Genomic DNA, 71665 nt, shown 5'->3' on the forward strand with positions numbered 1-71665 from the left:
ACGCACCGTTCATATATAAACTTGAAAGATTCCACGTGAATTATATTAAGCGATTTAAAAATGGTTGCAAAGTTTTACAACTCGTTTTTTTTTTTTTTTCTCAAAAGGGCATATGATCATAGACCCTTTTCACGTGTTGGTACTGAAATCAACTGTGATATTATGATTTTCCCAAACAAAAAACATAAACAAAGCGAGCTCGAAATTCCTGATTTCGAGCTCCTTCACCAAAACAACAACAAAACTTATTTTCGACCAATGTTCAGAGTCCGGAATTAAACAACATAAACGTTTCAACTACGTTGCCATTTTGGGTTGGGAGCGTTTGGGAGGAAATGGGATTGGCTTCATATAGTTCTGAATTCCGAAAATCAATCCGCAATTCCGCGCAGTGCCCGCGATTCACTCGGCGATAGTCACTGAGTTCGGACGGTTTTTCATTTCGCTCTTCTACGCTCGTGTGTTTGTTGGCCTGGTGTCACTATCAGGGACATCCAAATAACATCCCGTTTCTGGCGGTTGTTCTCCCGACGTGAAAATTAAAACCGCCTACAAATAGAGTGAATTTTTCGGATATCTTACCAAAAGGATGGTGGATCCTAATCCACCTTGGGCCAACCGGACCCAAAATCAGAAACAAAATCACAGAAGGACGCTCCCTTCATGGATGGATCCAAAAGGACTTCATGGCGATATTCAATTTCTTGTGCTGCGAGCTGAAGAAAACTATAAACTCCCAAACAATCCATTTGTTGTTGCCAAGTCCATCGACCGTGCTGTCGGACGAATTGATGGGGCAAATCCTATCAACAACGGTGAGGCCTACCTGCTGAAAATTCGAAGCATCCACCAATTCAACCAACTGCAACAACTCTCGGAACTGATTGACGGAACCAAAATCAAAATTGCGCCACACCCAACACTCAACACCTGCCAACGAGTGGTATCCTGTAGAGAAGTTCTTGGATTGTCCGACGAAGAGATCCAAGAAAATTTGGCGGACCAAGGCGTTACCAAGGTGTACCGTTTCATCAGAAAAGTTGACGGAAAGTCAGTACCAACAAATTCAATGGTCTTGACGATAAGTGGAACTGTCGCTCCGGATTATATTTATTTCGGGTTCATCCGCATACCTACTCGACCATACTATCCAAGGCCTCTCCTCTGCCGAAAATGCGGAAAATTCGGACACTCTAAGGTCAGATGTCAACAACAAGAAAAATGTCTTAATTGTGGGGAATCCCCTGCACATAGTGATTGTTCCCAGGATCCACATTGCCTTAACTGTGATGGGACGCACTCCGCTATGAGTCGCTCCTGTCCTGTCCAGCAGGAGGAACAAGAAATCGTCAAAATCCGGGTGAATTTGGGGATTTCCCAGGGTGCAGCAGTACGAGAGTACCGAAACCGCCAAAAAGCAGCCCAAAACATCAGCCAAATTCAGCAACGCCTCACCACATCATCCGAACATGAAAACGCTAAAGACCTCCGGATACAAGAATTGGAACAGCGAGTGGCCCAACTCACCACACAACTACAACTTCTTCTAGCTAGCCCGGAATTGGAATCGACAACCGAAACTGATAACTCGGATCATTCTGGAACCACAACTATTACAGTCAGCAGCCATGCAAACTCAAAATCATCAAAACGCAGCCGACGTCGCAACCGCAAGTCCAACGATGACAAAATTCCCGAAACAAACTCAACTCCTAAGAAACAGTGCCTCGAACCAGATTGTGAACCAGGCTCCTCCTACCCCCGGAAAAATCGACCCCACAACCAACAAGAGAATGGTAAGTCCGTTCCAATTAATCTTTCCTAATGGCTTCATACATGAACTCCCACACATACAACATAATGACGCCTGACAGCAATAGTTCTCTCAACAACAATAGACCGAATAACTATCCCACCAGAAAAAACAACCAGCTTTTAGCTATTCAATGGAATCTTTTCGGCTTACGAGCACGTACATCCGACCTACAAATACTTTCCACCCAGTATTCTCCAATCATCTTTGCCCTACAAGAAACTATGGCACAACCACAACACATCCCAAAAGAATTCATAAAAGGCTATCATCTTCACCTCAATCACCATCCGGGCATGCAAGGCACCGGATTAGCCATAAAAATAGGATTTCCTTATGCACCTCTAGTGATAAACTCTACCCTTAACATAGTGGCAGTCCGCCTAAGATCTCCCGTCGAAATCACCGTAGCATCTATTTACATTTCCCCAAAACTTCAATTCGTAGAGTTTTGCGAGGAATTAGAAAGTATAATTACCCAACTTCCAGAACCAGTATTAATTATGGGCGATTTCAATGCGCACTCCACCTTGTGGGGGGCAACTCAAACCGACAGAAGAGGATCTTTTATCGAAAATTTTACTGCCAACAATAACCTGCATATCCTTAACAACTCACTTCCCACCCGAATCTGTCCCTCAACCGGAAACACATCTGCCTTAGACCTTACTATGGTTTCGTGGAATTTGAGCTCAAAAATTAGTTGGAAGGTATTTGAAGACACCTACGGAAGTGACCATTATCCCATCTCAATCTCCCTTGAGGTCTCGACCCCCCAAGCTTCCACGAGACCCAGGTGGAAATATGACGAAGCCGACTGGATCGGGTATCAGATAGACATTGAGAAAAATCTACACAGGGAGGCCAACCACAACATCACATCTTTTTCGAAGCTGCACTTCGATACAGCCAAACAGTACATCCCCAGAACCAGTGGAACACCTGGAAAAGCATCCGTTCCCTGGTGGAATTCGGAAGTTCGAGACGCAGTAAAACTTCGCAGGAAAAAGTTACGATCCTTGAAAAGACTCCCTAATAACGATCCCCGAAAGGAGGTTGCACTGAGTGAATTCAAATCTGCACGCTCCACAGCTCGCTCTACCATTAAGCAGGCCAAACAAGAGTGCTGGAAACAATTTGTCGAAGAAATTAACCCCTCAACTCCATCCGTCAAAATATGGGACAAAATAAAACGGTTGAACGGCTCTAATAGATCCAGCCGATTCCATCTACTGCTCAATCAACAATACTCCAATGACCCTTCCTTACTAGCTAACTCATTCTGTAATTTCTTTTCCTCTGTATCCTCTCCCGAATCCAACTCCCCTCAAACTCAGACCATTGACTTCCATACCCTCCAACACTTTGATTATAACACCGATTTTGACATGTTTGAGCTTGAGAAAGCTCTCGAAAAAGTCAAAGGTCGCTCAGCCGGAATGGATGAAATCGGATATCCTCTGCTAAAAAACTTGCCACCTCTTGGTAAGACCATCCTCCTGAACATCCTAAATCAGATCTGGCAAAGTGGAACTATACCTACACAGTGGAAGGAAGGACTTGTTATCCCCATACCCAAACCAAATCAAGATTTGCATCAATTGAACAGCTACCGACCAATAACACTTTTGGATTGTTCTGGAAAGATCCTTGAACGCATGGTTAAACGTCGGTTGGTGTCTATTATCGAGTCAGACAATCGTCTTGACAGTCGACAATTTGGATTCCGCCCCGGCTTCTCTACCGATGACCACTTGACACATTTAGAAAATTATCTGGAAAAAGCTCTCTCCAAAAGAAATCACGTGGGCTGTCTCTCTGTAGACATCTCAAAGGCTTTTGATAGTGTCAGTCGCCTGAAAATCCTCTCAACGATTAAAAAATGGGGAATTCTTGGCAGAATGGGAAAGTACATACAAAGTTTTCTCACAGATAGAACAGCCAGGGTTTTTATAGACGGAGTATACTCGTCTCCCAGTGTGATACGCAACGGGGTACCCCAAGGCTCTGTGATAGCACCTACTCTTTTCCTAATAGGCTTGCAATCTGTTTTCGGAGTAGTACCCGAACAAGTCGAAACACTGGCCTATGCTGACGACCTCATCATCCTAGCCTCCTCCCCCTACTCACGACTTGCTCGAAAGAAATTGCAACTAGCTGTAAACAAACTAGAAGCCTGGGCACCCTCTGTTGGTTTTACTTTCGCCCCCGATAAATCCAAATTATTGCACTTTGGCCCCAACAGAAGAAAATTGCGTAAAATACCCCCACTTACTCTGCAAAACAAAACTATACCTCTCGTCCGCACAACCAGGATACTTGGAGTGTGGATAGATGATCAACTCAAGTTTACGAACCACATCAATCGTGTTCGGAAGGCAACGAACAACAAACTAAACATCTTAAAGAAACTATGTACCCCAAATGGAGCAGGATCCCGCTCAACTTTACTTCTCTTCCTCCATGGATGGCTCCTACCAACGATGCTTCATGGTATTGGATTTTATGGCCGTAGTTATGATTTCACTCTAAAAAAATTGGAACCCGTTTACAATCAGGCTGTTCGCTCTATCAGTGGAGCCTTTAAGAGCAGCCCAATACCCTCCATTATGGCCGAGAGCGGCCAATTGCCATTTAAACTTATCCTTACCAAGATAATCTCCACAAAAGCAATTAGATGGATATCTCTCGATCGCTGTACAAATGCACCACTGGTTCTACGTGCCAAAAAACTCCTCATGGAAATACATGCCTTAATCCCACCCATCTGTACTCGTTATGATCCAAGAATGCTCAAATGGAACGCTCCAACTCCAAAAATCGACCTATCTTTACTCTCAAAAATAAAAGCTGGCGTAAATCCGTCTATAGTGCTTCCCCATTTTCATCACTTAGTGAATAAGAAGTACAGTACATCACCAAAATTTTATACCGATGGTTCAAAAACCCTTAGCGGCCGAGTAGGTTGTGGTGTATACAGCGGAAACACAAGTTTATCACTTGCTCTCCCTGCTATCTGCTCTGTCTTCAGCTCTGAAGCGTTCGCAATATTGTCAGCTGCTCAAAATCTATGTCCACGCGGTTCAGTTATTTTCTCTGATTCAGCCAGCGTGTTGAAAGCTACTGCTGCCGGTAATATTAAGCACCCTTGGATAGCCGAGCTTTCCGCAGTTATCTTGCAGAAAAACATCACTCTGTGCTGGATTCCCGGGCATTCAAATATAATAGGGAACGAACAAGCTGATCTACTCGCCGCAGCAGGTGGGCATCTCGATCCCCCAGATCAGGCAGTACCACATAGCGATGCCATTCAATGGCTGAAACGACACATCACTCTAACTTGGTCCCAGGAGTGGAATAATATTCAAAACAACAAACTAAGGGAAGTCAAGAACTCAACCGATACATGGAACGATCGTTTACTCTTCCACGAAAGACGACTATTGACCCGTCTTCGCATAGGTCACACCAGACTGACCCACGGATACCTGATGGGCAAGGAAGATGCCCCATTTTGCATTGCTTGCCAAACACCTCTGAGCATAAAACACATCCTCCTATATTGTCCAATATATCAACAAGCCCGCAAAGAAGCAAATCTTGGAATCAGCCTAAGACAAGTTCTTTCTAACTGCCCCACGGAAGAAAATAAACTTTTGGAATTCCTTCGAAAAAGTAAACTCCTATCACAAATATAATCAGCCAAACATTTCTGGCAACACTAGACACGGAGGAGAAGGGATGAATAACGCGAAAGTGTTAAAATCCCAGAAAAACAAAAAAACAAAAAAACAAACGGAATTAAACAAGATAGTTAGAATCTGCTCCGTTAAATTTAGCGTTCAGCATGGAACTCTCAACCCAATCACCGATGGATCCGAACGTGGCTCGTAAACTATTTGACAATTGTGCCTTTCTCATAATCGCCGGCGTTCCGGTGGGCACATCATTTGGAATCGACTTACGTTCGTATGTTGTGGGGGCGGATTTTCGAGGAGTCAAAATGATTCCGGAAGGATTTCATTTCGTTCACTGTGCGAGCCAGGGTCCATACGGAGAAACAGCACCTCGGGTAGGATTCTGTCACTATTTCAAACGGAACGAAATAGTAGTTCGTGAGTGGGACAATGAGAAGGAAGAACTGCGCCTTCGGATACATGAAAACGTCGAACAAGAGGTGGCAAGAATACGGGAAAACCTGAGGAACCTCGATAGGTAAGATCAAAATGTCAATAAGCATCGCCAAAGTCTGTTTCCATCGTGCTTGGTTTCAAACGCCCCGAACAAAGCAATATAACATCAACTTTTGGGTTTTTACATTTACACTAGAGCAGGCATGTCAAACTCGTTTAAGTGTGCGGGCCGCATTAAAAATCTTTCATTTCCAAAAATAATATTATTACCTCTCGTAGCAAAAAAAAATCTTTTTAATATTTTGTGGCAGGAAAGCCAGTGTAATTCTGTGTAGTAGGGAATTTTGTGATGCTTTAAGACGGGGCTACGCGGGGCACATTGACCAAGGCCGCAGGCCGCATGCGGCCCGCGAACCCCCAGTTTGACATGCCTGCACTAGAGCATGCTGTTCTTCAAACAACCATCGTTTCTTTATCAAGCTAGTCAATTGATCAAGACCAATTCAGCGCTGGAAATTTCAAAATACATACCTACTACTTAAATTAGTGCGGCTCCCAAAACCTTTAAAAAAATCAAATTTTTCCTTTCATTAAAAATGTTGTTATACATCAGGTTGTTCTACTTTGAAGCTTGGCTTTTATTTCACCCTCGATATAAGGTACACCGGGGCAAGTGCAAACGGTTTTCACCATAGTTCAACTTTCACATGTCCTAGAAAAATATGTATATCTTCGAAAATTATCAATTATCGTTCATTGCATCACTAAAATAGTTCTCAACAAATTCCCGTTGAAAGTGAAAAATTAAAAAATGTTGATAAAAAGCAACGGCAGTTTTGTGAAAAAATTTCTAAGTTTGCACTTGCCCCGGTTATGGGGGCAAGTGCAAACGCAATGCTTTTTCCAAATTTATTCAAAGATGCGTTAGTGTATCGTTTCTAAAACGAATTTATTACATGTTCCGGTATGTTTTATAAACTTTTTTTGATATATTTCCTGTTTTTCTGCAATATGAATTACTTTTTGGAACTCCATTTTTGCTGACTGTGTTTTAAGCAAAAGACCTTCATTTGCCAAGGCATAGCGGAATTTTTAATATCTGCTTCAGATAAAACACTTTTAATACCCCTTCTGACCATTCTAATATAATGCTGAACCATTTTTGAGATGAATTTTTTATGAAATGGCTGATGTTACATGGCTTAAAGGTGCGTTTGCACTTACCCCGGTAATGCCGTTTGCACTTGCCCCACAGTATGGGTTGACAAGAGTGAATATTATTTTCACAGTTTTCAGGGGTACTGAAAAATTATCATAAATTTTCTTCTTTCACTTGAATATCAATCCCAAACACTCACCTTTCAACGTAAAATCGGATTTGAATGCCCTTTTTTGTAGTCAAAAAAAGCCAAACAAAAACACAATTTTCATGTCTAGTACGTACTTGAATTCGCGTGTAATCAAACAGTGCCGTGTTTATAGTGAATAATTTAAAAAAAGTTTAATTTATCTATGTCAGATTGTTTGTTTGGGCCTAAACAACAACTTCTAGAAGAACAAATATTTTTTAAATTTTTTGTAACAGAGAAAAGTTGATCGTTTGCACTTGCCCCGAGTTTGCACTTGCCCCGGTGTACCTTACATATAAAGCTTATACATAATACATACTATCCTGTTTTAAAGTTTAAAAAATTATTCTCAAATATAAAAAATTTAATCAAATTGCAGATATTTGGCGCCTTACGATTACAATAGTTTGTCTAACTGGACCAAGCTAACGGGAAACATAATCGAACAGACTATCAAAAATCATTCCCCCGAGTGTGGAGTAATAAGGAATACGGTTGAACTTTTGTCATGCTCAGATGAAAATCGTCCAAGAGGAAAAAATACAACCATAGATGACTCCCCTCGGCTTTCAAAAATGCGTTCTCTTATGAATGAAGAAGAACTGCTTCCCAATCTTGAGGCAATTCCGGGTTCAGCTCCGAAATTCACAGAACTTCCACCACGTTGTCCAAAAGAGGCATCCCCAGAAGAAATATCACGCCATCATATCGATTCCATTCTAGCAGTAGAAAAATTGCTTACGGGACGAGAGGAATCAATATTTGCCGAAATTGAATTTTCGTTTGTACTGTTTTTGTGTGGCCATTCCGTAGAGGGGTTGAACCATTGGCGCCGGATTCTATTGCTTCTTAGTAACTCAGAGCTAGCTGTTGAAAAATTCAGAACGTTCTACAAAAACTATTTGACAGTGTTGCAGTATCAATTGCCTCAGCTCCCGATAGAACTGATGGAACAAACGCAACACAATACCGTTTATCTCGACACTCGACGTTTACTGTTGAATTGCTATCAAGGAGGATTAACAACAGTGGCGCAGACCCTGGAAAAGAGCTTAAAAGAGTCACTTTTGTGGAAATTTGAAGATCTGTTCGCCGAAGATCCCGAAGATTTGCCAACAGTTGTTGAACTATAAATTGAATAAATACCAACAGAAAACAAACACACTTTATATATAGGATGACAGTTTCCTAAGTGAATTTAATGATTAAGTGGTTGTTCGAAAAATTAGATTAAAATATCAAAAATAGTGAAAAGTATCTATTCGATCATAAGCAAATTTAAAAATGGACCAGTCATCATCTAAGGTTAATTCAACGATGCAACATTTCTCGGTTGTTGATTGCGCAAATAGACAGATGCGAGGGTGATTTGAAAGCTGAGGTCATTGAACATTAAACAAATTTTGCTTGCGGCAACATCTTTAAAAACAAAATTGACGCTCAAGGATAGCAGTTGAAACCATTTTCGTGGCCAAGTGGAATCCGATGTGTAAGTACGTTTTATCTTTGTTTGCATCATGACTTACCTTAACTACAGATCTTCAAAACCCAAAAAAATGAAATAATTTTTTTCAGTAGTTTTCTTAAGAGCTGGATTTAGTGAAACTTGTTCTAGAAAAATGGAAGCTAAGAGAAAATAGTAGTAAGGTATGAACTTACGGTTTTTAAAGGATTTGTTTGAGATAACGTTTAGTTTCAAAAAATCATATTTATAGAACTGTTGACATATGAAAACATAGAAATGAGACTCGCCGAATGATTTTTAGAGTTACGTGCCAGAATTTTATACATACGAAAGTTGGGAGAAATGCATTACAGTTCTACAAGATTTTCGGATGAAGATAAATGAATACGTTGATATCTACATTAGCATGATTTATTCCACTTAAGTTTTTAGGACATACATAATAGCTCTATGATGTAGATACATGCCATATTTGATATAGTGTATGTATATTGTATGTAAATAATTCATGCTTGTCTGAATTACACATTCAATTGGATAAATTCCATAGCATTTTAGACGCTCAATTAAAGTGAGTAGATTCTAGAAGATGTGGACTTTCGTTTTAAACTTTATATCATGTTTTATGAATTTCACAGCTGATTGTTAGTTTAGAAGTGTTAACAGATACATATTACCTTACAACTAATAGAAATTCAGAATCAATAGTTTCAGCTACGACTTTCTCTGGAAATTTGTCAGAATTGTGTTTTACTTTTTGAAATGATCTGATAAAAACGCTTTATTGTTTCCCTGTTCTAATGCGAACGGACGTTCTGTTTTCGACTAACTAGTAAGATACACTTGACTTTCATACCATTCCCTGGATTGCCAACCGTAATTTAAATTTTCATAAAACTGTAAAGTGTTTCAAAAGCCTTTTTTATTTCTAGGGCATGCGTTTCACTGCACTGTGAAACACACAACATTAGATTCAAGTTTGCGAGTTGATTATTACCTGCAATATTCTGTTTATTAATGTACCTTTTGAGAGATATTTACTGTTGAGATTGATTTATTTTTTTAATTTTATTCGATTTATTATCTGATTTTTATTTATCAACAAGTAACAACATTTGAATTACTTAATTCAAATTTTAAACCAAGTTCTCATCATTCTTCAATGAAACTAAACCTTTATAAGATAAAACTGAAATCAATTATTTAACAAATTGCTTGGACAACTGGGTATACACATTTTAATGCTTGACGTGTTCGCCTCGCTGGGGGAGCTGAAAAATAGGTTCATTAGATTTGTTTAGGAATGATCACAAAATTACAAAAAAAAAGTTACTTGTTCGAAATGTTTGCCAAGCGCAGCTCGCGCCACTTGCATCAAATCCGGATTTTCCGCTAGAGTATCGGCCAGAGCCGCCAGTAACACATCTGAAATTACAGTGTAAAGAAATGCAATTAAGTATATAAACGTTCATGCGCGAGGATTATCATCGGTGACGTTGGACTTTCTTTTCTCTTGATAAGTTAGTAATAACATATTCATTTATTTGGAGTTCCGTCTCACGACATAATCTGATGAACAATATTCCTCCAATTCACTCGGTGCATGGCAACCGTTCTCCAATTTCTCGGGCATCCCACATTCGTGAGATCACGATCCACTTGGTTTAACCACCTCGCTCGTTGCGCCTCTACTCGTCTCGTTCCTATCGCATTTGCAGCGAACACCTGTTTTGCAAGACAGTCGTCCGTCATTCTTGCAACTTTACTGCCCAGCATAACCGTCCAGCCTTCACCATCTTCTGGATACTGGGTTCGCCGTAGAGCCGCGCGAGCTCGTGGTTCATCCTTCGCCTCAACACTCCGTTCTCCTGCACGCCGCCAAAGATGGTTCTTAACACTCGTCGCTAGGTCCTCCTCGAGCAATATTCACGTCTCGTGCCCGTAGAGGACTACCGGTCTAATAAGACTTGTGTACAGGTTACATTTTGTGCGGGGGCTTTCTCGAACGCAGTTGCTCGTGGAGTCTATAGTAGGCACGACTTCCGCTGATAACTCGCCGCCGAATCTCACGGCTGGTGTTCGTGACCTTGTTATTACTGGACGGGCTCGGTCGGGATCGGATCCGCAGGCCAGCACATAGTCTTGGACGTATTAATCATCAACCCGATCCTTCCTGCTTCGCGTTTTAGTTTGCTGTAGATTTCCCTCAACGCCGCAGATGATCTGCCGACAATGTTAATGTCGTCAGCAAAGCAGATAGGTTGACTGGATCTATCGAAAATCGTGCCTCGCCTTTCGCCAACTCTCTTCGAATAACGTCTTCTAGCCCCACGTTGAACATCATGCAGGATAGACAGACCTCGAAGCCCCCTGCACTATTCGAATGAACTCGACAATTCCCGCGAAATTCGCACACAGCACTGCGTTCCATCCATCGTCGCCTTGATCAGTCTGGTTAGCTTCCCGGGAAAGCCTTTCTCGTACAAAATTTTCTATAGCTCTTCACGGTCGATTGTGTTGTATGCGGTTTTGAAGTCGATGAATAGATGGTACGTAGAGACTTGGTGTTCACGTATTTTTTGGAAGATATGCCGTAATGTAAAGATCTGATCCGTCGAAGACCGTCCTTCCATGAATCCGGACTGATGACTTCCCACAAATCTGTTCGCTTGTGGCGTCATGCGGCGGAGCAGGATTCTGGACAACACTTTGTAGGCGGCATTGAGGACAGTGATCGCTCGCTGTGATCTCACAGTTCAATTGGTTGCCCTTCTTGAAGATACCCCCTACCTCCCTCCAATCCTCCGGTAGATGTTCTGTGTTCCAGATCCAGACCATCAACCGATGGAGGCAATCGGCCATTTAGATGGGTTCAGCTGCGATGCCATTTTTTCCAGCCGACTTGTTGCTAATGGCGAATGGCTTCCTTAACTTCGCTCGTCGTTGGCGATGAACCTTCCCCCACCGTCATGGTCTTCTGCATGTGCACCGTTTAGGTGTTCATCGAAGTGCTGCTTCCACCTTTTGATGACCTCCGCCCTTATCCCGGCACATTCCGGGTTGCAGCATGAAGCCTTGAAGCCGTTGCAGGATGCGTTGAGCTTCTGATAGAACGTTTCGTCGAGTTCGTTCCACATGCCCGATGACGTTCTCCGCAACGCTGGTGATGGGTGTCTTGGTCATATCCCAAAAGTCCTCGAGAAGGGCTTCGTCAAACTCGCTCTCTGCCGGCAACGCTGCTTCAAGCTGCTTTCAATTGTCGATTTGAATTCATCTTCTTAGCCGACCTGAGCGTTAAAATCTTCGATGACGATCTTGATATCATGTTTTGGACAGCGCGCAGCGGTTCGTATTCAGAATTCGTCTTTGTCGTCACCGGTACTTCCGAGGCGAGGGCTGTACACGTTGATGAAAACCCTTCATGCACTAGAAGCACAGGAATGCTAACTTTGCTAACAGGCAGCGAATTTGATAATTTGGCCGGAATCGAAAATCAAAATATTTAATTTCTGGGTGTCGTTAGCATAACTAAGTGATGGTTTTTGCAGTGAAATGGTTGAATTTTGTTGCCAACACAGAATAGACGTCAGATTTTTGGGGAAAACATCTCAGTTAAAAAAAATACACATTGAATGGTGGTGAATGGCTACTTGATGGTTTGAGAAAAACAATACATGATCTTAAAAAAGACTTTAGCTTTATCTCTGCGACCAGATTATCAATAGTAAAAATCTCAAGAGGTTTTGTTAAAAAGCTAAAAATATATCCGAAAAAATATACCAACCAAGAATCTTTTTCTGCAAGGCCGGCGATATGCGGCCATGGGCACCCTCGGATTCCAGAAATTCGGTGAGTTTCTCCAACGCGTGCTGCGACTGTTCCGAGCCTCGAGTCAGCGACTGGGTAAACATCACTTTCGCCAGCTGGTAGATTACTTCTTCCAGCGAATATTCGGCGTAAAGGAAATCGGCCAATCGCAATCGTCCGACCACGTCGTCATAGTCTTGGGTGGATTCTGTTGAACGTAGGTTGAGGTCATTATCATCGACATCTTGTGCCATATTGTGAAGATTTGCTACTTACCGGACTGTTCGTTGAACTCATTCATCTTCAGTAGTCTTGGTAAACGTTCGATAACCTTGAGAATTTCCGGCGCAAGGGTTGTCTGTTGGGATTGCTGATGCTGATTCTGTACATTATCTTGTTCAGGCATTTCAACATTTTGGTCATCGTGCAGCGTGCTTACCGTACTGGACGTGCTGGTGTGTGGTGGCTTCTCTTCACTGACCTTCGATTGAGTATTAGGCTTCATCGGTCGGCTGGAATAGGTGTTTTGCAAATAATCGATACCAAGTCGAATATCACGCAGAAATTTGATGGCATTTTCACGTGTCATCTGCCGATTAAGGGAAACCAATTAAACACATATTTCAAATGAAACAAGTTAAACCATTTTACCAATCCTTTCTGAATTAGCTCTTCAACGGCTCGTGCAACACCGACTTCATCGCCTGTCCAGAAAACGTATTGCGCCATGTCGAAGGCCGAATATTGTCCTCCGCTATGCCTCAGCAGGATTTCAGCATTCTGGATTTCAAATATGGGTTAAAAATCGTTAGTGTTATTAGTGAGTGCGAGAAATAGAAATACTCGTACATCAGAACGCCGTTGACCATTATTTGTGAGAGCATCCTTTGCTTCGGTATCATCATTCGGCATCTGTTCCGGCTGTGAAAGCGCATTGGGTTGTGGGGTTTTGGTAGCAGATTCCATTGAGTGCTGTCCGAATGTTAGGCTTGTAGAGCCCGGATGGAGCTAGTTGAAAAAAAAAACCGGTTTAATGAGTTATCAAGTTCCTAAAATCTATCTAAAGATAAATCATTTTAGGAGTCCCAAAAGACCCAACAGTGAGCTTAAATGTAAATAAAAGTGAATATGATTGATTTTATTAAGTTAAGGAATGTGAGAGGTTTTGTTAAGCGCAATTCAAAAATTTCATTAGGGGAAGTGATAAACAACAATAATTTTTTCTATCTTATTCGTCTAGCTGACTAATAAACAGAGATTGCCCACCGGTATAAAAAAAAACAAAATACGATGGTCAAATCGTCCGCAAAATATTTTGACCGCAAGCTGAGAGAAATTTTGAAACATTACATTATAGACAGCAAAACGAACTCTTTAGCGTGTACCTGACAGGATTCCAGCAAAAAAAAAAAATTCGTTGAAAAGTCTTGCCTGGATGTTGCAAACAAGAATAAAATAAGAAAAAATTGATGTCTAGTACTTTTTTTTATAAACGAACACAAACACATACAGGATCTCAATGAAACTAATGTTTCCTCGAAGAGATTCCTTTTTCTCAACTCTACAGGGTGACAAAAAAGTCCGGTCACACTTTTTGGGGTCGCCTGTAGCCTACACGTTGCATCTCTCTGGTGCCTTCTATATGTCAAATGAAAGCGCTAACCTTGCTGCCCAAAGTGGCAGAGTTTCGTTTCTGTGCAGTTTGTTTACATTGAGTTGTAAGCCATGGCAGAGTTAAGGGCAGCTGTTATCGCTGCTCGGTTTGGCGCGCAGATGACGAGCTTATTTTTTCGGACGAGAAGCTGTTCGTTTTGGAGCAAACAGTCAATCGCCAAAATGATCGAGTTTGGAGTGTGGCCCGGTTCCAAAATAAGACGTCAGTCTTGCTTCCTGATATATGGCGCAGCATCCCACACCGCAGAGGTTGTTCAGGCGTGGTGTGAGGAAAACTTGACCGATTTCATTTCGAATAATGAATGGCCTCCGTCGTCTCCGGATCTGAATCCACTGGATTATTTCGTGTGGGGATACATGATGTGTGAGCTGAACGACTATAAAATAGCAAATTTGGAGCAATTCAAGCGAGTTATCACGAAAATCTGGGACGAGATGCCGTTGGAGCAGGTGCGCGCCGCTTGCGACGACTTTCCGAGAGGTCTGAAGCTGGTTCGATCAGATAAAGGTGGTGTAATTCCGAGATATCGTCTGTGAAGTATCTTTATGAGTTACTGAATGTAGCTATGAAAGCCAGATTCAGATTTTCTTCTTATTCTTTGAGATATTGAGGTTTTCCTGTGTGACCGGATTTTTTGTCACCTTGTAAGCGTTCAACTTTTCAGGATATGATTGGCTAGCATCTTACAAATGCTGAAACCACCAACCCACTAAAAATGTACTATGTATGCCGTGACCGGGATTCGATCTCATACCCGCTGGCTTAGAAGACTTGAAGGCTATCTTCTACGCCACGGGCTGCGGCAATCGGATGAGGCTGATAATCGATTGAAGTGCAGAGAAAATTAGAAGGTTTGAGTTCAAATGAGAGAAACCAGTGCTCAGAAAAAGTGAAAATATGCTAATTGTTGCAATTTTTTTAGCAGTTGTGGAATTTTGATCATTTCCACTCCAAATGCAAAGAATTCTCTCTTGAGGTCAATCCCTGGACTTTTACGCAAAAACTGTGGTGGAGTGATAGAAACTCAAATATGTATGTTGATTTTGTGCAAAGGAAGACACACGGCTAAACTTAACATAAATTCTATCAAATTAAATTTTTTGAAAAATTTCGAAGATTAAGCTTCAGTTAATAGAAAACGTTATCAAAATTAGCTTGAAATTTAAAAAAACCGGTGTTTCATATTATAAATTATAGATGGCGCACGTGATGCCCAAAAACTAAAATCGGCATAATTCTTAATTGGACGCTACCTCAGAAACCACTTGACAGAACGTTACAAAAATTTACACATATAAATATTAAACTACAGACCCCGTTCGTTTTTGGCAACATGCCCGAACATTTCGTGTTGCCAAAATCGAACGGTTTTTTTTCTTAAATTTTTTTTTATTTTTACAAAATAACTATTTTTATTATCATAAACATTATTTTTAGCCAATTTCCGACCATTTTTGGTATTTTTTTAATTATTTTTTCTCATGTTTTTGATGCATTTTGCACTATTCTTGTTTTGATAATAATCTATTTGATTTTTTGCCTTATTCGCTATTTTTTTCATTCTTCATCAGTTTTCAGTTGTTTTTTGTCATTTTTAGTCTTTTGTTTGAATTTTTTTTTTTGAATTTTTCATGTTTTTGTCAAATTTTAGTACTTCATAATTTTCTAAAAAAACTTTTGATTTTTTTGTTGTATTTTATCATCATTTTAGAACGTAAAAAAGTTTTTTCGGTGTTTGTCTGAATTATAATGGTCCTGTTATAGCGAAATCCTATAGGTGATGTTGTTTCTAAAAACGGTTCGGTTTTGGCACATGTGCCAAAATCGGATGTTGCCAAAATCGAATGTTGCCAAAATCGAATGTTGCCAAAATCGAATGTTGCCAAAAACGAACGGGGTCTGTACTAAGCAGCTTCGCTGAAATTGCATCAATTTTCATGCATTCAAAAGTTATTCGCGAAACAAAGTGTTGCATTTTTTTCGAATACACTCCCCAAGCAACCAAAAGTTCGGATATAACTTAACCCTCATCCGCATTAGGGTGTCATTTTGACACCATTGCAAGTTTGAAGGCTTGTAACTTTTTTCAGAAACTTCAAAATACAAAAATTTCTTCGGGGACCCTAAATGAATTCAAAAGTTCTTCAATATTGCATCTTTACTTTTTTTATGGACGAACCCTGGAAGCCTGGACAAAAAAACTCCCTTTTCCGACTTTTGGTGTCATTTTGACACCACAAAAGTAAAATCTATTTAAGTCGTTTGAATTATTATAAACTTCATTTAAAACTTATATCAATAGAAACCTTGTAATGTCAGTAAAATATGTTTAGAACATTATATACAGCTAAAGTTACAAGTTTTCTTGTTATTCAGCATGAAAGAAAAAAAATCTGAAAAAACATGCCTCACGAAAACTGCTGTAGTTTATATGTTACACGTTCAAAAAAATATTTGCCTTATGCATATGAAAGCTGAAGTTAATGCCTACATCATGAAGACAAGAAATATTTTTTTAAATTTTTTTTAATGAAATGGTCACAAAAAGTTCAAAAAAGTGGTCTAAAAACCCTACTTTTCATTCGATTGCTAGTAAATACTGTTTGAGCGATGGTAGAGTTTTGAAAAAAATATGACTACAAAATGTATAAAAATTCTAACATTTTGCTGTCTTTAGATTTTTGATGCAACAAAAATTGAATTTACTGGAATTTTTCAAAGTTCACTACTTTGCGCGATTTTTTTACAAATTGAAATTTCATCTGTTTTTGTGGTCCACCGTCAGGTTGTACCCGGAATATCAGTGCTTTTACTTTGTTTGGACCAACCAAGAGTATATTCATTGGAAAGCATATTTAATCTTCATTCTAGTGAGGTGCAACAAATCACGCTGTGAGATTTCACAAAAATATGAAAATTATAAACGTAAAATCATTCCTGAATTTCTAGAACTACAGGCACCTCGTCCAGCAAAACGTGTTTGTTTGCTCTCCGAGTAGGTACGGTGGGTGGTGATTCGGGCAGAGAGCGAAGCCGACAAACGAAATAATGATGCGTGTCGTACATTTCTTGGTTGAAAATATTCTATTGAGAGTAGTTTGCATTTGCTAGTCACGACACGCATCATTATTTCGTCTTTCGGCTTCGCTCTCTGCCCGAATCACCACCCACCGTACCTACTCGGAGAGCAAACAAACACGTTTTGCTGGACGAGGTGCTTGTAGTTCTAGAAATTCAGGAATGATTTTACGTTTATAATTTTCATATTTTTGTGAAATCTCACAGCGTGATTTGTTGCACCTCACTAGAATGAAGATTAAATATGCTTTCCAATGAATATACTCTTGGTTGGTCCAAACAAAGTAAAAGCACTGATATTCCGGGTACAACCTGACGGTGGACCACAAAAACAGATGAAATTTCAATTTGTAAAAAAATCGCGCAAAGTAGTGAACTTTGAAAAATTCCAGTAAATTCAATTTTTGTTGCATCAAAAATCTAAAGACAGCAAAGTGTTAGAATTTTTATACATTTTGTAGTCATATTTTTTTCAAAACTCTACCATCGCTCAAACAGTATTTCAGAATGGGGGGGGGGGGGGTCTTCTTGTCTTCATTATGTAGGCATTAACTTCAGCTTTCATATGCATAAGGCAAATATTTTTTTGAACGTGTAGCATATGAACTACAGCAGTTTTCGTGAGGCATGTTTTTTCGGATTTTTTTTCTTTCATGCTGAATAACGAGAAAACTAGTAACTTTAGCTATACATAATGTTCTAAACATATTTTACTGACATTACAAGGTTTCTTTTGATGTGAGTTTTGTTTAAATCGGTCTAACACGCCAAAAGTTATGACGATTTGAGCTTGTGGTGTCAAATTGACACCACAAGTGCTGATTAGGGTAATGAAGTCTAATGCGGATGAGGGTTAAGGAACGAACTCATAAGTTCACATAGAGCTGTACAAAAGTTCTGTGGATCTTTTTTGCTGTTCAAAGTATTGTTGTTCCACTCTTTTTTTCTATTTCTGCGATAGCTGATTTGTGGGAGGGTACCACTGTAAAAAATATTACAGAATTCAAGAAAAAAGTAAGCATTAAAACAATTTTTCTTCGTAAGGATTATTTATCGACTGAAATTAAAACGGCTGAACAAGCGAAAATCATTGAAAGATGGTTCAATAAAAAGTTGTCAAAACAGACATGTTTGGACCACCAAGTCGCCAGAGCGAATTTCATAGATTTCCTTCGGGCCCGAGGAAAACCACCCGACGTTCCAGTGAGGGATGTGTCAGCTATGTTTGAATCTTCCTATACTATGATAAATACACTGCGATTCGTTAAATTATTAAAAAATGCGAAAATTACTGCTAGGTAATTAAAAAAAAAGTAACTTTAAAAGTACCCGTAACTTCTTCAATTTTCAACCGATTTTGATAAAAAAAAACCTCTTGAAATCTTAGTTTTGAATTGACATTCATTTTTTCACCGATTGTGAAGATATGAGTGAAGAAACATCGCTCGAAATTTGAAGAACATCGGTTCTCTAGGTTTTGATTGGCAGATCAAAAGCTGCAAAAAAGTCGGATTTTTATCAAATTTAAATCAAGTCGTTATTTGTTGTTCAATAACTTGACAAGTTTCTATGATTTCCTTCAAATAAAATTTCTGACGTGCAGAAGGTTGCTCATGCAAGCAGAATTAAATAATGGTTTACTTAGATTTCAACTAAAACATATAAATTTTTGAACAAAAAGTACTTTTCTTCTTGTGAAGCTTCTTATCAATACTCAAGAAAATCATTTCGTCAACAAAAAAAAATCGCTTCAGGATAGTTATTTCGTCTGCTTAAATGACCAAATGTCTCGAAATATTTGTAAAAGTTCGTGAATTTCTCGAGAAACGGCATGTTTTGTTTTCTTTACGCAAAGTGTCATGGCGGCCAATTTTTCAAGGCAAAAATGAAAATTTCAAATATTTCAATAAATAGACTTTCGAGGGATGCGTATACCAAAGAAGTTTTTTATCAAATAGGATCGTTTTAGTTTGTAATCAATGAAGTGATGAGATTCCATGTTTTTTGCAATTATTTCCTGTTTTTTTTTGCACCCTTTGTGTTGTTATCTTCCCAATGGAGCACATATGATCCACCTCAAAACCCAAATTTATCGAATGGGTCATTAAAGTAGGCTTAAATTATGCATCTTTTGTTCTAGAACTTTTGCTGTAAATCAATATTTCTATTTTTAAAACGTAAACAACCTTGTGGGAAGGAAAGGGTTAAGGCCAATAGAAAATCAGATTTTTTGAATGTTACCATCGAGTCTTAAAATTTCGCTGAAACATTTTTTTTCTCTAAACAAATGCTTTTTTTATAATATTTTCTATCATAAAGTCACAAATATCAACCATACTTTTGGTCATACGTGAAAATGAAGTTCAGATGATTGCTAGCAAATTTATTCATCTTTAATTTGCAAAATGGAGATTTCAAGTTTATGTTACGCAGTCCGAGATATTTGAATCTTAGTACAAGTACTTTTTTTTTATTTTTCCAAAATTTCATATTTTGAGCATAACTCAAAAAATGTTCTACAGAGATTTTTTGAATTTCATTTTTGGATTCAGCGTCCGATTTCACATTAAAAATGATATTCTGTTTACCTATTTCAAAAATGCTGTAAACTAGTGTTAACTGACACTAAACTAGTTTTTATCGTGCAAATTCTATAAGGGAAAAAGAGAGATATGGATGGGTTTTATTTCCTTTTGTAATGTCCAATTGAATAATTTTATTCCGTAGAGCTAGGGGAAGTAGGGACATTATAAGCACCTATTGATTTTTATCTATTGCCAGCAAAAATGAGCTTTGACAAGGATGATTAGCAAAACTTCCTCAACTTGATTCAAGTTCTTAATTCGAGTCAGGATTATGCTAAAGCGAGATTTACTTTACCATTTTTGAATGTTTTTCATAGAACATAAATTCTTCAGATTTAAAACTCAATCGGATAATAAATACATTATTTTTTTAAACTTGTTCTGAAACACTGATAATCTATTTTCTCAGTTAGAACTACAACAGGAAATTAATGTATGCAGATGTTAAATACATACGATGAATACCGGGATGAATTCACGTTACAAATGTAAACGATCATAACGCAACTTTGTTATTGGGCATATTTTCATCTTTTATTTTCATTCATTTTATTCAAAAGTAAAATGATTGAACTTGAAACTGATGATTGAGCAAAAAAGTCAATTCGCACCACGTTGGAATCTATTGCCGTTTCGAAAGCTACTTTTTGATTTTTTCTCAATAGTATCCAAAAAGTTATTTTCACATAATCTTGAACGAATAAGTAGGTATTTGCACATGCTTTTTCCTAATCAACCCACTTGCATCTAATTTATAAAAAAAATTACAATGAAATAAAAGAAATATTTTTCTTCCTAGCAGCTAAGTCACTACTTTTTTGTGATTTTAAGCCAATATGGATCATTCATCCCATGCACATTGTGTGAAGGAGAGAAGGAGGCGTTCGGGAGGCCGAGCAGTACGGGTCGGTTTTGTGTGCGCTCCGGTCGCGTTTACAATAAGCATTATTTTGATTTCGAGTGCTAATCGAGGGTTAATTTTAATACTTGGTACTTGGTACCGTTTGGTCTTTTTCCGGAAGTGAATTGGTCAGATTCCTGATAATTAAGAAGTTTAGATTTATGATGATGAAAGTTTTCCGAAGAGGCTGTGCCGCAAAGTCGTCGATTTTTTCTTCCCCGTTATGTGCGAAAGTTCGTTGGCGTCGCGCGCGATTGTGTTTGTGTGTTATTCCTGTTTTCGGCCTGCTTGGATTTCCGGATAATCAGAGAATGTGCCCAATTGAGGCGATCTTTTAGGACGTGACACATACCAACTTGCTAGATTAAATGAAAATTTCGTGGTTTGCATTAATCTCTGATTGACAAAGTGATTTTTTGGGTCTGATGACGTGCTTTGCTTTCGACCATAATTTTTCATTCTGGAGAGGTGAAGCGGGATTTTCTCATCGTAATGGATGAGATCTTGACTGGATCGATTGACTGTAGACCAAACCGAGGATTGCCGTGGAATCCTTCAACCATGGAGCAACTGAACGACCTTGACCTGGCAGACGATATTGTTTTGCTCGCCCAAACACAACAAGACATGCAGAGCAAACTCGATGACCTCACCGAAAGCTCCAAGGCAGCAGGTCTCAAAATCAATGTCGGAAAGACCAAGTCGATGGAAATCAATACAGGAAATCGTTCCAATTTCGTGGTAGCTGGACAACAGGTTGAGACAGTGGAGTGCTTCCAGTATCTTGGTAGCCAGACTACGCCTGATGGTGGTACCAAGAAGGACATCGAAACCCGGATCAGAAAAGCCCGATTTGCGTTTGCGAGTCTCCGAAACATCTGGCGGTCACGCCAGATCTCTCTACGAACTAAGATCCGAATCTTCAACTCAAACGTTAAATCCGTATTGCTGTACGGGTGTGAGACTTGGTGCACATATGCGGTGACGACGCGAAAACTGCAAGTTTTTGTGAATCGGTGCCTGCGGAACATCATCCGCGCTTGGTGGCCTGGCAACTGGATCTCAAACGTTGAACTTCATCGCCGGTGTCATCAAAAGGCGCTAGAAATCGAGATTCGAGAACGTAAGTGGAGATGGGTTGGGCACACGCTGCGAAGAGATGAAAACGAGATTTGCAGAGAGGAGCTTGACTGGAATCCAGATGGGCATCGAAGAAGAGGCAGGCCCAAAAGCTCGTGGCGGCGAAGTCTAGCCGCTGAAATCCGCACAGTTGACGAGAACCTTGGCTGGCAGCAAGTGAAGACGCTGGTTCCGGATCGCCAGCAGTGGAGATCTTTTATCTCAGCCCTATGCGCCGGTCAATCGGCGCTGAACCCTTAGGTAGGTAGAAGCGGGATTGAGGCTTTGAAAGTTTTGTTACGTCGTGCATAGGTGTTGGTAATTTTTCAGGTTACAAAAGTGGAATGAGAAAAGTGCGGAGAGTATCAGCGATAGAATGAGCTGGAAGAGTGGATTTGCTGAAGAAAAAACTGTAAGAGAAAGCGGGCTTTTTGTTTTTGGGTAGTGTTTTGCGAAAGCGTGGGATTCGAAAGCATATTCGACACCGTAAAAAAAGATTATGGAAGAGATTAGCTTTTTTAAAGGAAGTTTTATCCAAATGGATACTCAATCCCGGTGGAAGAGTTTAGGTTGTATTGAGAGGTTTTGTATAAATTGTAAAAATGATCTCGGTCGCGTTCAACAGAGTTCAATAGTAGACTTGGTTCATATTTTTATGATTTGCAAGTGCAGTGAGCTTTTGTGTGTGTGGGTTGAAGACGGGGTTTCGATTGCTTTGTTTAAAAAAACCGGAACACAAATTGACTTTGAGTGTTGTGAATATGAGATTTCTGTGCAGAATACCTAAAACACAAAATCCAAACTAGCTGATGATTGCAAGAAACTGTATCCTTTTAAAAACTTATTATAATTATTTTATATTCTAATTGTATGAATTATTATTTTATTTCTTTTAAACATTGTTGCCATTATATCATTAGATATATGCTTTTATTTTTATTTTATATATTCCAGTATTATATTATTCCTTATTCTTCAGATCAATATATGATAAATCATATATTTTAAGAAGGAATGCATCTGGGGATAACTTGAAGAAACTATTGCAAGCGGAGTGGGTTGCCAACCATTGTAGGTTTCTGAGGGTTGGATGCCTTCCTTCGACGAACCATCGGCCGTGGAAGCCCCAGAAGTAATTCGAAGGCCGAGCCACACAGATATAGGCAGGACCTTGCTACCGATGGGGGAATCATACATACATACATACATACATATGGTTAATTCATCCCATGCATATATTTCGTTTTCCATAAAATAATTTGCCTTAGTTCCACTCCAGCCACCCACTTTTAACATAAAGAAAGTTTGAGAAACTTCCGTGGACAAGCTCAAACGTCAAGTGATAAATTTGTAATCTACGAACTGATTTTCAGCACAAATTTTCGGCGATGAGTAGGTAGGACGACACTTTAAACCAGTTTGCATTTTATTACCTTCATTAACTTTCCCTCGCCGTTCGGTTGAGTATTTTCATCCTTTTGCTGTTGTTGTTGTTGTTTGTCGTCTAGCGTGGTGCTCTCATAATGATTGTAATGATTTTCATGATTTTGGTGGTGTTGTTTTTGCAGTTCCGCTTCCTGCTTTCGGTGAAACTCTGCCAACGTTTTCAGAAGCATGCTTTCAGATGCTTTTTCAAGCTTTTCGGCATAATCCCGACTGTTATCATCGTTAGCGTCGCCATCGTCATCGTCACCATCGTCATCATCACCGTCATCATCGTCATTATTATCATCATTGGCGTTTCCACTACGCTTATCACCTACATCCCGCTCGTTGTCATTTTCTCCACCCTCCTCGCTCTCGCCACTCCGTCCCTCTTCATCGGATGAAGTAATCACTGCCGATGCCTGAGCTTCTTCTTCCAATTGTTTTTCCAACTGAGGTAAAATTTCTTCCTTCGTGTTAGCCCCACCTCTACCGGTGTTGCCCTTAAAGGAAGTATCAGTTGCCAATGGCACCGTTGGCCCTACCTGGTGTTTTAGATGTTCCAGCTCAAGAACTTCTTCGTCAATGCTCTGGAAGATAGAAAAAAAAACACAAGAAATTGAAACCTGTATCGTGTAAGAACAACAAGCTACAACTTTATTTTCTATAGGGCATGGGCGGGCATGTACAATAAAAGTTTCTTTCAAGGAAATTTTGTAACCGTTTTCTTTCGTACCTATGTGTGATTTTGAAGAAATACTCTAAACTTAGGCACATTGAGCTGGACGCATTCTAAACCTGAATGGCGAACTGGTATGTAATACTTCATCTGGTGGTCAAATCTACTTGTCTTCAACTAAAATGAATAGGAATATACTTTCAATGGAATTTTGAATTCAGATTTTTAACTTCATATTTTGACAGTTGGCTTAGAGTAGGCTTTCCAGAAGCATTTTTTTTGAAAAACTGTAAAAACCGGGCAATTGATTTGAAATTTTGGTATTTGGGAAGAATGACGATGACAGCTTCCATGAACCGGTCAATATCCAGGCTAATCTGAATAAATTCCAGGCAATAACTCAAACTATTAACAGGGTTTTCTTTATCGGCGCCTAAATTTTGACAACTGAGCCACTTTACTTCACACAGCAAAACAAAAATTTCTCAAAAAAAATTTTTTTCGTATTTTTTCATGGAAAATTCCGAACTTGTGTTTGTGTCCCTGGAAGGACCCTTGTGGGGTTTTTTAATTGTAACTTCAAGACCAATGCTTCTAACGATTCAACACTGGAGCTTCCTTGATGTACTGAAGACGGCCAACTCACAGGTCTACACCTTTGAAACATCCCATATACCAAATACATCTTGTAGGAGAAACTCTTAGCTTCAAGATGAGATACCGGAGATGACCCAAAAATAGCACTGTTATACGTTTCATATACATTACACTGAGTAACAAAAAAAGATTTTTTGAAAATAGTCCAGGGTTTTCCAACTGAATTAGACTAATATTGACGCCCTGAGTCCGAAAATGACCATGGTTTTGTTCAATCAGGTCAGGATATTAGAATACATAAATTTTTAAAAGTCGATTTTTCGCCAAAAAAGTTGACCTGATACAGCAAAATCAATGTGATATTCTAACTCAGGACACAAAAATTAGTCTAAATCAGCTGAGAAACCCCAGACTATTTTTTGGCTGTCACCCAGTGTTATAGAATGATCGTATGAAACTCGAAAAAACAGCATTTACCTACCAAAGTGGAGGCAATATACATACAAATTTTTAACTTCTGGCTAAAACGATAAAAGTATACGATTTCGACACCATATTCATACATACTGAAAGAATGCAAGAGAGCACAATTTTTTTCCTCTCAACGCATGCGATCCGTTGCCAGCGACTATATTTACTGCCTCTGTCATAGGGCAATTCTTGCAAATACACCTTCTGATTTTTAGCAATCTGGTTGCACTGCTTGTCGCTGAGAGAACAACAAAGCTGTTCTCTCACTTGACCCACACGAGAGAAAGCAATGGAACGAAATTGTCTTCAAAACCTGCAAACATGGCGGACTTTAAATCATATCCGATTTAAACCATTTAATCCGACTTCGAACAACGATTTTTACGACCTTTTACTTGCGTTAGTTGGAATTTCGATTCGCAGCAACGTTTTTAATGACTTGATTTATCATTTTTAATGCGATTTCATGTTTGCTGGGGTTTGGAACGTCATTTACGGAAAAAAGTGTAAACGAGCATCGTCGAAGGCTGACTGAAGGAATATTTTGAGGTCGTGTGAGGCAAATTCGTCCCAAACCTGGTTTTTTTCTTTTATGTTATCACCTGTTATCCAAGATGCCATAGAATGTTGGTACCTGTTAAGGAGGTTCGATCTGATTAATTAATAGCAGGGTAACGGTTTTGAAGCTTTTTTAAAAAGTACAGAAACTTTATTGTCACCCTGTCTATAACGTTGGCTACATAACATTAATTTCGATTTTTTTTCTTGTGTTCGAGGTGAACAAATTTTTTATCGATCATCTTTTATCGAAGAAACCACAACTGGAAATAATTATGAATCGAAATAATTTCAATATATCAAATAAGAAAACTATTACCTATGCATACTGAACTGTTGTATAAAACAGATTTAAACGTAGGAAATTTCGGCCCAATATGATTAATAGACAGGTCAAAATCGAGCCAATTGGGGTTTTTTGGGCTAAATCACAACCACTAAATATTGGTGGATCTAGTTGAAATCCTACAATTTGCTATGGAAACCCCTTTTACTGTGGTAGGAGGCATATGGGAAAACACGCCAACTAGTTTCCAACGTATAATGACTCCTACCCAACATTCAGCGCAGGGGTGCCATTTGAAAAGATGTGAAAAAAATTAAATTAAACACGGTTTTGGTCAAAGTTGTTCTTTGAATTTTTTTTTCAGCAGTAAGATGCAGCTTAAAAAGCTTGAGTTCAGTGCAACAGTGAGACTGTAGAATTTTTTGGACAAAAAAGACACCTTTTCCCTACTGATTTCCGAGGCTGGGTCATTCGGCCGAAAGTCAAGAAACCGGAAGCCATTCGGCCGAAGGTCATTCGACCGAATGGGTTATCAGGCCGAATGGGTTATTCGGGCGACGGTTATTCAGCTGAAGGCTATTAGGGCTGTTCCTTTCTCAACACGGTCTGAACACAGCATACAAGAGCGGCAACACCCTTAAGGATCGGCTGGTCTCCTTGAAGGACAAGATTCCGCAGGATGAGAGATCTGGAATCTATGAAATTCCCTGTGAGAGTTGCCCAGCTGTTTACATTGGCCAAATTCGTCGCAAATTTAAAGTTCGACTTAAAAAACATAGGAATGCTGTAGACAACAACAGGGTCAATGAACCCAGCGTATCTTCCCACGCAACGGAAATGGATCACTCCATAAACTGGGAAAAAGTGATCTATAGGAGATGCGTAAGAATAGCCTCACATTTGAACGCATGGGAGTCGATGTTCATTAGTACTTCCGAAAAACCGCTAATGAACGAAGATGACCCACCAATTATGTCGCCGCTTTTCATCGGACATCGTCCTGTAGATTGGCAACATGGAGTCCGAAACCGGTCGACAAAAAAGGTAATTTTGAATACTTTTTTTCCGTTTGTAAGAACGTCAAGTGCCGTGTCCTGTAATACGTCGTGTGTTAATTGTGTAGTTAAGTTCTTACGTTGGAACAAATCCGCTTAAAATGAGCGAATGAAAGGTCGCTGGGCCAAATAAGTGATTTTGCCGACGGACTTCTACAGTTCATTTCAAATCCCGCCTAAAATGAATAAAGAACTTCTATCGACCATCTTTTATTCATCTATATTTTTAAGGGAAAATATAATTTAAAAAAAGCATTTTATGTAAAAAATTCAATTTTACCGACGGTATAGTACTAGATTTAATAATTTTTAATTCAAATTATAAAAGTTAAAAGATTATTTACCACAATCGTAATGTTTGTTCTTTTGTTTGAAATTAAAAAATCAAAGTATCCAGCAAAGTTACTGAAATTAGTAATGTAGGAATAAAATAATCAAAATACAGTGAATCCCCGATTTTGTAAGCCCCATGATGCATTTTAGGGTGACAAATTGGGGACAGTGACAAAATCGGGTAATTTTTAAAAAGCACTCTTTTTAATGATTCTGCTCAAATTAATCAGATACATCATTATTGCGTCGTTTAAAACAGTGTAGGTTGTTTTTTATGCTATGAGTTAATAATGAATGTGTTAAGTCTCTTTTTCATCGAAATATCATAAAATTGCATTGGTTTGTTTTTAAAAACACTCTGATTGGATTGGTAAATAAAAATAAAAACGATAGTAAAAAAAATTAAAACAATCCCTAGTTATTAAAATCCCAGAGAATTTTTTTGATAAAAAAATAAAGATATTAAAATAAGTTTAAAAAATGTTTTGTTCTAAACAACTTCCAATAAAAAAAAATCAAAACTGACAACTGGGGGAGCATTCCTTCTGCTTATTTGGAATCAAGCTTTTCGGATATTTGACAACATCGTTGATTGGGCTGATGCTTCTGATTTCTCGATAAATGACGTCATCTTCTTGTGGCGTATTAGGGATATTGCTTTGAAGAAAGCTCAATTGAGGCCCTCAGAGCCAAAGGGGTATAGGAGAAAAAGTGATCGATTGAAAAAAAAACTTTGTTTGGTGATTTTTTTTTCAGATTTTTTAAGTTTTATTTACTGTTGTGTTTAACCTTAAAATGAGTAAGATGAACTAAGCTTACATCAATAAAGAGAGCGAGAGCAAACGGAAAAAGGGAACTTGAAAACCCTATTTTAAATAAGGAAATGCATTCTTGTTCATTAGTATTTTGAACGTGGAACCGTATAATCGATCTTTTATTAAAACTATATTTTACCAAATTACCATATTACCATATTCCATATAGTAGAAAAATATATGGAAATTGGAATAACGCAACCACTTGAAAGCGTGTTTTCCCGAAATAATCTATTTCGCTATTATAACTCTTTGGCTCCAAGGGTCCAAAAACAAGCTTGTTGGTCATATCGATGATTTGTTGTGTCGTTAAATTTATGATTATTTTTGTATTTACCAACTTTATTACTGTTCAAATGTGAATAAAAACACTTGTATAAAATCGGACATATTTTCTTTGTGCCATTCGTAAGCCGCTATCGATGTGTTGTATAACACTGTTGTCCCATCCATCCATCCCAAAGGGAGTATTTTTACATCAATTATAAAATAGTGACAAAATCGTGTCAAAAAAGGTGACAAAATCGAGGGCAGACATAATCGGTGCGTGACAAAATCGGGGACTCACTGCATAACGCGCTCCAAGCTTAAATCAGCTCTGTCTTCGATTCTGAGTTCATTCCTACGACTAAACACAAAGAATTCGAGCAGGTGTGGGTCAAAGCTCGCATCTTCAATGAAACCTTTATGGCGATTTTAACCAATCAAGTCTCCAATTCTTAATTGATGAAGAGAATGAAAGCATTCTCTTGCCGATCTGTGGTGATAATGAAACACTGCAAATTCTTTTTGGTAATCTGGCTTTTTTGTGTCTCAATCAAATTAATCATGTAAAAAATGCCTGAAGTCGATATCTGGACTAGTTATTCTCAAATCTGACTGATGTTTTTTGTGTTGTAGAAGCTTCAGATCCAATTCGGAAAAACGAAGTCTACCACACTGCTATCGAATTCTCAATCAAATGTCCTGATCAAAAACGTTTATCAGATGATTATGAGTTTATAGAGACTTTTGACTTTTTCATGCTAACTATAATATGATTAAAACAAAATTACAAGTTGTTGATTGGCAAACAATATTCCGAGCTGAAAACTCAACAGACAATCAAGTGTAGATTTTTTTACAAAATTCTTGGTAATATTCTCAATGATTATGTTCCAACAAACTTAAAGCGACGAACAAATAATAACAAAAATCCGCCATGGTTCACAAAAGAGCTTGTGCATTTAAGAAATAAAAAGCAGAAGGCACATAAAAACTGGAAAAAGAATCCATCATTAGTCACTAAGTTAGAACACCAAGAAGCCAGTAACTGACTATAGCAATACGCTTAAGTATTTCTTTCCAAGACTATAACATACAAATTGAGCAAAACATGAAATTGAACCCAAGAAACTTTTTTAGATATATGTCAATACAAAATTAAAAAATAATAGTTTTACAACTCGCATGCACTTTGGCAGCATAGAAGGTCAAAATTCCGACGAAATTTGTAATCTATTTGCCGACTTTTTCCAAAATATTCACACTAGTTTTTCCAAGCAAGATCGTGATACTTCCTTTCTTAGTTATTTCTCTGATTCAACGGCATTAACTGTAGTAGAATCAATTTCCTTTGAAGAAATATGTAAAACCATTTCTTCCTTAGACAGCACTAAAGGGCCCGGGCCTGATGGAATTCTTCCACTTCTTTTAAAAATTCTAGCAAATGAACTGAGTATGCCGTTATTCCTTCTATTTAACTCTTTCTTGAAATCAGGTGTTTTTCCTCAAGTATGGAAAGAATCATTTCTTGTACCCATATTTAAGTCAGGAAAAAAATCTGACATAAAAAATTACAGGGGTATAGCCATTTTATCGTGCATACCAAAACTTTTTGAAACTTTAGTGAATGAAAAAATATACAACCAAATTAAAACTCTCATTACTGAAAAGCAACATGGATTTGTTAAAGCAAGATCTACAGCCACTAATTTACTCGAGTTTGTTACCTATAATATTAGCTGTATGGATCGCAGTAATTCTGTACATGCTTTATACGTGTTAATTTTTAAATTAAATAAACAGGGATTCAGTTCGCACCTACTCAAATGGATAAGGTCCTATTTAACGAACCGCTCACAAATTGTTATATTTTATGGTTCACTTTCAAAAAGTATCTCCGTTACTTTTGGTGTGCCTCAAGGCTCCCATCTCGGCCCCCTATTATTTATTTTATACGTAAATGATATAACTTGTCTTCTCAAGCAGTCAAATGTGCTAATTTATGCCGATGATAAGAAACTTTATATGAAAGCAAATAGCGAAGAAGACTACAGAATCTTTCAAAACAAAGTTAATGTATTTAACAGATGTTGCATTAAAAGTTTGCTCAAATTTAACGTAGCAAAATGTTCAAATATTGTATTTACCAGAAGAAAATGTCAGTCATATGATATTGTCAAATTGGGAGATGATCCTGTCGAGAGAGTCAACAAGATTAGAGATCTTGGAGTTATATTGGACTCAAAACTTACTTTTGTAGATCACTATAACTCAATAATTCAGAAATCAAACAGTATGGCTAGCATTTATAAAACGTTTTAGTTATAATTTCAAAAACAAAAAAAAAAGGTGTTGTGTGGTCACCTTTTCAAATTTTACATAAAAGCCGCTTGGAATCAGTCCAGAAACAATTTGTTCTATTCGCTTTCGAAATTTAGGATGGTCTCAGAGCCAATTACCTAGCTATGAATCACGTTGCCTGCTAATAAACATAGAAACATTAAGTGTAAGAAGAGAGTTTGCTGCAATCTGTTTCGTAAACGTCATAATTAATCAGCGCGTTCAGTCTGATTATCTACTAAATCAATTAAACTTTTATTGTTCGTGTCGTTATCTAAGAACAAGAAATCTTTTCATTATAATCCCTACTCGAACTGATTATGGAAAATATAGTCCAATGAATTGTTTAATGTATAGTTATAACAAACATTATGAGAACATAGACTTTACTATGTCAAAAAAGCAGCTGAAAAAAAGTTTTTACGGTAACAGGCACCGTAGAACCTGACTTTGTGAATGTAAAGAAAAATCATTATTATTAAGCCTATTTGAAAATTGTAATCCCTAGCATTAAGTTATTATATTTGTAGCCTACATTGTTTGGCGAAATAAATAAAATAAATAAATTGATCAGTGGCTAAATCAGACGAAGGAAGGAGTTGCAAAGGATTTTACAGTCTGAAGTGTAAGTGAGATTTTGTCTGGAAGCTAAAAAAACTTGTTTCTCATCCATAACTTGTGTTTTTAAGTTCGGTGGCCTTGAAAATTATTTTTTCCAAACTTCCAATTCAGATTATTTTAAACGATTTTGTTCAAATTGTGCGGAAAATAGCATTTACGGGAAATTCTGTCCCGTTGAATCCGCTTGACGCAAAATTTTTCACTTCTAGCAGGATAGATTTGGTCGAAGGACCCTGCATTTAGTAAAATCCCCGAAAGACATTTTTTCGGGTATGTTCGTTTGCAAGAATCATGTTAAAAAAAAGTATTCTGGATAGTTTGAAACAGTATCTACAGAACTTCTGCATAAATTTCAATGACATAAAACCTGCAAACTTTCATAATGGAGACTGCTATTTCATAAATCCTTTTCCATTTTATCTTTTTTTTAAGACTGCACGCACAATACATCTTCTGAGAGTATAAGCGTCTAACTGTAGTGCTTTATAGCACCAGAGAGCTGTCAAAAATCCGCCAAGTACTTGCAGAAAGACAATTGAATAAGAATGCCAGAAACTTCGGACCGTAATTGGATCCCTTTTTGCAGCATTTTAATGGCATTTTATCAGATGCGGCAAAGGCCACACGCATTCAGCAATCGTTATCGCTTTTATTATGGAGTGTCCTCTCCGTATAGTCAAGTCGCAGAAAGAAACGGTCGTTATTTACGCTCTCCTGGCCTTTAGTCGAAATATATTAATCGTTATATATCATCCAAGTTCAGACAGCCGTCAGTGGCGAATCCTTACGGCACATTTGACCCGAGTGAACACTCGTAGTTATAGATACATGTGTATATGCAGTAAAGTGCTTCCGATATGTACGGTCAAGCCCGGTTCAGTCTGCCAGTCAGGATCACGACGGCACAAAGGAAGACATACCGCAGCCTCAAAGTGTCTGCTGGCTGACACTATTCCGGCTTGCACGCAGGCTAAAAGCAAAGAAAAAGAAAGGCACCAAACAATCTAAAATGGGTCCCTTTTGCAAATGTAAGTCCGAATCGGGATGATTCAGTGAGGTAATTTAATTGGATCCTTCCCCGGGACAAATGGAGCAATCAGTAATTTTGAGAAATTTTCTCTCTAAAAATAGTATTGCTGAAGGCAATCAGCGATGTGAAATGCTAAAATATTTTGACTCAAGGACTCATTAACTGTAAAATCAGGTAATCTTCTCAGGCGAAAGGCATCTTCGAATATCCAAGGCAGGGGTGTCGATTGGTTTATTTTTGACATTATTTTAAAAGCAAAAACACGTAGACATTTCCGATTGAAAAAGGCGATTCCCGGATTGAGTTTGTTAATTTCATATCAATTTGTTGTATTTATAAATGAGCTTGGAAATTTAAGCTTTTTTTGCATTTTTGTTTGGTTGTTTATTGATTTTAGATTTTTTTTTTTTGAATTCTTGATTATCCAAGTCGGTACCACATTATTACCAATGCCTAGTTGCTATCAAATGTGTATTACCTACAATCGTTATCTACTCATGTCATCGATTGACATTGATAAAGAATACCTATTAAAACGACTACAAGCCTAAGGTTTGAACGACAACAGCCAACACTTTGTGTTGAACATATTATTTCTTGTCTTAAATATCTTTGTGTTCTCGTTTACTGACACGCGTTACGAACAAATTAATAGAGTATTACAAACTAGAACAAGAATTTTTTTTTTTGCGATTATCATACTCACATTTGCTGCACCTAGTGATGGGGTGAAAAAATCTGTAAATAAAAAAATGATTAAATTAGTTTTTAACAACATGAACAAAACGTAAAAAAAATCATTTTATACCATTAATTATTTTATTATGTTTTTGTTATACATATTTCCTTTTCGAGATATGGCTCATTCCATACCAAGTGACTGTGAAAATGCATCGACTCTCTCAGATTTGGCCCTAAGTCAGTTACTTGGTATGAAATGACCCTTATGTATATTTTATATAATTTCTTTTTCTACAGCGTGTTAAGAATATCCTGTAATTTTAGGACAATTTAATAGGGTTATGACTTAGAAAGTACCTCCCTAATGCAGAAACAAGTTGATTTTGCATTAAGCAGATCAAATTTCGGGCAGATGTGGTAAACTTTCGAAGTGTGTTTTAGGCTGAAGAGATTTTTTTCTGGATTTTCTTCAGACTTACGATGTTCACATGCTTTGTTGAAGGGGGTTGATGGGAAAAAAACAATTGTTTTCAACAAAATTATTCACTACTTCACTCTCTGGAGCCACTTTTAAACATGATAAACAGCCATTCTGGAAGAACAAAGCAGTAGTTTGTACTACTCATGTGACTAACTTGAACTTAATTTTATTAATTTGAACTATCTTTTTATCACCTAATTTTGTAATCCAACTATTCCTCCAGAGAAATTAGTGTTAATTATCGAAGACGGAAAAAATAAATTACCTAACGCGCAGCAGCGATTGCACAAGCACTGGGAACTAGGCATTATAGCATAACAGATTTCCTGGATAATCCTAATCCCAGCTCACGTCCGTACTCTCATATCGGCACAACTATCTAAAGCATCAACACCACAGGAAATGCCCAAGCACACGGACATACCAGAAGAAAAACTAAGTGAATTTACTTGTTTTGCCACCACCGACGTTTTTTTCGTGCTACACAAAATTCGCTTTTGCCCATCGAATTTCTTATAGGAGACATGCCTTCTGTTGCTATCCCAGGGGGAAATTTTCCTATTAATGTTACGGCTCAGGAATAAAGGTTATTACATGTAGGTCAAGCTACAATGGCAATAAAATGTATGTAATCACTGTTAACGATGGGCTCTTGCAGTCGATATGTTTTTTTTTTACATATGATCATCAGGATTGAAAACAAACTGATTAAGGGTAAATCTTAAAACTTATAATGCAAATTCGTAAAAATACACACAAACCAAAACCCAAATACAATTAACAATGATTGACCTAGAAACACAAAATTTTAAAGTTTACGGGGATACTGTTATCAATAATTCAAAAACAAATTGATAAAATTTAAAAAGTCATATGCCAAATTTTTTATAAGCATTTTTTAACGATTAGCACCAATCATGGTTTTTGAAAAGTGGTTCGCCCACATAAAATAAAGACCAAAATGAGTCGTTTGACTTTTCGAAATTTTGGAAGCTTTGTATTCATCATAATAAAAATTTTGATCATGTTTGGCCATGTAAGCTTTGTAAAATTTGTCAGTTTTTTTTTAGAATTTTGATTGTAATTATTTACAAAGTTTATCGTTTTCATATTATAGAGAACTAATAGTTATGAGGTTTGCTAATAGAAATTTCAAATAAATTCCCTTCAATGTCGGGAATCATCTACTCGTGTGAAGTTCCGTGTGCTGTGACAGGCGCGAGTCTAAGATAAGCTGCTTTCGATCGGCACACGACGGGCATAAATGTTGCAAACCTCGAATCCTGGAGTTAAGAGGTCGGGTCTCGAGCCGCAAGAGGAGAGATCAGGCCTTTAATCAACAAGAAGAGAGGTATAAGTGGTTACCTCGAGTCATTACGAGGAGAGGAGAGGAGAGATCTCGAGTCGCTTGAAGAGTATTAGATATTAGAGTATTGAATTCGTATTAGATCGCGCATGATTTGCGAGATTTCATCGACTATAGCAGGCCACGACTATTCGTCGCGACACATTTCACTCACAACATTTTCAGCGTTCAAATTTTGAAGTTGTTGACGCCTGAACCTGGGGCAGACAAAGATAGCATGTTCTACCGATTCCTTGCTTAAAGCACCCATGACCCGATAGGAACTGCGTCAGGTAGAAGTTGACCTCTCCATACTTCTGATTTACCCAGTCTGAAAGTCGCGGGATTAGTCTATGCGTCCATCTTGCGTTGTTCGATGCGTCCCATTGCTCCTGCCACTTGAGCATTGACGCTGCTCGTTGAATTTTACGCACTCCTCTAATAGCTCTTGCTTCGTAACACTCCATATCCTCCGCCAGAGTGATGTCGATGGGAATCATGCCCGCGATGACAAAAGCTGCATCTGCTGATATGATCTTGTACGCACAGGAAACTCGCATGGCTATCAGCCGATGTGTGCTCCGTAATTTAGATCTGTTGCGCTGTAGCTATATGGCGGAGCTCCAGGTCGCTCCTCCGTATCGTAGTTTCGACAGTGCTAGGGGGTCGGATTGCGAGTCGTAAGAGGAGAGATCAGGCCTCGAGTCACGAATAGGAGAGGTTTATGTTGAAAGCTCGAATCAATGCGAGGAGATGTCGGTTCTCAAGTCGTTAGAGCAGGCATGTCAAACTGGAGGTTCGCGGGCCGCATGCAGCCCGCGGCCTTGGTCAATGCGGCCCGCGTAGCCCCGTCTTAAATTATCACAAAATTCCCTACTACACAGAACTACGCTGGCTTTCCTGTCACAAAATATTAAAAAGATTTTTTTTTGCTACGAGGGGAAATAATAATATTTTTGGAAATGAATGATTCTTAATGCGGCCCGCACACTTAAACGAGTTTGACATGCCTGCGTTAGAGGAAAATTCAGACTTCGAAGCGTAAGAATGAGAGGTTTTGCTGAAAGTGCGAATAGACGAATAGACCTCCTACTATTGGAGCATAGTGTGTTGAACCTATGGAGGGGGGGGGGGGTTGATCGGGGTGATCACTCCCCCCCCCCAAACGGCAAAAATCCGTTACAAAATACTCGTAAACGCTGGAATTCCTATAAAAACTTCGAACTTTTCCTAGTGGATGTTCTTTCGAATTTTCAAAATTTTCCACTCCGTGGGGGTGATTGTTAATTAAAAGAATTTATTAATTTATTTAAGAATGGAAAAAAATTGGGTCCGCTAAACTAAAACAGCTGTAACTTGCAATTCCCTAGACTGATTTTTACCAAATTACTTTTGTTAAGGAACTTACTTCGATTATAGTCGTTTTACCATCTTTATGGCATTCGCGACTTTATAGGCACATACAGTGTATAATTTAATTTGCTGGCCATATATGTTGAAACTTTGCTTTTTCTCCAGCAACACCCAGTCCCTGGTCTAAAGCCACGGGGACTAACGGGTTTGGGCGCTCAAGGTCTCTTTTGTTCCTGGGTCTCAGGGCGTATGTTAGGCTGGGGCTGGGGGAGCTTTTGGATGGGGTGGATTCCTAAAGGACAAATACCTTTTTTAAATCAGATGTATTCGGCGCATTCTCGATGGGATACCACGCACACGGGGGTCGGGTTGAAACGGGGCAATTGGCCCACTCGGTCGAACGTTGGAGTCGCCACGGGCCGGGCGAACGCCTGGATGGAACGGGAGGAGCGGCACGGTACCACGCACCACATGTAACCAGTAGGTTACAAAATTTAAATTTATTTTTGAATCGGCACACTGATTATCGACCATTCACTTCCCCACAATTAAAACAGCAGTTTGGAACACACCTGGGCTACTGGGTGCACTCTGCGAACACGTACCGCGTACCAAGCAGCATGGCTGCTCACGTGGGAGCAACTACGCATGGAAGGAGCAAGACGCACGAGCGGGGAAAAGCTGTTGAAAAGCGGGAAAATTTCAATAGGGCTGAATTCTTAAAGAAAAGCCCAACAATCGATCAGTGGTGCGCCATGGATCATTAGTTTTTTGAACAGGCAAGCGTGTGCATCTTTGTGGAGTGTGAAGTGTACCCACCGTCAGGGACACTTCGGATACTTTTGAGTTTTTTTCTGTCGTCGGTTACGATCGTTCGACCGCACACGCCCGGCCTAGGTGGCCTTAGGGATTCACCTACGTCTAATCGTAAAAGACCAGCGTTGTGTCCTCTGGGGTGCGCCCCATAAACATTAAGGAGGACGTCTCGGGTCAAAACTGACTCTAAATCCTAAGGAGACCTTACCCTTCTCGGTCTGGCAACTGCCGGTACCGTCCGGAGCCAACCGATACCGCCAACGAAGGAAGTGCCTGCAATCTACACTCCACGCAGCCCGGAATCGCCTTTTTCCGAGCTGTTAAGCCAAGAAACCCAGGACTTACCCCGCCATTTTGTGCTGCTGCGTCCAGCCGAGGTCCGCTCACCAGACGAGCTCTGCCTTCACCTGGGCCAATCCTGGTGGCCTGGTGAGGGTCGTCATCACCGGATACCACGAACAACGAGAAAACCATCGATGGTACGTACCCAGAATAGCCCAAATAAATCGTACACACTACACACCCACACCCAATCAATTGTAACAATAAAAACCCCTGAGAACAAATCAAGTTTTTTACTGAACAGATAGGAAGTGCCTTGGTAAAGTGAAAGGTTGGTCCGCCCTTTTCCCGCGTAGCCCCTCCAGTTTGCCCAGTAGCGCGCCGACTCTGAGACCCAGGTCAAAGAGTCTCGTGTTGCTGAGTTTTGTCGGGTAAACTCATTAGTTTCACACACTCACGGCACGGTTGGTCGGTTCGGTCTCTCTCCTAGGCTATGCAGACCAACCACTCGCTTTTGGATTAGCGCGCACCTCCGTCTTCGGCGATGGGTTTGAAACGGTCGTGCGATACCACGCACTCTCGGCTGGCTAGGTTCTGTCTCTCTCTCTCGGATGAGATGGGACCAGACTGACCAAGCCACGCGTAATGCAGGGTCACCCACACAAGGCTGGTCGTCGTTGGTCCGGTTCACGCTGCTGGCTTGGCGCACTCCTCGGGCTTGATGAGATGCGTACCAACATTGATCGAGGATTTTGGCTTCGTTGACCATACACGGCTTGTCTGGGCTCACCTCCGCTTTCGGTTTCGTCTCACCTCGGATTGTCTCAGACTACCACCGGCTCGGATTTGCGGTTCGTTTTGAGTTGAGTTGCTGATTTGGGAGCTTTAACTGGGCACGTCTGAATTCGTTCGCCGCCGGAAACCAAGAGACTTGGTGATCGTACGCGATCCACCAAGTCGATTCGACGTCTAGACGCCGTGCTTCCTCGTTGCGTTTTTCTGAACGCGTGCGGTGTAGTTGTTGCGTTCGACTTATACGCAACGCTTCAAACCATCTGCGTATTCCGTTTCGCCTACTTCTCCGCTGACCACGTGTTTAAATTTGAATACGCCGTTGCGTTGCCTTGAGCTAGCTGTTTATAATATTTCCCTAAATCTCACCCATCAATATATTTAAATTAAAAAATCAAAAACAATGTTACCGAGCTGTTAACAATGTTTCTTTTATACATTTTTATACATACATATCTATTCAATTTTCTAAATATATTAAAAATTCAACTTTTATAATTAGAGTTGATGAACAAAATCTTATAAAAATTGAGTTCAAGAATAAACCTCCAAAAACAGTTTTTGAAACATAGGCTCCAAAAACATGCCTATGTATTAATTTTTAAAGTACCGAATGCTGCATACCCAAGAATTTGATTTTAATGATTTTATTTCAGAATTAAATTTATATTTAGAAATTGAAGAATCGAAACAAGAGTTAATATTAATTCGTTTTTTCGAATCACGATTCAGCAATATACTTCAGAAAAATAATGAAATATTCAGTTTTAAATTCATAGCAATTGGTTACACTTTCTCAAATAAATGTTTGGATTTCTAAAGGTATTGTTGCTAAATGAGAATCACTAAAATTTTGGTGAGAATTTTGCGGTGATATATAGATACTCAAGAATAATATTGTAGATAACTTGAGAATTTTTTCACATTTTATTCTATAAAAATGTGTGTATTTTTTCATTTGTAAAGGTACATTTATATCGGAAGATTCTTTAAAGAGTTTTTAAATTGATAATTTTTAAACTGCTCAATATACAAATTACGAAAATGATCTTTTTATCAACAATTGGTCGCAGTAAATATTAATTTTTTTCCGGGAATTCAACACTACGGTCATTCTTCCCAATAGTAAATATTAAAGATTCGCAGATTGTTTTATAAAGGGATGTATAAGTTGTTTAAAAGGATATCAAAATATGTATGTAGAGAAAGTTTATTAAACTTCTCTTATTTCAAACTTTTTTTTAAATACAAACCTCAAATTTAGTTCAATGAAATTTGAAAGGAAGAGGAGAAGCAGTGGGCATCATGGTCGTGTAATATTGTTTTTTTAAAGAATGGTATCTTATCAAGTTCATCCATTACTTTGATGATTAATCATTTAGATAAAAAAAAAATGGTTTGAATCATAACTAATTTTATACTGATATGAAATTTTTTTTTTCAAGAACACAATTTCAGCCTCTATTTCCTACATTTTTTTAGATGAAAAGAGTTTAAGAGCTAATTTTGATTTTTGCTGGTGCCCAAAATTATTTTCAAATAGGTTAAACATTATTTAAGTAAATTCTGCACTTTTCTGACAAAACTTTTAAACATAACAATTAAAATTCGAAATATGAGTTCATACCACATTTTGACTTCTGTGAAAAAATTGAAGTTTTCTGTTTCTTTACTGTTCCCAATTATGTAAAATAATAGACTTTTAACGAATGTTTAAAGAAGTAATGACTACCTTGAATTTAAGATATTTCTCAAAGCAGAAAACAAATCGTTTTTCAGACTTAAGCTATTTTTTTTTTAAATGGAATAAAACTTGTTTTTGAAAACTTTCTTTAGTAATGTCACAAATATTTACTTGTCTTTTCAAATTATTAAAAACTGTTGATTTTTCAGAATCAGTCTATTTTCATGTTACCTTGTAAGTTCAACAGTTTTCAATGATTGACTTCACTCAAAACTGATTCATTTAAAAATTTATAAACTCCATATCACCAAAACGAGAGGTGATAAATAAATCTAAATATACTAAATTAATCATTAAAGCATAGACACCAAAATGCTATCTCATGAATTATTTTGGTAAGACGTTTTTATTAGAAACAAATCATTTCCAAATGTTAAAAACTAATCATTTTTATCTTCATATTATATTTTAGTTTATGAAGAGTTTAATCACCGTGATTTATTTTGTTAATGTATTTTATTGACCTTATCGGTGAAAATTAAAAGAACATAACTAAGAACATTTCAACATTATGAAAATTATTGGCAGATAGAAAATTAGAAGAAATGAATGGATATTGAAAACGAGAGATTAGAATTTTATAAGAAGCATTCTAATCACTTGTCATCAATTCTTTTCTCATGGGTAAAAAAAAAACAATTGAAATGATCGTTATGTTGGCCATAATGACGAAAAAGAAATAACCGTGTAAGAGTGAGTGTGTGTTTGAATGAGTTACTAATAGAAACTGTGTGAATGGATTGAGTGTCTGAGAACTTTGTAGAGAGTGCTAGAGAAAAAACGGTCAGATTCTAATTAACAGTAGAACGAAGAGCACGTAAATATAAAAATTGTTCCGAAAAATTAAATCCAGTGTTCCGTTTCAAAGACATTCCGAAAATAATTCCGTTTACACAATTAAATTAATATGGTTAGTAATTAACATTATTATCAATTATTCTGACCTTATCTGATTTTTTGTTGGAATTCAAGTTTAATTTCTCATCAAATCTGGTGTTATATTTGATGTATTTTTCTTCTGGCTCAAATTCTGGCTTTATTCCAAATTTGAATTCGCATTCCGTTTCTGATGTTTTGAAAATACTATTTTTATAAATACAGAATAAGAACCAACATTTCGAATAATTTATTAATGACTAACCAGAAATAAAATTGATTTGAAATTTTGATTCTGATTTATTTTGATTCGTATCAGTAATTTTTTTTTTCGAGTTTGGGTGATGATTTTGGGTTTGTATATTGTTTTAGAAATTAATTTGCTTATTTATTGTCCTTTTTTTGGTATTGTTATTATTTCAAACAAAATTTGAAATTCGAAACCCACCCCCCCCATGGACGTGTCCTTCGCACGGGTCTGGTGTGCAGCAAATATTTAAGTCTCATTTGAAACTGCACACTCCCCCTCTCCCCCACTCGCTCTCTCCAAATGAACTTTTTTTCGTCATATATTTACGTTATTGACTGATTTTTGAAAATTTGGAAAATCAACCAGCCACCGCCCCCTCCCCCCCCAGAGCCAGCTCTAGGACCGCCCCTGTGTTGAACAGTTCAAGGTGGGAACTAGGTCTGCGGAACACGTTACCTGTAGTTACCTACTAAAAAAAAGCAAATTAGCTTTATATTTCAACAATCACTCTGCAAAATTTCAATAATTTGCGTAGCGTAATTTTTCGAGATATTGCAGTTTGAATGGCAAAAGTCCATTCGATTTTCGTAGAATTACATACTGTATCTCAGACCATACTAACTTTAGAAAGCTCAAATTTTGTGAAGTTATTGTGATCAGGGTTGGCATCATTCAACGTCATTAGTCAAATGACTGTGACTGTTGAGCCTCTTGGTGCGTCAAACTCATTAGACTGTTCCTTAACGACTAGTCACTTCGTTTGCCAGTCATTCATTCCCCAGTCATTTGAAGCTAAAATAATAACCTAGTCAAGCAATCACATTCAAACGACCGAAGACGAAAAAGGAAAGCATTTATTATTATTGTTGCTTCTGCCAGCAAGCCCGTTTTCGGTTTTTTATTGCTATTGGTGCTCTCTGCCAGCAAGTCGTTCAATTAGTTGTACCTGCCGTCTGCAGCCGATCGAAGTGTGAAGAGCTTTGTCAGTCACTCTCAGGGGAAATTTGACCATGTGTAGGAGCTTCGCCAGTCGCATGATGGAGACATGTTGATTGTTGTCGTGCCTTTTCCGTCATGCGAGTTGTGAGGCTCCGTCAATTGAGAACAGTGCCAGTCGTTTGATGAAACAAAACTAGTCGGGTCAAGCGTGACGGGCGAAATTTACCAACCCTGAATTGTGATAGCTAGTCTATCTAACGCAGAAATACTTTTTTACTCTGATCAAATACCATCAGAATTAAAAGTTATGGAAAATCAAAGTCGAAGTGACAATGCGCGTGCTCTCATTTCTATACAGTTTTGAACGGTACTGACATGAAGATACTTACCACTTTGTATAGATGCAGGGGCCGCGAGGTTTCCTTGTGTTAATGTAGAAAGTATCACCGTAAAGACGAGTATGAAATTGCCAGTCCAACCCAACGCCATCTAAAACAGTTAGCAGAGAAAAAAAAAATTAGCAATTTCTTTTAATTACAGTTAATCTAATAATTCAAATATATAATAAGGGCCTATGCCAATATTTTCATATGTCAAGTTCAAGTGTCTCTTTCGATATTTTCTATAAGAATGTGTCAACTTTTGTCAGGGCCTTCAACGTATTTTTTTCAATACTAGTCGTAGCAGACAGTAATTGATATGTACGGGATAAGTGTGCTCGATATTTACTCTTGGGCTTGAGCTCACGAACATCGGCTCAGGAATCAACTAACTTGCCAACTGAGCTACATTACGAACCATCACATTTTAATATAATTTGCAAATAAACTTGTTAACCTCTAATTCAAATCAAATTTCAATAGTCATTAATACATTTTATCCGTAGTTTCCACTGTTTACAGAGACAAAATTCCTTTTTATCTCTTGTACTTAAATGTAACCCTCCATCATAACTGGGGAAACGCATGCAATTTGATATTATCACCCCATATCATATTGTTCGAATGAAGATTCCGCCCCAGAAATCAATTCACACCAACCGACGACGATTGACAATGGATTGGTTCCCATGCCATACCAAAGATGTGGAATGAGTGGAATGTTTGCAAACGGATCGGAACCGTGAAATGTATACGGAATCTTATCAAAACGGTAGCCGAGGATGAAGAAAAACACGGACAAAAAAGAGGAAAAATACAATCTTTTGAAAGCGAAGGATCGTTATTTATTTATCCGCTTCTATGACGAGCAAGTTATTGATTTGGCCAAGCCACAACATTTCCATTAAAACGTTTTCGTTTCTGTCTATAGGCGTGTGACTAGTGTGACCGGCACAGGAAAGTTCCAATCGAAACTGAAAAAAATCTGCATAAAAACTTTATTTTCATTAAAGATTGGAGAAAAGCTGTACTTTATTCCTTTTATATTGTCGAAAAAAAAATCACACTCGCTTTCAAGTTTTCCGTTTTTTTTTTACTTTTAAATTATATTTCAATCTTCTAAACATAAGTGCCCTTTATAAACTTCAAGTGATTTAAACGATTAGGTTTCAAAATCCACAGAAAAGTTCTCGAACTCGAATTCTTCATCCATGTCCTATAAGTATCCATGAGGACTCTTTCAAAAGCTCTGATTCCAGTTGTTGAGAACGAATTTTAATTTCAATACCGACGACATGGTTTGATTCCCTTGGGCTTTCTGCTATATTGGAATGGGATAATCAAAGCAGCATTCATGCTGTATGAAAATGAAGCCTCATTGCTGCAGCACAAACCATTCGCTATCAGACATCGCGGCGACCACATTTTGGCTACATTTCCGTGCAATGAATTGAATGTCGGTTGAGAGCCGGGGAGGAGAGTTTTTCGCTTCAAATCGCTCCCGTAGGATGTGTGGATTTGTTTTCAAATTTAAGGAGGGAATTAGGATAAAATTAAGAAAATGAATGACAAAAATTAAATAACAAAGTTTAAAAACAATTCCGTTGGGGTATTCTGGGAAGTATTCTTTAGAGTAGTTACAATTGTTCAACAACTTGTTTATTCAATAAACGTTTTGCTATCAAAGTCACATTATTTGTACGTCTTTACAGACGTAATTGTTGTTATCTAGCTCCAATAAATCATTTCGACACAGCCTAACATCGCAATGGACAGCGTCAGAACAAGCTGTTGTAAAATTCAAAAGGTCAAAAATGTGCACTGCAGAATTCGAAGAAGCTTTTTCGTCTAGGTAACCGAATTCCATAGCATTAATATTTGTGGACCTATAAGTATGTATGATTTTCCGATCAAAATTCCAATGTGCTCCGGCAGTTAGTTGTACATTCGTGTGTAAAGTGTGACGCGAAGTGATTGAAATGGATCAATTTGGGAAACGGAACGAATTGTTTTGCATTATTCTATCGAGGAGGAGATATTTTTTGTCAGCTGGCTTACTCTTAGGTGGTTGTTACTTGTTAATTGTTCAAAATGGTCATTGAATTGTTTTATATCGAACTAGCTTATCCGGCAGACTTTGTTGAGCTTTTGAATTTTCAGAAAAATAATGTTCATTCAAGTAGACGGTAAATCATTTTTAATGTTCATGGTACTGGATTGGTACCGTGAAAAGGGGTGAGTCGAAACAGTTTACGGACTATTTCTGTAATATTTCTGTCAACTTATATTAGGTGACCTTCAACAAAACTAAATCAAAGGAAAAAAGAGTTCGGATTTGTTACTATCAATTTTAAACAGTTATTTTTTTACCTCCCAAGTGCGGTAGGGACAATAGCTTAGGGGAAAGTGTTTCTAAATGCGCCTACAGCCGTTTGGCTAGCAAAACAACATATCCAATCAATGCATCAATGCAGGGAGATACGCTTTGAACATGAGGCATGAAAGAATTTTATTATTTATTATTATTTATTAAATTCATACACTGTTTTTATGCCTTTTGATGTAATATTTTGTCTTTTATAAATTAAAATGCCCAAAAGATTGTAACCCTTCCAGTGGTAACGATCGACTGCGGTAATAAATTCGATGCCTTGGACATGGTATTGTCCCTCCACCCAGGGAAGGGCATGAAAGTTGGGAAAAATCTTGTTCGTACACTCATTTCATTACACTAACAATCCATGACACATCACAATACAATTGAACGTGTAATCAAATAGCCACTCGAACACAATAGGATCTCATTACTTTTCAAATTAATCATCGGCAATATAAAATCCACTAAGCCCCGCAATAGCTGACAATCATGATCACCCTCATTACATGGTATGAGTAGACAGTATACTTGTTTAACACCACAAACGTCTCTCATCACTACTCAGTAGAGGATACTCAACTGAGTAGTATACTCAAGGTGTCGGAGTCTCCCAGAACTCCAATCGAACTAAATGAAATCAACTACCGATCGAGTGTTCAACCACGCTGCAAAGTAGACATCAGTACCAGTTGTCGGTTAACCGTAAAGCAGGCGTGTGGTTATCAAGCAAGAGTGTCTAACCGTTTTTTGTGACATTGAAACCGTTTTTAATCCGGCTTGTAGTAAGTGATTTGAAAATTACTACCGGTGACCAATAACTCATAAGTGCCTGACCGATAACGCAGCTACAAGGCTGAGCGTTGATTTATTTATTTACATAGTATTCCGTCTCACGACATAACTTGACGAACATAATTCCTAAAATTCACTCGGTCCATGGCAACCGTTCTCCAATTTCTCGGGCACCCCACGTTCGCCAGATCACGCTCCACTTGGTCTAACCACCTCGCTCGTTGCGCCCCCGCTCGTCTTGTTCCTACCGGATTCGTAGCGAACACCTGTTTTGCAGGACAGTCGTCCGGCATTCTCGCAACATGTCCCGCCCAGCGTATCCGGCCAGCTTTCACCACCTTCTGGATACTGGGTTCGCCGTAGAGTCGCGCGAGCTCGTGGTTCATCCTTCGCCTCCACACTCCGTTTTCCTGTACGCCGCCAAAGATGGTTCTTAACACTCGTCGCTCGAATACCCCGAGTGTACGCAGGTCCTCCTCGAGCAATATCCATGTCTCGTGCCCGTAGAGAACAACCGGTCTAATAAGCGTCATATACAGGTTACACTTCGTGCGAGGGCAAAGTCTTCTCGACCGCAGTTGCTTGTGGAGTCCATAGTAGGCACGACTTCCGCTGATAATTCGCCTCCGGATCTCACGGCTGGTGTCATTGTCTGCGGTCACCAGTGAGCCGAGATAGACAAAGTCTTCGACTATCTCCAGCTCGTCGCCGTCGATCGTGACCTTGTTATTACTGGACAAGCGGGTTCGGTCGGTCTCGGATCCGCAGGCCAGCATGTACTTCGTCTTGGACGTATTAATCATCAACCCAATCCTTCCTGCTTCGCGTTTCAGTTTGCGGTAGATCTCCTCCACCGCCGCAGATGATCTGCCGACTATATCAATGTCATCGGCAAAGCAGATAAGTTGACTGGATCTGTTGAAAATCGTGCCCCGCATTTCGCCCACCGCTCGTCGAATAACACCTTCTAGCGCCACGTTGAACATCATGCAGGATAGACCATCACCTTGTCGAAGCCCCCTGCGCGATTCGAATGAACTCGACAATTCACCCGAAATCCGCACACAGCACTGCGTTCCATCCATCGTCGCCTTGATCAGTCTGATTAGCTTCCCGGAAAAGCCGTTCTCGTCCATGATTTTCCATAGCTCGTTACGGTCGATCGTGTCGTATGCGGCTTTGAAGTCGATGAATAGATGATGCGTAGGGACTTGGTGTTCACGGCATTTTTGGAGGATTTGCCGCAATGTGAATATCTGGTCCGTCGTAGACCGTCCCTCCATGAAGCCGGCCTGATGACTTCCCACGAATCTGTTTGCTTGTGGCGTTAGGCGGCGGAGTAGGATTCTGGACAACACTTCGTAGGCGGCATTGAGGACAGTGATCGCTCGGTAGTTCTCACAGTCCAATTTGTCGCCCTTCTTGTAGATGGGGCATATTACCCCCTCCTTCCACTCCTCCGGTAGCTGTTCTATGTCCCAGATCCGGATTATCAACCGATGTAGGCAATCGGCCAACCTGTCCGGGCCCATTTTGATGAGTTCAGCTGCGATGCCATCCTTCCCAGCCGACTTGTTTCTATTCAGCTGGCGAATGGCTTCCTTAACTTCACTCATCGTTGGGAGTGGCTCCTCTTCGTCGTTGGCTACGCCGGCGATGTACCTTCCCCCACCGTCTTGATCTCCTGACGTTGATAATTTCTGCGATTTGGTGTAATTGTGATCACAAAGGTAAAAGAAATCTAGAAATGATTGTCATATATCCGATACATACAAAGTCCACATTTTACGTACAGGGCCGTCTAAGTGAAAACTGGTTTCGCCGAACGAATAAGATATTTTCTGCATGGTTTTCACTTCCTGGATGATGGACCCCACAATGATGGGCTAGGTTCCATTATGTGGATATGAGATCGGTAAGATACTAAATCTCATGAAAATGGATAAATTTTCTAATTTGCCTCTTGGTCTTCCCTGCAGACCTATTTCTTTCCGGAACTTGTTTTATTCTTTAAACAAGTATCCAGAGTGGCTATTTTGATGGCGCCAAAAGCCAATCCGAACAAAATGGATTCCGGCTTGGATTGCATGCGTGCATGCTTTATATGATGGCTGTCGTCGAGGGATACACTTTAGTTTAAGACATAAATACACTTATACACACACACATCTAGTATTAAGTTTTAACATTTTTTTTAATTTAAAGTTTTAGAATAAGTTTTAAGTAGTTAGGTTAGGTTTAAATAAAAATTTTAAATGAATGACTATTTTTTCAATACTAAATACTCATCTTTTTATTTTGGAAAACTTTGATTCCTGTACCTGGGCCTGGATGCAAACGGGTGGAAAATCGTCAAAAATTCTGAACGCGAACCTGGTCGACTTGTAACCGCATGGTAGGGTGAAGCCTCAGGTGAGTCGATAAATTCTTTTGTCAGAGTCTCATGCGAGGAGAAATTTCTTCTAATGACAAGATGTCCAAAATAGGAAGTAGGCGATGACCGATTGACATCGCACGTGTTTTTTTCCACGGAACTAACAATTTCGACAATTTTAGTTTTTTTCTAATTAAACCAAAGTCTTCAGGAATTGATAAAAGTTATATCAATAGGTGACCGGATGTCCCCAACAGCAGTAGCCACCAGAAATAGCGCTTGAAACATGAAGACACAGTTTTTAGAGGCAAGTTCAAATTTGCCTGATTTTTCCCCCCTCTGCACCAGGGGTTTCCGCTGTGTGCGGAATATCATCCGCGCTTGGTGGCCTGGTAAACGGTGGATAATGTGCAACACGCGACCCCATAGTGGTCATATCACCTCTTATTCACAACTCCTATCTCTACCTCCCCGCGGTGCCGGCTGGGGTGCGAGTAACCTAAGCGGAGATCGGGTACCCAACCCCGGTGGATGCTTTGGTCGCATGCAGACTGAGAAGGTGGCCGCACGCGTCTGTTCCCCAGGTCAGGGGCGGCGTGCAACAACAACCGAGCGTCTGTTCTCCAGGTCAGGGGCGGCTCAAACAGCGTCTGTCTTGCAGCAAGCGGCTGAATTTATGAAATGCGGCTCCCGCCAGCTAAGTCCAAGATGGCAGCCCCATCGCGGGATAGGGACTTTAGGCTAACAACCTACTGCTCCCGATTCATAAACTTGTTACGGAATCCGAAAGAAATGACCGATCTGGAACTTTGGCTACGACATTTAGCATGAAAACACGGACACGAATTGGAACTTGGAATGTTTTAACCCTTGCTCAACAAGGCAAGCTGGCTCAACTTGCTAGAGAAGCTAGCCGCCTCAAGCTTGAAATTCTGGGACTGAGCGAAGTCCGTTGGCCTAACACTGGAGAACACAAGACACAGTCCGGGCAAGTCCTGCTTTACTCTGGCATACGAGGAGAACATGCTACTCGGGAACGAGGAGTTGGTTTCCTGTTAAGCCCGCAGGCCTACGCGGCCCTCATTAGATGGGAACCGATAAACGAAAGAATAATCGTAGCCAGATTTAGAACACGGGTTAGAAACCTTACAATGGTCCAGTGTTATGCGCCAACTGACGTTGCCGATTTGCAGGAGAAAGAGCAGTTTTACAGTCAACTGAACAGCGTGGTAGAGAGAATTCCGAAGGGTGACATTCAAATCCATTTGGCGATTTCAACGCAAAGATTGGCTCCGACAATCAAGACCTTGAGCGCATCATGGGGCGCCATGGCCTAGGACAGATGAGCGAAAACGGAGAGCTGTTTTTAGAATTTTGTGGCAACAACAACATGGTGATCGGTGGATCGCTCTTCCCCCATCGACCAGCACATAAGGTCACTTGGGTATCCCGAGATGGCCGAACAGAAAATCAAATTGACCACATCTGCATCAGCCGAAAATGGAGAAGGAGCCTTCTTGATGTCCGCAACAAACGAAGCGCAGACATTGCATCTGACCATCACCTCGTCCTTGGCGAGATACGACTGAGAGTTGCGCGTGTCCAACAGCGCGAGGAGAAAGTCGGGTGTCGATACGACGTCCGCCGGTTGGAGAATCCAGAGGTGAAAAGGGCATACGTTGAACAGCTAGAATCCCGAGCCTCGGAGCTGCCGACAGACGGAACAGTCGAAGAACAGTGGTGTGGAATCAAGAATGCCTTAATCACGACGAGTCATAGTACTCTCGGTAAAGTTTGTGGAAGAAGAAGTGAATGGATGTCGAATGATGAAACTTGGAGGATGGTCGATGATCGGAGAAACGCGAAAGTCGGAATTGAGCAGGCATGTACCGGGTCAGCGAAAGCAGCCGCCCGCTTACGATATACGGAGCTGGGAAAGGCAGTTAAACGAGCTTGTAGACGAGACAAGAGAGCCTGGACAAACTCCCTAGCCGAAGAGGGGGAAAGAACCGCCGCCAATGGAGATATCCGATTACTTTATGACATTTCTCGCCGCCTCAGTGGTGCAAGGACTAATGCAAGAATTCCGCTGAAAGACCGAGCAGGTCAGCTGCTGACAGATCAAACAGATCAGCTCAAGCGTTGGACTGAGCACTTCGAACAACTCTTCCGAGTCACGAATAGCGATGGCCAACAGAACCCGCAGCTCGAGGCGCCCACAGTAAGTCGCATTAATGGCGTCAACTCGGAAGCGCCCTCGCTGGCTGAAATAGAAGCGGCAATCAAGGACATGAAATCCAACAAAGCGCCTGGAATCGATTGCATTCCTGCTGAAATGCTCAAAGCCGACCCTGCCTTGTCAGCACAAATGTTGCACCGTCTTTTCGCTGACATTTGGGATACTGCCACATTCCCGGCCGACTGGATGCAGGGTATCCTCGTAAAGGTCCCGAAGAAAGGAGACCTGACAGAGTTCGGCATAACGAGGCATAACGTTGATCTGTACAACCCTCAAAGTACTCTGCAAAGTGATCCTGAACAGGATCCAGGAGAAAATCGACGCTACACTCCGACGGCAACAAGCTGGATTCCGATCCGGACGATCATGTGTGGACCACATCACAACGCTACGAATCATACGGGAACAAATAAACGAATTCCAGCTCTCTTCTACTGGTGTTCGTTCAATTCGAAAAAGCATTCGACCGATTTAACCATGAAAACATCTGGGCAGCTCTAAGGCGACGAGGAGTCCCACAGAAACGAGTCCATCTCATCGAAGCACAGTACGAGGCATTTTCGTGCAAGGTCTTGCACGACGGTGTCTTGTCCGAACCAATCCCGGTAACTGCTGGAGTGAGACAAGGATGTATCATATCACCGCTACTTTTCCTCATCGTAATGGATGAGATTCTGACTGGATCGATCGACTGTGCACCGAACCGAGGATTGCCGTGGAATCCTTCAACAATGGAGCAACTGAACGATCTTGACCTGGCTGACGATATTGTTTTGCTCGCCCAAACACAACAAAACATGCAGAGCAAACTCGACGACCTCACCGAAAGCTCCAAGGCAGCAGGTCTCAAAATCAATGTCGGAAAGACTAAGTCGATGGAAATCAACACAGAAAATCGTTCCAATTTCGTGGTAGCTGGACAACAGGTTGAGACAGTGGAGTGCTTCCAGTATCTTGGTAGCCAGATTACGCCTGATGGTGGTACCAAGAAGGACATCGAAACCCGGATCAGAAAAGCCCGATTTGCGTTTGCGAGTCTCCGAAACATCTGGCGCTCACGCCAGATCTCTCTAAGAACAAAAATCCGAATCTTCAACTCAAACGTCAAATCCGTATTGCTGTACGAGTGTGAAACTTGGTGCACATATGCCGTGACGACGCGAAAACTGTAAGTTTTTGTGAATCGCTGCCTGCGGAACATCATCCGCGCTTGGTGGCCTGGCAACTGGATCTCGAACGTTGAACTTCATCGCCGGTGTCATCAAAAGGCGCTAGAAATCGAGATTCGGGAACGTAAGTGGAGATGGATTGGGCACACGCTGCGAAGAGATGAAAACGAGATTTGCAGAGAGGCGCTTGACTGGAATCCAGATTGGCATTGAAGAAGAGGCAGGCCCAGAAGCTCGTTGACGAGAACCTTGGCTGGCAGCAATTGAAGACGCTGGCTCCGGATCGCCAGCAGTGGAGATCTTTTATCTCAGCCCTATGCGTCGGTCAATCGGCGCTGGACCCTTAGGTAGGTTAGGTCAGGTCTTCTATATCTTTTAGTAAAGGAAATTTCCTGGTGGAATTTAGCATTTAAATTATCAATAAACTTTGTGATTCAAACCAATTCATTATTGAAATAAAAAATGGATAAATTACTTTGTTTTCATTTAGTTTATTGGGTAGATTCATTTGAATTTTAAGTGATCGGTCAAGTGAGTTGAAAAGTAAGTGGACATCCAGTAGAATTCAAATTCCATTCACTTAAAACTCAAGTGATGAGTAAGTGAATATGGACTCGCTCATTTTAAATTTGTTACTCCTGTTCTCATTGCTATGTGGAAAAGTAGCTCCAGAGAGTAGAAATTTTCCAAGTTTTAATAAAGTATCTGTTTTTTTATTGCCAAAAAATATTATACAATGTATTAATTGTCCAGTTATAAGCACGGTAAACGATTACAAAAATGTAGAATTCGCAGAATTGAATCCAAAAATTACAAAATATTCTTACTTCTGCTTCAATGGATTTCAGGCTGCTTGCAGTGAAAAAAAAACTTGGTTATTTTTTTGTGTTTTAGGGAGAATTTTTAATTGTCGTTAATACTGCTATGGTCTCATTCCTGAATATAGATCAAGGACCCTAATCTTTTACTTGCCGTTTTTTTCTGGAAACATTCCGAAACTTGTTGTACCATTTGCTTTCGGAAAAATATTTTTACAACGTCTGAACATTTATTATTAGTTTCTTCATGGTATTTATAGGAGCTATCACCTGCACGAATTTGGTTGGCAATTAATCAATCCACGAATGATTTTTGTAGTACCTTCTATGTGGGCCCCATCTGGTAAGAGGTGTAAGTTACATGTTTGTTTCGAAAAAACTTAGAAATGGGAAGAAAAAAGGACGTTTCTCTGATAAAATATCTTTAAAAAAAAGAGTACATTCCGCCAAATTTCTTAAACAGAAGAGTACGCTAATTTCTCGATCGAAAAAGAGTACATGTACTCTTAAATGAGTACGTATGATATCCCTAATCTACAATCTACATATGTCTTCCAATATGCACTGAGCGAATCAAGAATATAGTACCTATCACTATGTGTTTTGTTTGTTAAAATACGAATGATTGAAAATCAGAAAAATTTTCTTTTAAAACTTGTTTAAAATTGTTCAACGTATAAATCAAGCATAAGTTTACTTTTTCCGATGAAGCAATTGACGATGAGGACCAAAAATATGGAATAAAGTGCGAAATAAGAATATTACCAATTATGTTTTTCTTCAAAAATCAAGATTATTTCTTAAAATTAACTGGCTAAATCTTAATAATAATATTTCTGTAATACTTAACACAAACTGCTTACTTTTTTTTCAATGAATAAATTATTATTAATTATTAAAATGGCGTGAAATAATGAAACAAACATTCTGGGTGAATTTTGAATCTGAAAATAAAAACAGGTTGGAAATCAAAAACTTAGATTATTTTTCAGTAAACCACACTTTTTCCAGTTTCAAGTCGTAGATGGTAGACCTATCTTGCAGATAAAACTAATTTAATTCTCAATATGAATTTTCAGGGTTTATTAAGTCCCATATTTATCATTTCGAAGTAGTTTTCCAAAACAGTTTTGTTAGAGTTCACGGTGCAGAAAGCGTTTCCGGATTTACAAAAAATCACCAGCACATGAATATACAGCCATCAAAGTTCCTGCTCATCTCAACTTCCGATTGAATTGCAAGTCATACCAATAATACTGCTAGCCGTCTTATCCATCAAGCTCCATCGGGAAGTACCTACCAAATTATTCTGATTATCGGTCTAATCGGCTTGTTCGTTTACACAAAAACTTGATGATGAAATGACAAAATTTTGATTTTTTTATATGCTGCGTTATGCTTCCTTGAAAGAGTGCTGATATTGAAACTAGCTCATCGAAGTAATTGTCTGAAATAATGGAAAAATATGCAAATTGCGAAAGAAAGTGAACAAATATATTTTAACGCTATAATATTTTTGCTGACTTGAACTGCCAAACATGTATGGATTTGAACCTGTCCATTTCTTTTGAGGTGATTCACATTGCACATACAAGCTCTTTTAAGCGCCTGAATTTCAATCTGGCGATTAAAGAAGCTGAACTCAAATTATTGAATTTTTCTATTTATACATCTTATACTTACGTTGCATGCAGTGCAGAACGTAACTCACCTTTAATGCGACAAATCAGCACGAATATCCCTTTTGAGCTATATTTTAGTGTTATGTTTGCCGATACGTAGTTTCAAAGTAGCAGAGTTGAAAAAGAAAAAGAAAACAGCCACTAATTGGTTATTCCCAGTTGCGTTCACTTCCTTGTGTTTTTGCCCTTCTTTATAGTTCACTGCGTTCAATGTAACCAATTTTTGTGGAATACGTGCGGCTTCCTGATATAATCAGCCTTCCGTCCTCGGTATGTCCTTGTTTTTCACTTTGGGTTTCCCACACAGACCGTGGCCGTCTGACGATGAGTGACCACCCAACACGCCAGAACCACAACTACTCCCCACTGAATTGGTGTCTTAATGCGCTTAATTAAAAATCAATTATGATCGTAACACTTTCGAAACATTAAACTTTCGCTTCCGTGTTATGGGAAACTTGCGAATTCTAAGGAAACTATTTAAATCACTTGCGAAACCACTGTGAATATCAGCGCCCTGAAGGATACCAAGCAGACTTCACACGATGAATCACTGTTTTTATACTCAGGAATAAAATTTTAAATACAAACTATAGTTTCCAATGCTAGTAGGTGTCTAGAATATTCCGGTTCACTGGAAACACAACTTTTTAAATTTTGAATCCTTTCCCAAAAACAAAATCTAGATACCGCTGTTCTGGTGGAAAATGTTTATAATAAAACACCCAATAAAATGTTCCCTTCCTGTTAATTCGAAACTAGAGCTATACATACACGCAACCCAATATTTTCACTTCTTTCTAGGAAATCGGAAAATCGCACGTCTGTAAAGCACGTCCTCTATCAACTAAAACAACACTTGAAGTGTAGCTCTTCGATGGAGCTAAGAATCTCGCAGCTCAACAACCCCACTGAGAATGTACATGTACATAAAATGAAAGCTCAGGAAAATGAGAGGAAAACAACACAACTCGGAAGCAAGCCGGCATGCTGCCAACCGGAAAGCTCCAACCGAAAAGAGACGTGTCAAAGTTGAGAAAATGGAAGTATAGGAATTTGCTCTCTGGAGCCACCCGTTACTAGAAATATTGTTGATGTAATTGAAATCCGGAGTTTTTGCGCTGGTTGGTGGTTGAAAAACTTACCAATCAGTGATTCTAATATGTGTTGTGAGCCTACTTGGTTGAATAATTCTACTGAATCAAAGCGATCTAAAGATTTCCTTTAATTCAACCACGGTACCGTACCGTGATTGAATTAAAGGGAATATTCTATTGCTCGGCAATCGACAACCTTTGCTGTTGTGATGATAACGACACTTGAAAGATGTTTGATAGATGTCTCTCTGGTCAATCTGATATGTCGCCAGTGATATTTAGTCTCTTAGAATAAAGTATGAAAAGTATGAGTATTGTTTAAAACTAAACTAAAAATCTAAGCCTGAAAAGCAGATCTTAAAACTGTATCTACAATTTGATTCTGAAGGCAGACAATGTCTGCATCTATATTTTAAACTGAATCTGATTAAAAAAAACACGGAATCAACAACAAAATATTTTTTTATTTGTATTTTGCACCACATTTGAATAAAAACTAAATGACCTTGTGCCCTTGTTCTCAGTTGGTTTTAATTGAAATATTAAATATATCATTTCGATCTGGATTTTGAAGGCTGAATAAAAAGACTGAATCTGAATGCGTATTTGAAATTTGAATCTGAAATCTGTAACCTAATCAGAAACTAAGATATGGAATTTAATTCCCAAAAAAATCTGAAAAAAATCAAATCTTGGTCTTACGTCTAAATCTAAAAAATGTCGAAATCCTGACTGCAATCGCATTTCATTTGCAGAACCGGAACATTTACTGGTATTTTAATAAAAATTGGAAAAAAAAATACAATAACTTGTAAATGAATAATTTATGTCACTGCATTTTTTTCATTAGGAATTCATCATTTATTAGTTTTAAAAATCCACTTGCACGTTTGTGCAATAAACGCTCGTGAAGTTCAGAAAAAATAAAACATAAAGTTGCAATAAGTTTTCTAGGAAACGACGCAGGATGGTGAAAACTTGTGCAAAACGTGTGATTCGAATGACCCAACAAATTTTTAGAACATCTCATTCATGTAGATCTTCATCTAAATATAGTTAATTTAAAAAAGCTACTTTTAAGAAACTTTTAAATTACTTTCAAATCAAAACCTCTATAACTCTACTCTGAAAAGAGATAGAGTTTTTATGTTTTCAACAAAGTTACATACTTTCACGTATTCTACAACTTTGTACTATAAAGCAAGGCTCTATCTATTGGAACAAAAAAGTTAGAATTGTTAGGATGGATAGGTTATGACATCCCAATTAACCACTGGGCCCATAACCTGTAGAGTTTCTCAGAGTCGATCGAAATAAAAACGCGATTATCAAACTCTTGTTTAAGGTTTAAGGTAACTTTATTTGAAACGAACACAGAGTATAGCTTAAAACTAGAGCGGTTACATTAGTGATGTTTGTATTTATTTCATGCACTTTCTTCCACGTGCTTATTTCCTATTTGTAGAACCATGAACATTTAATCCAGTTGTCCACTAGATTCCGTTCAATATTGTATCAAACATTGTATCCAATCTCGTGCAATGTTCCGTGCAAGTTGTCCGTTTGACAGATGACAGATGAAGTCTCCACACGTGGCTGTGTTATTGTTTGTAGAATGTCAAATTGATATTGTGTGCAATTCACTCGACTTGCATCTAAACGATAGTTCCCGAGTGAAATGGTTTCTCAACAAGAATTTCCAATTTGTTCATAGTAGACTTTGACTGATATTTAAGGGTTTCAAATTATGAAATAAAACCCCTTCCTTCCCCCTAATTAAATACGATCAACAGTTGAGTCGCCGCAACTATTACGGCCCCCTTTCCTACTAACTGCAAAAGTAAAAGGCCTTAATATAAGGTTGCCAGAATTTGTTTTGTGTCGGACCGGTTTTCGGATCAGCAGAAACCAGAACTTTACTTGGGGACTGTTAACAGTAAAAGAGGTCGTTTATTGAACATTAATTAAACATTACAACTTTTCCCGCTCTTATTTTGAATACAAATTAAAACTTATCATACAACTGGCAACACTTAAGCTATACAAAACAAGCAAACGCTTTACGGAGTTGTACACAATGTTGTGTGACGTTCATTGTTAGAGTGACCAATATAGTTGAGATCCAACATACTAGCCACCTAAAACGAAAGTTTTATAACTGGCCACCCTAGCATTGTTTTGATTCCACTTTAGCATCACATTAGGCACAGAACTAATCTTCCGCAAACTTTTGGCGCAAACGTTTTTCATCGTCGAACGGGTCACAATTTTCTGCGAAGCGGGTCAATGGATGTAGGAATTTTGCGATTTTTGGTACAGGTTACGATGGAACAGGTAGGTACTGTGGAATGGATATCGGCTTAGGATTTCCCGGGACTCGGATCGGACTCGGGCACGACTGCAGCAAGGATTTCACAATGATTCTGGACTACGATGCGCTGTTGTGCCTTGGGTCAAGTACTGACTGGCAGCCAGTAAACTGGTCCCGGATGGCTAGTGTCGGACCGTTGACACCAGTACCATCCATCCGGGTTGCATAATGGGTCAGGAACAAGCGCTGTAGCCGTCGGGAGGAGGGCGATTGGGAACACTTACAAACCGGGAAGTGATCAGCAAACGGCTCACTGACTTCGAAGCGAATGCTAATGCTTCCGAAGCGAGTACCGACCGGACAGTCAGTACGGCAGAAGTCCGGATGGCTGGTGTTCGACCATGAACACCAGTACCACCCATTCGGATCGTATTGCTGATCGGGAACGGGCTAAAAAACTTAAAATCAGGGTGGGGGTTCCTTGATGAACGGGTGCTGGGTCGTGAGCTTATCGTCGTATACGGTAAAGCAAGTGTGATCAGGTCTAGGGTTTTATTCCAGGACAGGGAATAGCTTTAGCAGGAATGACGAACTCCTGGCTAAAATTCCACATCCTGGTCACGGCACCAATGTTTTGTGTCGGACCGGTTTTCGGATCAGCAGAAACCAGAACTTTACTTGGGGACTGTTAACAGTAAAAGAGGTCGTTTATTGAACATTAATTAAACATTACAACTTTTCCCGCTCTTATTTTGAATTCAAATTAAAACTTATCATACAACTGGCAACACTTAAGCTATACAAAACAAGCAAACGCTTTACGGAGTTGTACACAATGTTGTGTGACGTTCATTGTTAGAGTGACCAATATAGTTGAGATCCAACAGAATTTTTTCCATTCCCATCCGGGCCTAGCAATTCCGGGCATTTTTTCAAAAAAACCTGGCAAAATCCGGGCATGGCTTTCAATTCTTCAATCCAAAAACCGGGCAAAATTCAGGTGTTATTATATATAACAGCAAAGAAAAAATGCAAAAAAATGAAACTAATATTTTATTAAAGCAATTGCAGACTTCCAAAAACTTTTTGGAAAATTTAAATATTTGAAGGTTTATAAAAGTAAATCAGCGAAATTATTTGAAACAACTGTTGAAAATTTCCATACCGTTAATCGATTTTGCTGAAACTTACTCAAAAACTTTGATTTTTTTTTTGGGTTTTTTGTGAAAATTGTGAAAAAATCCGGGCAATATCCGGACTTTTTTCACGATATCCGGGCAACCGGGCCGGACCGGACTTTCTCGAAATTTTACATCAAATATCCGGGCAAACCCGGATAAAACCGGGCAATCTGGCAAGCTTACCTTAATACACTAGTTGTTGTTATTAAAAAAAAAAGCTATGAAACATGTTTTAAAGGAAAGAATGTTTTGAAGACACTTAAGCATTAAGAAGAAAGACAGAGGCGCTATAGGAAAAAAGTTCCACTTTTAGCAACCTGTTTATTTACTAAAAATTGCAAATATCCTTAATGAATTCTTAAATTTTACATCACTGTGTATTTTTACACGACACGACGCGCGCCGTTCGATTTTAGTGCATCGCTTTCGATCTAAATTTACACGCCGTGATAGAATTTTAGATCAAAAACGATGTTCCTTTTTGTGCATCGTTGCCGATCTCAAATTACACGAATTATTTTTGCTGTGCATGCTGGTATTTTTCCATTTTTTGTGGGCACCGTGCAGTGGTACAAGGTGTCCTGATTTATCAGGATTTGTCCTGATTTTCGAGTGATCGTCCTGATTTTTCAAAAACTCTCGATTTGTCCTGATTTTTGAAAATTGGTCCCTAAAATGTCCTGGTTTTCATAAAAACCTCTCAAATATAATCCAATTTGTAGTTTAACTATGAGAAAATCTATGAGAAATCTATGAGAAAATCTAATAATCTAATAACCCGCATAATCCTTCTGAAATATTCGGTTCTGATTACATTAATCGTCACGCACGATTCGTTTTGCGACTTTGCTAATGGCGCCTTTGCTAAGAACGATAAAAAGATAATTTGGCAATTTAGTCTGCTAAGTGGTCACAGAATAAAAGTCGAATTGCAAAATTGCAATAAAAATAAATGATAGTTCATAATTAAAACACAGATAAATTAAAATAATAGTTCATGTTTCTACTTTCTTAATCAAAATCCGTAGACAAAAGTAATATATTCATATATCCATGTCAAATGAGTTTGAATCAGAGTTGAAAAGAAAAATTAAAAAAAAAACATTGCAGGAAATGTTGATAAACGTATAGATCGGCCTAGATCGGCCATTTGCATCTCATGAAACTTTGAAATGTAAACCAAGTTTTAAAATTTTTACTTATAGTGTTGAAACGAAAGGAAATAAGAATGTAACAACTTGAAAAATGACTAAAATAAAATTTGAAAAAAAGACAAATATTTTACATTTTTATTACCAGACTTATTTATATTACTATTAATTAGCAATCATACCACGAATCGTCCCACCTAGATATTTTTTTGTCTTTTAATTATTTTTAAAAGATAGTTTCTATCGTCATCATTTTCTAATAAGATCATAAAGTAAAGATTACACGCATCATATGATCCGGGTCACGGTTTGGTTGGTCGTTTTGGAAAAGAAAAAAGCCAAAAAAATGAATCGTTTATTTACTTAACAACCCGTTCCCTGTATCGTTATTTGTGTCTAAACGATTCTATTTCGTGAAAAAAAAAAAAAGGTGCATTTACAGTTCTTTCGAACGTGAAAATGAAAAAACTTATATTCTTCAAAAACTCGACTATGCTGCATTCCATGGCTGCGAAACTAGGTGGAATAGATGCGGAATGATTGAACGATTATTTTTGAACTGATTTCCTTGTTCAAAGCCCTTTAATATTAATTTTATTTCAATTCCCCCGATTTTCACTGCGGAATATTTTTTCCGCGTTCACTGACATTCCGCTCGAAGTGTAAACGCACTGAGCGAACGTGAAAACGGAAAACGAACAAGAGTGGTGAATATAAATTCCGCGTTCATTTTCACGTCCGAATGGCAATGTGCATTCTGAAAAAAATTTCACCGATAACGGAAAAATTTTTGCTTCATAAAAAATTAGTTTTTTAATTTGTAAGCACATTTGAAGGCAATTAAAGGCTTAAAATACTACGAGTTTGAAATGAAACGCATACGATTTTTTTTTTAACTTTAAAACCCGCTTGGGCATCATTTAATTTCACCTGTTGGTAGAGTTTCTCGACGAATAAATGTACCTGTTGGAAGAGCTTTTTTTTTGTAAATTCTTTATTTGAAACGGCTCATACCTTTAGGCTTTAAGGAGCCAAACTCCTTTTGTTTTTTTTACAATAGTTTGTTTACTTCTAGTTCACTTTTTTTACAGAAAAGAAAATAGATAGGGAAATATGAAAATAAAAAGAATTATAGACGAAGATCAATAGCTTTGAGGAAAAGATATATTTCGAACATGTAGTCCAACACAGAAAAAAAATCTGAATCCTTAACAACACTGAAATTGAAAAACCTTTAATATTACATGACGTCGAACGCGATTTATTGATGTAAATTTATGGATTGAAAAAAGTTGAATCCATAATAGCACTGAATTTTAATGACATGAATATTACTTGACACGGAACGCGATTATTTTATGTAAATTTCCATCACATATGATGTAAATAAAAAGAAGCATCACATATGACGGAATTTTCAGTGCGAATTAAATATTACACGTCTTAAATATTTACATGTCTTTCAAAATTTACACGTCTGTTGAAATTCATAGTCGTGTAATATTAAACTTGCTCTGAAAATTCCATCATATGTGATGCTTTTTTTCGTTACATCATATATGCTGTAATTTTACAAATGGAGCCATGGAGTTTATTTAATATTACATTACACTGAACGCGATAATGTAATGTAAAAATAAAAACTGTCAAAAACAGGAACACGAATGTAAACAGAGTGTTTAGTCAAGTCTTGAACCAAAGTATTTTGTTAAATCACTTAGCTTCTCAGTCCATCGATATCGTTGGTTCCGGATATCTCCGAAAAGCAGCGGCAGCGGAAGTGATTCTGGAAGCGGCCCACACTACTCTGCTTAGATCCGGTACTTCGAAAGAAAGTGAAAGGTGGTGAAAGTGCCTGTTAAAATAAATAAATCATTAAAATTTGTTTGTAGATTAATTAAATAAATGAAATTTATTATTAAAAGATTGTTTCTTGTAAAAAGATGAAAAAACTCCATTGAATCTGGTCAATAAAAAAGTAAATAAAACAAATTCCAATAGGATTTTTCCGGAATTCAGTGGCTTTGAAATTTACATCACTTTCATATTACATGCTGCATAATATTACAGGCGTATAATGTATAACTGGCACTGAAAATTCCGTCATATATGATGCTTCTTTTTATTAACATCATATGTGATGTAATTTTCCAGATTTTTTTGGTAGTGTGAAGTCTATCATTGCCAGCACATCTCTCACTGGAACATAGGGTGGTTTTCCTCGGGCCCGAAGGGAGTCTATCAAATTCGTTCTAGCGACAAGATGGACCTCGCACGACCAAACAATATGCTCGATGTCGTGGTAACCTTGGCCGCAACTACACAAATTGCTGCCAGCAATATCAAAACGATAGAGTACCGCGTCTAAGGAACAATGATTGGACATGACACGGGAAAATATACGAATAAAATCCCGACTCAAGTTCAATCTATTAAACCATGGTTTAAGGCTTACCTTTGGGATAATCGAGTGGAACCACCGACCCTTGTCATCCTCGTCCCATTTGCGCTGCCAGTTGACAAGAGAGTTTTTTCGAACTAAAAAGTAAAATTCGTTGAAGGCGATTTCACGCTGATACGTGTCGCCTTCCATCGCCCCCACCTTTGCCAGAGAGTCTGCCTTCTCATTACCCTCTATCGAGCAATGGGAGGGAACCCAAACAAAGGTGATGGTAAAGCGACGTTTTGATAAAGATCCCGTATCTTCTCGAAGAAGTATGGCGAGTGCTTTCCCGGTTTTATTGAGTGAATTGCTTGAACAGAACTCAGACTATCCGTTACAATAAAGTAGTGCCCAACTGGCCTTGAAGCGATACTGTCCAAAGCCCAATGAATTGATGCTAACTCTGCTATATACACAGAGCATGGTGACTCGAGGCTGTAAGAGGTGCTAGATATTTCGTTGAACACTCCAAATCCTGTTGATTCCTCTATAAGTGATCCATCAGTAAAGTACATTTTATCAGCATCGACGTGTCTATATTTAGCTTCGAAAATTCTTGGAATCAGAAGTGGACGATGCGGATCCGGGATTCCACGAATTTCCTGCTGCATAGACAAATCAAACTGGACAGAAGAATTATCGAAGTCTGGGCTACAAACACGAGCGGGAGAAGGGTTTACCTGCATTGACATGAGGACATGGTATATAGACATAAATCTTGTATGAAAATTTTGCTCAAGTAACCTTTCAAAATTAACGATCACCAATGGGTTCATGACCTCACACCTGATGAGGAACCGAAGTGATAGTAGATTGAATCGATCTTTCAAAGGGAGTATTCCTGCCAAAACTTCGAGACTCATGTTATGCGTTGAGGGCATACAGCCCAAAGCGATGCGGAGACAACAATATTGGATACGCTCGAGTTTGATGAGGTGAGTTTTGGCAGCTGACTGGAAACAGAAGCTACCATATTCCATAACTGAGAGATACAATTACAATTACGATACAATTTTAAAAGATCTTCTGGATGGTTGGAAGAGCTTCTCAACGAATAAATGTAAATGAAGATCATCGAATGGCCAGATTCCATTGAAATAAAAAAAATAGATTCCGCTTTGTTCAAATAAAAACCTTTTCAATTGTTTCACTAATTAAAAGTAATTTTGAAATTTTTGTTTGTCAATTTTTAATCAAGAACAAAAAATGGCTATCTTGTAGAAATTATATTCATAACGTCCTTTCAATAAGTTTTTCAAAAGAAACGAATCGCTAAAGCTCGTTACTCCTTGATCGATAAATACTTTTTGGGAGTACTTTAAATTCATAAAATTTAATTTAAATTCATTGTATTCAAAGATAAGAACTTTGGGATTATTTGATTAAATCAATCGTTTTCAAAGCTGAATCTGTTTTGAAGAAGAACAATATGTTTTTTTGAGAAATTTGAATTTCAATTTGAGCATTGGTTCGACAAGTATCGATCAAAACATTGGTTGAATGATCTGTCATTTTCCGATCGAAACCAATTTCTACCCGCAGTTGAACAAACCTCTTACTAATTTTGAAGATTTGACCGATTTGACATTTCACTGCGGAATATTTTTTCACTGTGGTGAGTTCACGTTCACGTTCGAGTTCGAGTTCACAAGAACTGTAAACCGGGCTTGCACTTACGGATCAAATCCGATCCATAAATATTGGTTTCATCACTCAATTTTGAAAATCTGTAAAATCTGGGCACTCTCAGCAAAAATCTGGGCAAAATCTGTGTCTGACCAATATCTGGACGAAGGGTCAAAAGTCTTGGTTTTACAGACAAATCTGGGCACCTGGCAACCCAGATCAAGGGGTGTCCTGAAAAATCCTGATGTTTAGCTTCGTGTTGTCCTGGCTGGCACCCCTGGCACCCCTGGCACCGTGGGCCCATTGCGAAATTTATGGGAACTGCACGAAAAGTTCACGCTTAGAAAATGATAGGCGCCGTAGCTGAATTGTCGCGCGTTCCCAGAAAAAAATATTCCAAACTAAGCACATTTATATCAATATAACACGTGTATGAGTAAATCTTTAGTATATCACTATCATAAAATGTATACAATAAACTCAGGTTTGGGAAAGTTCAAAGGACTTGACGGATTTAAAATGAGTGATTTTTATGTATTACTAGCTGACCCGGTATGCTTTGCAACACCTTTTAAAATTATATGATTTTTTTTAGTTAGTCAAATTAAAATTTCAAAATTGTTCTTTAAAATGGAAGCTTCGAATTGCAAATACTATGAAGAGTAATTCTAATTATTAACTTGAATGATTTTTTTCTGTTTTCAAAGCCTTATTGTCAACACTGACAAATCATCTCACACATTAGTGTGCATGTGAAATTTCACACATTATCGAAATAAGTAGACCAACACATTAAATGTGTAATGGTACTCTGCATGCATGTTTGATAGATGTCTGGTTAACATGAAATGTCGCCAGTGATGTCGCCGTCACTGATGTTGACAAAAACTTCGGTTGGGGAATTCAGAGACAATTTCTAAAATTTGTTTGTTCAAGCATCGTTTAAAATCATAAATACATAAGTACACTAGCCTTTCTTCATGATTTAAATTGTCGATTTTAGTTTGTGTATAAATAAACCTATCGTGTGTATAATTTCGTTTCGTTGTGTAATCCGTTAACTGCCCGAAAACTGCAGGAAAATTGCCACCCGCCGCGACAGCCGGCATCTGACGCTCGTTTCATTTTATGGTGTGCGTGACATCGGTGTCGAAAGAAACCGAAAAGCCATCGGCGGCCGCCATGAAAAATCTATTCAGCAGCTATCGTTCTACTCGTTCACTCGCATTACGGAGACGAAGACCGACGCTCGCTTGTACTCGGACTGCAGTTTAGTGGTGAGGAAGCAGTAAAAAAGCGATCTCTGCAAGTGAAAACGTGCCGTGAAGTTTCAGTGTGCAAAAATCACTTTAAACTAGAAATACTTTTGTTACCGTTGCTCCCCGCACTTTAAATTAGCAGAAAAATGTCTGAGGAAAAGAAGGTAAGTGAAATCGGTGCGAATTGTGGTGTAAATGATCGGAGTTTCGTGTTTGAAAGATTGCTGTTTTCCACCATTGTGATTTGCTCCCAGCCGGAAAAAGAAGGGAGACGCCATATAATGGCGCACAGGCAGTTTAACAGCGCGCTAGCGAATTATCAATCTGCACGCTTTATCGGCTGGAAAAACTAATGCTGTTATTTTATTTTTCCAATTTTCGATTTATTTCCCGATTTTCGTCTTCGGTGGTACCATTTCCGGTGATGGCTCATAGGGATCCGAGTCTGAGCATATCAACTTGAAGGTGCTAGGACAGGACAATGCTGTGGTCCAGTTCAAAATCAAGAAGCACACACCCCTACGGAAGTTGATGAACGCCTACTGTGATCGGGCGGTAAGTTCTTTCATTCCTGTTCTTTCTCGTTTTACATGAATCCTTAGTTGCTAATTCAATGAAACATGAATTTTTTTTTCTGATGAATAAGAAACACCTAGAAAGTCGCACACTAGGATAAATGTTGCTTGTGTGTGTGCGCGCTCAACGTATACCGATTAGGGTAGTTCCACATAATTTGCTACTGGTTGTTTGGCGCGACCCTTTGCGGTTACAAGATTTTAAAGAGGAGAGCGATTGGGCGTAGAACGACTTTGTTTCTTCCGGAAAAACCGTCAGTTTTTTGTATATCTTAAATTTAAGTTCGAGTTAGTAGATTTATCATTAAACGAGGTACTGGAGTCGTACTTATTAAGTGACTTGCAATGCCTTTCATAACTTTTTTTTTAAATCAGTAAAAAATATGCCAAACCAAGCCATCGCCTGAGAACTGCACAATTCGTATATATTAAACACTAGAATAATATGCAATGTTTTGAAAAGACGAGTTAATATTTTGAATCATTTTCACAAATACATATCCTAGTTTTGGATGTAACATGCATTGAGAAATAATATTTATCATTTTACCAAAAAATTATTATTTATTGGGTTGGTTATAAACAAACTTATGCAAAAGCATTGGAAAGTGATTTGACATCTACCAAAAAAATCAATCGATTGATGCATCACCCAAAAAAAAAAAAACAATTTACAAATGCGCCGTTTATAAGCAACATTGCTTTTAATTTAAAAATCCTTAAAGTCAAAATTTCCATATTTTACCGAACAGCGGAAAAGAAGTCTAAAAATATAATTGCACTGAATATCAAGTACAACCCATAAGCTTCCAAATAAGCTAAGCAGATAAACAGTAGATTGATTAATAACAGAGATACGCACGATATAAAATGATTTGTTTTGGAAAAAGATTTTAAACTCTTGGCCGTAGTGTTGGATAGTTGATTATATTTTGTGCATGGTAAGGATTATTTATAAACTGTAAATGCATAATTTTTTTTCGATAGTGTTCTTCGAAAATTTGTCAACATTAGTAAGAAATCTTTCAATTTATTCATTGTTTCCTTGGCTCTTTTCAGGGTTTGTCCATGCAAGTCGTCCGATTCCGCTTCGATGGCCAGCCGATCAATGAAAATGACACCCCGACGACGCTGGAAATGGAAGAAGGAGACACGATTGAGGTGTACCAACAGCAGACTGGCGGACAGCTTTACTTTTAAATCATAATCTAAAAACAATGTGCGTGTACACCAACAAACTAAAAAACCCACTTCCGAGGTCAAAGTGAGAAGACAAAGCACTAAATAAATTTTTTTTTGTAAGTCACAGAGCCCACATATTCTCAACACAACCTTACACGACTTAAGATGAACTCAATTCCAAAAGCTTAGAGAAAGAGAAGGCGCGAGAGAAGAAAACAATTAAAGTATGAGCTGTTTTTAGTGCGAAGATCCTGCATTCAGCATCTCACGACATGGTCGCCAAACAAGGAAAACGATAATTTATGTTTTTGCTTTCAAATTCCATGTGCAACCCGGATGTAGTTTTTTTTTCTTTCCAAAACAAAATACATTTTAATTTTTAAGGCAGGTCAAAATCTGATACAAAATAAATGAGACAATTAAGTATTTAAAGATTTTTTTTATTAAACAAAATTGAATCGAAAGAATATTCCCTACATTCGATCAGAAAGCTTCCCCACAGCCGATCTTAAATTGCCGTACACTTTACTGGCTGGTGATCCTAAAATAAGATGGCTGATGGCCCTTTTGGCGTACTGAATATTTTTGTAATTTCCAAGGATGTGAATTTTAGAGTCCTGTAGCACAATTCTGGTTTTTGTGCTATTTTCCAGGGTGAACTTGGTGCGGCCGCCCTTACCGGCCAATCGCCCAATGGCTCGACTGAGGTGGTCACCTTTTAGCATTTTCACGTCGGTAACCTCGAACGATTCAATGAATAGATCATCCAGCCGAAGGAGTGCCAATGCATCGTCCACTTCGAAGCCCAGAATGAATGCCTTAACGAAGTCGGCACCCTTCTGCAGGTTGGCGGAATCTTTCGTTTCCGGACCCAGTCGAATTTCTACCTGTTTACTTTTGATGTTGTAGCGGATCTGCAGCAGAAGTTGTTCGACGATTGGTGTGAATATTTTTAACCATTGCTCCTTCAACGCCGATTGTCTGGAAAGATTTTGAATTCGTAACGTGAGTAATAGTATAATAATAAATATACATATTACAGTTTAAGGGGGGGGGGGGGGGGGGGGGGGCGGTAGGGTCTAACGGGTATAAAAAAAACACCATTTTCACGATTTTTTTTAGAGTTATCGTTCAAACAAATGTATTCAAACTTTTTGCATTATACAAAGCATTGTTAAAAGAACATTTAGTAATTTTTTCGTAGAAAAATATTGAAAAATGAGCCGGTGACGGAGCATTTTCGAGGATGCCTTTTAGAAAGCAGGATTTGCGGTGGACACTGTATCTCAGCACAGAATCATCTGAAGTCAAAAAATCAGAGCAAAATATTTTTAATAGATGTTTTTCTGGACCCCAACGTTTTTATTTAACTTAAAAATATTTTTATGAAATTTTTGTGGCTGTTTGAAGTAAAAACTACGATTTTTCACTTAAAAATCCACCATTTTTCACCTCTAAAATCTCCCCAGAGTAAAAAAAACAAAAAAGAAAAACGTTGGGATCTGGTATTTTATATATAGAAAATATGTTCGAAATTTGAAAAGAATCGGATAAGTAGTTTTCAAATGACGATGTCCACGGACTTTAAAAATGTGCTTTCGAGAAAAACGCGCTTGAAGTTTCTGCTCTTGCTTACTTGCAGTATTAGATAGGAGGAGATAAAGGCCTATAACTTCTACAGTTTTGCTTCAATTGACTTGAAAATTGGACACAACATTCTTGAAATGTTTTACAATAAGAAAATAAAAAAATAAAAAAATCGATTTTTTGAAAGTGTTAGACCCTACCCCCCCCCCCCCCCCCCCTTAAGAAATTTAAACATATGCATATTAAAGATTAAGAAAAATAAGAGAAAAAGTAACGTAATATTTTAATAAGAAATTACTATTTTTCAAGTTGGTAGATCGGTAGAACTCTATGTACAAAGAGTAGATTACTAATTATTTTTGCTATGTAGGTAGAACCAGGCTTGTTCGAAGACGAACATAAAATTGAACCGGAAATGATGATAAAAATATAATAATAAGGGTAATTTTCAGAGAATCTTCATTAATTTTGGCTGATCAAATGAATATTGTTTACCAAACGGTTTATTCCTCTAAAATAGCCGAAGCATGATTTTAAGTTCCATATTTTTTCTTGAAAGTTGGTTAAAAAAAGTGAAGTGTACATAGGTATAAAAAATATTTTCCCGTTTTTTTTTAAGTAGGAAAAATAAAAAAGGTAGGACTACTTTTGATAAAACATATAATACAATATTATTTAAACCCGATTGTCGTTTTTTTAAATAAAGCTATTAAACTAATAATTAGTAATAGATATTATAATTCAGTGAATTACACAGAGAACAAAATATGACATACCTGGATCTAGGAACAAACACTTTACGCACTTCCTTTCTGCTGCTAGGTTTGGTGGTTTCTGTTGAAGGTTTGGGCTTCTCCGTGGCAAGCACCTGCACATCAATTCCGTCGACTTCCATATTGTAGAGTTATTTAAAAGGTAAACTTTCCGGGGGCCTAATAAACACGATAACAAAATTTTGTGTTCAGTTTAGCACATGGCCGGGCGGGTAGTTTGTTGACAAAAGGAGCAGTTGAAATGCGAGACGTCAGTTTTGTTTTGGTTTTTGGTGTGCCCTTCAGAAACAGATTTACATAAACACGGTAAACAAAAATATTTATATTTAGGCTTCCATAAACTCTAAACACTTTCAACCCATATCAAACATCACTGGGTATTATTTGATGCAATACTGTAAATTTTCTCAATTATTTTGTAATTTCTTTATTTGAAACGGCATTAAGGCATTGAGGCATTAAGAAGCCAAACTCAATTTGTATGTTAACAATTGTTTGAGTGTGTTTTCTAGGGTGGTTGCTAAACCTTATGAACAATTTTTTTCCTGAAACTTGTAGCATCGTTTTTCTTGGCGAAAGAATGCAAGGAAGTGTACGGTTGAAAAACATCCTAATTTTAGAGGATAGCGAAAGTCATCGACGTCTTCAAGACATTTTCTTCGAAGTAAGTATCAAATAAATTCATTGCTATATATTTCAAGCGACACCTTCAAAATCTAAAATTAGTTGGAACAATAGGATGCGAGTCGTATATTGAGATTAACGAAAATGTACGTCAATGAATACGATAATTTATGAAAAAATAGTCACTTTTATTTGGTTATATTACTTGTAAAGTGAACAGCTCTACCGACAAAATTGTAACAAATTTCAATGATTACATTTTGTAATTGTACAGAAATCAGACCCGAATAACCTCTCAAGGTTAAAAGGTCTCTAATAAATATTATTATTTTGTAATTGTAATTGTTTTTTATTGATTCAACGTAAGACTATAGATACCAAATCATAGTTTGGGTCAAGAAAATTCATTTTGATAATAAGAAGTAAATTTAAAAAAATATATATATGCATGTAGGTACGTTGTTCGACAAAATTTTCACCTACCGTTGCTTGGGGATATTTAAATCTGTTGATACTCAATTCCATCATAATCAATGCTCTATTATTTGATTTCGATTACGATAAATTTCTTAATAACAGCAGCGAAGATAATACAGACTGTGTTGGTGTACAAATCTATTTTTTATCCATTTTAGACTGCCATCAAATATGCAACAAGTAACAAACATGTGATTTTTGTAACGGAGAAGCCGATCGATAACGTTTCACCAAAAATCCTACACAACTATGATAGCATATTCAAAAAAATTATATTTATGTAAGTTCATATATTAGAATCAGTATTAATGTAACGTTATCTGGTGCAAGCCGAAAAATAATTGTATTTATTTTTTTATTTTAAACAACTTACAGTTATTCTAGATCCCCGGAGGCAATCCTACTCAAGTTAAACGAAATTCAAAGCTGGAACTTTACACCGAGCTTGGTGATAATCGAATCTATCCACAAGATACTCGCAAAAACAGCTGGAATAGACGACATTCAGCAGCAGTATCTGAACAGTGTCTTCTTTGCAACAATTTTCGACACTGCGGCCTGTTTCAGTCGGAAGCTGAATGAAAACACCCCCTGTATACTGAGTGTTTCGAAAGACATGCACAACAGTGGTCAACTACCGGTGGAGATGTTCTTCCAAGCAGAAAGGGTTCTATCAAATCGAAATGTTTTGTCTTGTACAGACGTTCTTGACGCCTTACGAGAATGTTCGTAATTCGAAGCATTCATCAATAAAAAGAAAGCGTAGCTTCTAAATCAACCTTAGTTTATTAAGCTAGATATAATGACGTCATACCGTTTATGGCCAGGAAGGCTTTTCTCCTTCCTTTAGAACTTTGCCATACAGGGCACTCTTATCGCGGAACATGGTCATCCGTTCGGTTTCTTTCCTGTCCAGGAACCAGCCAAAGCCGAATCCTGCCATTGGAATCGCGAACAGGGCGTACTGGCGAGTTATTCCGAATACCATTTTAATAGATTTTCTATTGTAACTCCTGGTCCTGTTTCGGAAGGTTCTGTTGTAAGTTTCGACTCTTTTTCCACTGGCTAGTGTGGGAGTAATCCGCAGCTATACACCCAGCGGTTAGCGTGGGAAAGATGATAACAACTCTATAGCGACGCCACAAGGCCGCCAAAGACATGAAGCCTAAAATGGTGAAAAATATAATATTAAAATTCATTAGTAAAAGGAAAATTCGGGAAAATAAGCAAGTTTAAAAATTACTTCGAGGTGTTACGCAAAACTTTTGAGAATAGCACGCGAACCAAACTACGCAGCTGAGGTGCCAGATAGCCAGACTTTCCAGGATTTGTACTGATTTTTTAAAAACTCGAATTGTCCTGATTTTTGAAAACTTGTCTTTCAAATGTCCTGATTTTCTAACAAAACATCTCAATTATAAAAAGAATTTTTAGTCGAACTTGAACTTCGAAAAAATCGAGCTCACAACTGTTGCATAAATTAAGGCGTTTATAGCACGTGTATTTCACCTTCATTTATGCAATCTGAGCAGAGCTGCATTATTTCTATAGATTTAGAGGTATCTGAAATCTGAAAAATTCTGATTTTTT

At 38.4% G+C, this 71665-nt stretch overlaps 6 protein-coding genes and 1 long non-coding RNA gene across 9 annotated transcripts; 4 read left to right on the forward strand and 3 right to left on the reverse strand.

The window, feature by feature from the left end:
• Positions 1 to 5578: 5578 nt before the first annotated feature.
• Positions 5579 to 8759, forward strand: LOC129740384 (protein AAR2 homolog). The gene is made up of 2 exons (XM_055732044.1): positions 5579 to 6028; positions 7675 to 8759. Exons 1-2 carry the CDS (start codon positions 5661 to 5663, stop codon positions 8426 to 8428), a joined length of 1122 nt encoding a protein of 373 aa, XP_055588019.1. The 5' UTR covers positions 5579 to 5660; the 3' UTR covers positions 8429 to 8759.
• Positions 8760 to 9155: 396 nt separating this feature from the next.
• Positions 9156 to 54687, reverse strand: LOC129740381 (probable WRKY transcription factor protein 1). Of its 3 annotated transcripts, none has more exons than XM_055732039.1 (11): positions 54564 to 54687; positions 53819 to 54176; positions 42348 to 42447; positions 33106 to 33137; positions 23359 to 23940; positions 13417 to 13575; positions 13219 to 13347; positions 12844 to 13156; positions 12545 to 12775; positions 10094 to 10185; positions 9156 to 10031 (listed from the first exon to the last, which is right to left on the reverse strand). In XM_055732039.1, exons 3-11 carry the CDS (start codon positions 42445 to 42447, stop codon positions 9999 to 10001), a joined length of 1671 nt encoding a protein of 556 aa, XP_055588014.1. In that variant the 5' UTR covers positions 53819 to 54176; positions 54564 to 54687; the 3' UTR covers positions 9156 to 9998. The 3 variants fall into 3 exon arrangements, with proteins under 3 accessions (XP_055588014.1, XP_055588015.1, XP_055588013.1); XM_055732040.1 differs by having other exon boundaries at positions 12844 to 12937; positions 13007 to 13156; positions 53819 to 54654; XM_055732038.1 differs by having other exon boundaries at positions 53819 to 54653.
• On the forward strand, positions 47196 to 47660 carry LOC129740386 (uncharacterized). Its single transcript, XR_008736222.1, has 3 exons — positions 47196 to 47237; positions 47303 to 47422; positions 47487 to 47660. It is a non-coding gene; the product is annotated as an uncharacterized LOC129740386 (long non-coding RNA).
• Positions 54688 to 64798: 10111 nt separating the features above from the next.
• Positions 64799 to 67046, forward strand: LOC129751440 (small ubiquitin-related modifier 3). Its single transcript, XM_055746942.1, has 4 exons — positions 64799 to 65021; positions 65293 to 65412; positions 66492 to 66651; positions 66742 to 67046. The coding sequence occupies exons 1-3, from the start codon at positions 65004 to 65006 to the stop codon at positions 66630 to 66632; spliced, it is 279 nt and encodes a 92-aa protein (XP_055602917.1). The 5' UTR covers positions 64799 to 65003; the 3' UTR covers positions 66633 to 66651; positions 66742 to 67046.
• Positions 67034 to 69216, reverse strand: LOC129751433 (RNA-binding protein pno1). The gene is made up of 2 exons (XM_055746931.1): positions 68978 to 69216; positions 67034 to 67595 (listed from the first exon to the last, which is right to left on the reverse strand). The coding sequence occupies exons 1-2, from the start codon at positions 69094 to 69096 to the stop codon at positions 67088 to 67090; spliced, it is 627 nt and encodes a 208-aa protein (XP_055602906.1). The 5' UTR covers positions 69097 to 69216; the 3' UTR covers positions 67034 to 67087.
• A 267-nt stretch (positions 69217 to 69483) lies between these two features.
• Positions 69484 to 71558, forward strand: LOC129738609 (uncharacterized). The gene is made up of 3 exons (XM_055729844.1): positions 69484 to 69638; positions 70234 to 70355; positions 70451 to 71558. Exons 1-3 carry the CDS (start codon positions 69504 to 69506, stop codon positions 70806 to 70808), a joined length of 615 nt encoding a protein of 204 aa, XP_055585819.1. The 5' UTR covers positions 69484 to 69503; the 3' UTR covers positions 70809 to 71558.
• LOC129738610 (NADH dehydrogenase [ubiquinone] 1 beta subcomplex subunit 1) lies at positions 70843 to 71197 on the reverse strand. Its single transcript, XM_055729845.1, has one exon. It carries the CDS (start codon positions 71061 to 71063, stop codon positions 70893 to 70895), a length of 171 nt encoding a protein of 56 aa, XP_055585820.1. The 5' UTR covers positions 71064 to 71197; the 3' UTR covers positions 70843 to 70892.
• Positions 71559 to 71665: the final 107 nt, after the last annotated feature.

This window comes from Uranotaenia lowii, chromosome 1, assembly GCF_029784155.1.
Source record: "Uranotaenia lowii strain MFRU-FL chromosome 1, ASM2978415v1, whole genome shotgun sequence".
Lineage (NCBI taxonomy): Eukaryota > Metazoa > Arthropoda > Insecta > Diptera > Culicidae > Uranotaenia > Uranotaenia lowii.

Coding starts and splice junctions, on each gene's coding strand:
- LOC129740384 (XM_055732044.1), top strand. CDS start 5,661: ATGGAACTCTCAACCCAATCACCGATGGATCCGAACGTGGCTCGTAAA. Junction 6,029..7,674: donor AACCTGAGGAACCTCGATAG/GTAAGATCAAAA, acceptor ATCAAATTGCAG/ATATTTGGCGCCTTACGATT.
- LOC129740381 (XM_055732039.1), bottom strand. CDS start 42,447: ATGGCGTTGGGTTGGACTGGCAATTTCATACTCGTCTTTACGGTGATA. Junction 23,941..33,105: donor CATCACTAGGTGCAGCAAAT/GTGAGTATGATA, acceptor TCTATCTTCCAG/AGCATTGACGAAGAAGTTCT. Junction 10,032..10,093: donor TTGGCAAACATTTCGAACAA/GTAACTTTTTTT, acceptor CCTATTTTTCAG/CTCCCCCAGCGAGGCGAACA.
- LOC129751440 (XM_055746942.1), top strand. Junction 65,413..66,491: donor ACGCCTACTGTGATCGGGCG/GTAAGTTCTTTC, acceptor GGCTCTTTTCAG/GGTTTGTCCATGCAAGTCGT.
- LOC129751433 (XM_055746931.1), bottom strand. CDS start 69,096: ATGGAAGTCGACGGAATTGATGTGCAGGTGCTTGCCACGGAGAAGCCC. Junction 67,596..68,977: donor GTGTTTGTTCCTAGATCCAG/GTATGTCATATT, acceptor AAATCTTTCCAG/ACAATCGGCGTTGAAGGAGC.
- LOC129738609 (XM_055729844.1), top strand. CDS start 69,504: ATGAACAATTTTTTTCCTGAAACTTGTAGCATCGTTTTTCTTGGCGAA. Junction 69,639..70,233: donor TTCAAGACATTTTCTTCGAA/GTAAGTATCAAA, acceptor TATCCATTTTAG/ACTGCCATCAAATATGCAAC. Junction 70,356..70,450: donor TTCAAAAAAATTATATTTAT/GTAAGTTCATAT, acceptor AACAACTTACAG/TTATTCTAGATCCCCGGAGG.
- LOC129738610 (XM_055729845.1), bottom strand. CDS start 71,063: ATGGTATTCGGAATAACTCGCCAGTACGCCCTGTTCGCGATTCCAATG.